Raw genomic sequence first — 72,089 nt, 5'->3', positions numbered from 1 at the left:
AACCAAGCAGAAGGGGGAGTTAGAAACTCAAATGTGTTATTACAAAAATCAAGAAGCATTTCCATAAAGATGGGATCTTTCCAAAGCAGTGTTGGAATATTATCAATGTCTGAAGATATATTATTTGAAAACAGTTTAACACAGTTTGAAAGTTCATCAATTGTAAAAGGAGAAGTTGATATGTCAAGCTAATCAAAAATTTGTTAACAAGTTAAAGGGAGCGCATTAGCATTTAAAATAGGTTGGTTTCCAAGTAAAGTTTTAAAGTGGTTGAGCCAGTTTTCTCTTCTTTTATCTGGTGAGCCACCTTTGAGCTGAATAGGCGGGTGGTCTTTTCGACCTGTTAGATCATTGATCGTTTTCCAAGCGGTCGAGTGCTGATGGCTAACATAAAGATTAGAAATGGAGTTTATCTTACCCTGAATAAACATTGATTCTGAGGTGAGGTAGACATCATCCAGAGCTTTTTGAGCACCAGGGAGGATTTTTGATGTTCTTCTTGTAGGGCGTCGTTGATGTTTTAGTTTGGCCTCTACAAGTGCTTTCCGTGCTTCAGAAACAAGGTTGCTTTCAAAGAAATATTTCTTTTTTTTTGACTTTGAATTTTTGATTTTGAATGTTTCTTTGAGAAGAGCAAGACTAGCTATTAGTTTTAATTAGATTTTGTAAACTTTTCTCAATGACTTCTCACAATTGTTTGCAACGCAGAGAAAAGCTTGCCTAGCGGTAACACAGCTTATAGTTGGGCAACACAGGTTTGTTGTTGACTTATCTTCTGTTTTCTTGTTCTGGCAAAGAATCAAACGTTGAATCTGTTGATTTTTGGAAAGCTGTTGTTAATTTACTTTCGAGTTTGAGAACGTCGTGGATTTTTGTAGACAACGCACTAATGACGTTAAGAGTTCCATTGGTAATGGAAGACAGGAGGTTACCTCTTGCCCATAGCGACAGTTTTATGTCACCAGTCTTATCCTGTAAAACTGCGTCAGTTATGGTTTTTCCGGATTTATTTTTGCGTTCTTCACCCAACCAAAATTGAAAACCTCTAATGTTAACAGCATCCTTTTCTTCCGTTATATCAGCTATGTTCATTATGTCCTTCGAAAGACATGTTTAATGACAAATTGGATAAACCAGTGACTATCAAATAGGTTAAACAAAACAAGGAATTCTTTTTCTTCAATGCAAAATTCGGTGCTACTCTCACGGATGAGAAATACAAGTTAGATTTCAATTCTTATTTATATAAACCTTGCTTCTGATGACAAAAGACTTTGCAGCTCAACAATGTTGGCTTCATTTGATGACTTGCCCCTATGGTTGTTAAATATGTTTTAAGTGAAATCACGTAACGATTGGTTGGTTGACATATAATACACGAATAGACACTCAAAAATAGAAAATTAGTAGTTATAGAGGGCAGGAGGTTTGTAAAATTTTAGTAGACAGAAAAAATGTGGTTCTGAAATGTTGTTCATTAATTTCATTAAAGAAACATTGGAAAGCATTTCTAAAAAAATCAAAATAATCTACAAACCATTTAAAGCATTTTACATGTGCTTCGTCAACTACGACTCCCTTTTATCTCCGAGGGAACAACATCGAATTCAGATAAAACTTATTACGAGTTATCATAGAATGAAACTACTATCTGACAGTTTACTTATCAGTACTTATGATTTACTCTTTGGTGCGTAATAAACAAATGACGGTTATTGAGGGCTATTTGCCAAAATGTTTAAAGAAACGAGGGGTTATTTATCCAAAGGTCCAATTAGGACCATGTGTTAATTTATTAGGCCCTTAAGAGTACCTCTTTGTTCACGAATCTAGACCAACAACCAGACTTATCTTATGTGAAATAAATCTAAATCTAAACAACATAAAGAAAGCAATACAGAGCTGTTGATAAAGGCCAAAACCTACCTTTCAAAAAGAAAAAGTTTAACAACAACTGAACCGAAAATCAGGCCATAGAAAAAATATCTACGACAAAATCATAGTAAAGATCGAAAATTTGAGCCCGCGAAAAATTTTGAGAAATACAATTTTTTCTCCAATTTTATCGAAAAATTTGAAAAATCCCTACGAAAATGAAGGAAATTTGTCCAAAAAAGGCAAAGCCGCGAAATGCAACTTTTCGGATATTTTTTTCGTCCGCGAAAATTAGTTCCAATAAGGCATATGATCAAATAGTGTTCTCTTCGCGTAAAGAGAGAGATCGAGAGGTTTGCTGTTAATATTTGTGAAAAATGAACATCCAAAGAACCATAAGAAGTAAGACATTAAAAGATGCTCTATCAAATTTTGTTATTACTCCTATTATCGAATACTGCGATATCATCTCTTTGTTTTGTGTTTGGGATGTCAATAAAGAGGACTTACCCGAGGCTGGTTTCAACATCATCAGAAAGAAAGAAGAAATCGAAGCCAAAATAAATGAATTCGAGGATATCGTGATGTATTTTAGTTGTCTTTGTGCAATGGAGTCTACCGTACTGAAAAAAGAGCTTATCAGGGAGGATCCAGAAAATAGTGGAGATGATTACAAAAACGAATGTTGGATTCCTGGTGAGTGTTTCTTTAACTATTTTTCAACAAGTATACTTATAATTGAGTTAGATATAAGATATCATATGTAAAACATTGATTTCTGAATTACACAATTTATTGTTTTTCATAGGAATTTCTTTATGTATTGGTGTTGTTTGTGCTCAAACCGAAGTTGAGAAGATTGAGCTCGCTTTGAAGAAAAAAATCATGAAGGCTGGACTAGACGTCACAACGTGCAAGCCTATCACTCCTAGAAGTAAGAATATGGATTTATTTTCTCGTTTCTCAGTAGTTTGAAATATTTTGCTTTCAATTAACAGATTGCAATTATTTTTTTAAAAGAAATTTCCTTTAACTTTTTTTTATAAGAACATTCAAAATATTTTTGAAGCCTTATTCAAATGTTCTTAACTTTTTGATTTTTGAGCCTAAGAATTTTCGTATTTTCACATTTCTTTGAGTATATTTACCAATTTTTCTAAACATTTGGTTTTTTTTTAGAGTCTACAAGGCTTTTAAAATGTTCTTTATTTGCTCTTATAAAAAACATTGAAATACTTCTATCAAAGTAGGGTTGTGAATAAATTCTCAAAAAATGTATTCAATTGAATTCTTACTCTACAGACAAAACCAGAAGTAACAAATATTACTCCACAGCGCTCTTTCAGACATTGAAAGATTACAACCGTAGAGAGATGATCGAGCAAGCATGCAAATTCTACAATCTAAAGCTCTCTGAGGCAACTATGAAGCGTCATAAGGTACGTAATTTCAAACTTATCATCACTCTAAAACAACATGGCTCTCCTTAATAAGAAATATTTATCTTAAAACCTTGATTGATTATGAATAAATCCTATAATTCTATATTTCACTGTGTTTTTGATTCCAAACAATTAAGTTTTCAAAGTTCAAGATTTTTATAATGTTTGTTTCATATTTTAGTCCTCTCTACCGGTGGACGTGAACGTTGTCGGAGAAGACAAAGTACCAGCATCCCTAACCATTCGGCCAACGATACCCTTAGACATGAAGATGAAGCTGTTAAAAGGAATGGACGACATCAAATTTACACGTCTTTCCATCACTATAGTTGGCGATTCTTCTGATAGAGGTATGTTTATTTTGAATTTAACATATATTTTAAACATATTCATTTATAACATATATATTTATAACATAATTTAAGAATAAAATGCTGAAAAATACTATTTTCAGGACCCTAGAATTAGATCATATTTAGTGCTAAATCTTTTCTTAATGTCCTAAAAACGTTCGATGGACTTCGAAACAACGTTATGTGTTACGTATAACTCAAAGCTTTTAATTACTAAATTTTAGCCGCTGTACCATCAAAACCTAAGCCACAGAACAAGATTTGTCAAGCCATTGCAGAAATCGATAGGCATATGAAGAAAAAGGGATACGCTATATGTGAAGGTATGGTTTACAAAAAGCCCAAGGAATTTAAGTTTACCTACGTGATGTGTACGAAAATCAAAAAGTATCTGATGAGATGAGTCTGAAAATTACAAAGATTGCCGAGCTGGTGACTCCACATATTGATAGAGTTACGGAATTGCTGTTTGATACAGATTGCGGACTGATAACACGGATGACACGACTGTTCAACGTGATTGAAGTTTTGCCACCTGGTACATGTTTTTTGATAACAGAAAAGCGTTTTGTAAAAATAAAGAGATTTGCACCAGATCACACACCGAGAACATTTATTCGATACGAGTATAAGGCTGACCGTTGCCCCTATCCAATTCAGTTTATCCAAGGTAACCTTTTTTTCAAGCTAGGTTCGACATGTTTTCTTTGCTAAAGCGATCTCAAGTGAAAATGTCTTTCAAAAGATAACATTTTTATTACATGAATTGAATGTCATTTTTCTAACCAAATCTCTTGACTTTTCAGGTATATTTAATAGTTTTCGCAAGCAGAAGACGAGAGTGCACTTTCTTCAAAAATTCTATCAATTGTTGTTACATAAGATCTTCCCTATCAAAGAACGAAAACTGTTGCTACACGGAAAATCAAATTCAGGAAAAACCACCTGGTTCTACACACTACAAGGTAAGAAACACCAAATCTCCCTTTTAATGCATGAACTAAAGATGTTTTCTCGAATGTCGTAAAATCATTTTTCACAATACGTGGTAGAATTTATTACATATGATGTACTCGTTACCTTCTAGGGCTGATTTCAACTGAACACATTGCAGGTGTCACGCAAGAAGGCCGATTCGCTGGCCACATGATAAAAGATTCAACAGAAGTAGTGTTCATGGATGAGTGGACATCCAACTCGCTAAGCTGTGAAGACGCCAAGAGAGTTTTACAAGGTATCAATCAAATTAATATATTTTTCGTTGACTATATTCATTTATTGAACTATTGACTTTTCATGGCAAAACGAGGGTGTTTATCAAGGTTTTGCTATCCGTTAACCTTGTATTATTTGTCAATTAAGGTGGACTTGTGATGCTATCACAGAAGCACAAGGATGCAAGAAAAGTGAAGTATAAGTCAGGCTTTTACATCACAACAAACAAGAGGCCAAAATTTGGTACGAATACGAACAACCCGAATTCCGATTCATCATTGTCATCATCCAGTTCTTCTTCTGAAGATGAAAACGATCACAACGTTAGACGCAACAAAGATCACGATGCAATGTATAATCGTCTCCGTTGTTTTAAAACAAAACCACTCCCAGTGAAGGATTACAGTGTTGCCAGTAAGTAAAATTTGACTCAAAAATATTTCTAATATGTTTGAATCGTTTTGAATTATGCAATCGGAACTTTTTGGTTTGTAATAGATTAGTTCTGAATATTGCACAGTTCGATAGGTCTAGTGCAACGGTGACTTCAGCTTTACATAATCGTTCGTTTAATTCTAAAATGCATTTTCCTTTATTTTTTCTAGCCTGGCTGAGAAATAACTGTATGGAAGTATTCCATTACTGTGGCGAAGTCCTGAAAGAAATGCCTCTTTTCGAACCGTGCACGAACGAAGAGCTATTTAGACTAAAGCGAGAGGAACTTCGCACAGGCACCGTCTTCAACGATTATGATGGTTTAGTCGATCAATTACTGGCAGATTCCGACTTCGAAAGTGAGAGTGCCGGCGAATCAACTTCATCAGAAACAACGTCTGAAGCTGAGTTGACCTTCACAGAACACGAGATTGATTTGTATTTCTTGGGAGCTGATGAAAACGACCCTCAGAGATGGGAAAAGAAACATCCACTTTTCACCACACATCCAGATCGCATTGATGAAGCACTATATCAACTTCAAAAGTTGCCTGAGGAGTGGAAAAAAATTCCAATAAATTGTCAAGATTTAACACGGTAAGATGGCTTCAATTAATCTCAGGATTTTTTTTCCACAATACAAAATCGAGTCACCGTGTTTGACAAAATTGCTAATTACATTTAATAGATAAAAACGGACAGCCCGTATTCCGGGATTCTGCTATGGCCCTGGTAAATACCTAGAAAATCAATAAACATTCTAAAAGACTTTACCCTTTTCACTTTTAGCTACAATATCAGAAAAGCCAACAATTGGGATGGAATCGACAGCTTTTACACTGAATGGCTCAGACGTCAGAGTGCCGAAGGGTCGTCAAAAACCACATCAACTGACAAACGTAATGATAAAGATTGCCCACTTAAGCGTCGTCTTCAAGAAAATGGAATACTAGACCAACACCGTTCTTTTGATAGCAGTGACCTCGAACAAGCACTCACGCAACCAAAGAAAAAGAGATTGAAAATCACCAACGCGATTCGAATCACCGATTCTGAGTGCGAAACACCAAACGCGAAATTTTTCGGTGCTAAAGTTAGCGTACCATATGAAGAGGCTCTGCTTATATCATCCTCTGACGAAGAAAATACTAATTGAAAAATTCAGTGTTCGCTTAATTCTGTTTTCCCTTTTCCCAACTGACTTTAACGATAGGCTTTGTCAATTTCTACAGTTGTTCCTCGTTGTTCCCCGTTATTACGTTATATCAATGATCTTTGCTCTAAAGCTAGGTCGAGAGTCTGGAGTCTGAACAGAATTCGCAATTATCTAAATTTTGATCAACAAAAGTTGATATTTAACGCTTACATCATTTAACTATGCACCAATAATTTGGATGTTTTGTAATAAAACTACATATGAAGAAATCACCAAAGTCCATAAACGGGCATTGAGAACATTACTTTGTGATTTCATAAATGACTATGAGGTTTTATTGCAAAACGCCAAATGTAAAACGGTTCATGAAATTCAGCTTTGCTTTCTACTTTGTGAGGTTTACAAATCCGAAAATAAATTAAATCCAAAGTTCATGCAACAAATCTATATAACGAAGGAAATAAAATTTAACTTCCGAAACAAAGTTTTGATGACAATACCTAAGGCTAAGTCTCAACGTTTTGGAACTCAATCCTTTTTATTCCGAGGAAGCCTGATCTGGAATCAAATCCCAGAAAAAATTAAGCTCAAACCATCAATCGATTCTTTCAAATCCTCGCTGAAAGAAATGAACCTTACAAATGTTTGTCTTTGTAAAATATGTATATAAAATTTTTTTTTATCTTATATATTCTTTATTATAGTATTGCGTATTCTCTACAGTTGGTATTAATTAGTATTTTATTATAACTATGTCAGACCAACATTAAATAAATCGGAAAATAAAAAAAAATAAAAAATTACCCGTTGTTACCCGTTATTACCCGTTGTTACCCGTTATTACCCGTTGTTACCCGTTATTACCAGTTGTTACCTGTTGTTACACTTTTTCTCGAACTAAGTCAAATAGGCCGAAAAAGTAACAACGAGTAACGAGAGGCACTTTCGCTTCTGGACTTTTTCGGTCAATTTGAATTAGTTCTACCTTAAGGGAAGAAATTTTCGCGAGAAGAAATTTTCGCGAAATTTAATTTCGCGAATCAGAGTTTCAAAATGGCAAATTTCGCGGAATTTAATTTCGCGAATGAGCCGATTTTAAAAGTTTCACGGAATTTAATTTCGCGATTGAGAAGAATTAATCAACTTAGATTAACTTTTAAGCATCACGGAGTTGTTTATATTTGTTTATATTTCATAAAAAATACACGTTATAATGCTTAAAAATCAATTGTGTCCATCTTTTTTTCTGTTGAAGATTTGCCGTCACTCGATAAAAGACACATCCCCTCTCGTGGATCCCTTTTCAAAGTTGCTCTTCTAAATTTTCTTTTCCGTTTGTCACCTCTATTTAATTTTTTACACAAAGTCGAGTTAGATTCACTGGACGACGTAGAACTGTATTCCATTTTTATTAAGTTTTCTTAAAAAAAAGTGCAGAAATGAATTTAACACAGCATTGATTCCTAATGTTTGAAAATTTAATAAGATTTTGACTTCAAAATATTTTTTACAATGTTTTACGTACTACAAAGAACGCTATTATACAATACAATATTGAAGCAACCATAAAAATTCATAAATTAAAACAAAAATTAAAAAATAATTCTTTTTTTGAGGAGTTTTTTAAAAGCAGCAGAATCAGTACGTACCCTCAACGAATCACAGGTTCTTGATTGGTGGAGATCAAAAGCCTTATCTCGAATAATGGCAGCCCAGTTCTTGTCACCATGCCTTTGATACCTTTTAAAAGCATATTATCTTCCATTGGCGAGAACTTAACTTTCTTGTTACCAGCCTCCTTCGAGGCGATCTCCCTTCTGACAGAGACACTATTGTTAATCTTTGTCTTGTCATACATGGGTCGTATTTGAGAGCGAACAGGTGTCGATGCGCTTTAACTGAGCTAATAATTTCCATTTGAACGTCAGTAGAATTATCAGGACTGGCGTTTGAATTACCAACTGAAGAACACATATTTTGTACACGCTGCATAATACTGTTTACCTCTCTACATTGGGCATCTAAGTTGTTGGATTCAAAGTTTTCTTCGTCCGTTTCAACAATGAAAGGGGTAGCACTACTATTAGTAGGGGAGGAAGATTTCGATATTGATGTTAAATCTCTAATTACCTCAGAAATTTACTCTTGATGATCTGTTCGTGCTGCTCCTAGCATTTTCTCCATGCACTTTTGTCCTTGTGTTGCCACTATTCTCGATTGCTTCTTTTTGTAGTCTACCTTCGCAACATCCGAACTGTGTTTTTGGTCTTCAGAAATGATTTCTTGTTCTGGTTTCGATAATCTATCTGCACTTGCAGTCTCAACGATCTGTCGATATCTAGTCGGATGAATGTACTTTCCTATAGCTTTATGTACAAGGAGAGTCATGGCAGTAGTTAAAGATTTGTATTGTGTCCTGTCGTAGATACTAGCAGATAATCACAAGTTGGACTCATTAGGGGTCGTACGAAGTCTATATACGTGTCGAGTACGGTGAATACGTCCTCGGTTAAGATGAGGGTGTCAAAAAGGTGTTTACCCGCAGTCTTGAATTCTCTTTGATCAACAAACCCGTCTGTTTTCTTGGCTTTTTCGATCATTTGCAAGGTTAAATACTGAAATGTCATAGGTCGGCTGCACTGCACTCTCAGGAACAAAAACGTAGTGATGAAACGAGTACAAAATGTCAAGTCCTGCTTGTTTGGTAGGGGCTCTTGGACTTTGCATTCATTGATGATATCTCTGTAGTGCATGATGTGACACGGGATTACTCTTTCCATTTCTTGAAGGCTCGCCCAACTATCTCGACCAATCAAATTTTCCAAATCAAAGTTTTTGGTGCTGTGAGTCGTTTTTTCTTTCTCAAGTTCTCTTTAGCTCTTCTTAAGTAGACTTCGGTGATTGTGAAACATCTCAATTTGTTATCATTGATCCCAAATGCTTTTCTATAATCCTTTAAATCAGAAATAGCTTTTACGTAGTTCAATGCTCCTGAAGAAGACATTTTCCATTCTTCTTCTAAAACGGTCAAAAACTTTAGTATTATAGTTGTCGAGCCTAAACAACAATCAACAAGTTCATAAGATAAAGGAGCTAGTGACTCGTTGTCAACAGTACTGTTAATCAAAAACTTCAAAGCGCGTTTAGCTACCTGATTCGCTTCTCTATCATTTTTACCTCCTCCACAAGTAGTGGCTAGCCATTTATAAAACGCATTTCCTATTCCTTCGTCAATTGAATAGTATGGCTTTGAACTGGTTGAAGCCTTTCTTTGGACAGCAGGCTGGTTTAGTTCAACTTCTTCCCTTTTCACCTCTGGTTGCTCGTCAAAATGATAGTACCAAGGATGTTTGTTGTCTATATGTTTTCGTAAACCTCTTTTACTTTCAAAGTCTGAATGTAGGCATAGCTTTGCTGGACAAGTGAATTTACCTTTTTCGTTTTCATCGAATGACAACTTTCTTTTCCCGTTAGCTGAACCATTGATCGAATGCCAGTCTACGAAGAGCACTCTTCTGCGAGCCATTCTCGCCCTTGATGAATAAGTTTAATAAGAGGACCTTTTTATATCATTTAGATTTTGCTTTGATTACTAAATGCAGGGGGTCATCTTTTATATTCGATCCAAATTATTTTGCAACCTTTAGAAAATTTTCTTTTTCATTGGCTCTTTCATTAACCGGGGGAAGTAAGCATTTTATCATTCTACCGCCTTTTTCTTCTCTAAGGAATTCAACATAATGTGAACCATAACCCTTTTTGTTATTAAACCTTGGAGTATTTACGAACAATAAAGGATTACTATGATTTAGACTGTTAGTGTCGAAAAGGACCTTTTAGTAAGAAAGAAAATGATTCCTTATAATAAAAACTTTTTGTTCCTACAAATACATTAAACTGTAGTAAAAAGAAACGATAAAACTGTTCTTTTGATAACAATTAAATTAGTATATGTAATCACATGATAACGAGTGCAATTCGAATATAATTGCACGAGTGATTTTTTTGTTATTAATTTTCCGAGTCCGAAAGGACGAAAGAAATTCGAAACAAAAAATTATTGAATCAAATTGGCCGAAACAGTTCAAGTTCAGAATCGAAAGTGCCTCTTGTTACCCGTTGTTACCCGTTATCACCTGTTGTTACACTTTTTAACGAAATAAGTCAAATAGGCCGAAAAAGTTTAAGTCCGAGCCGAGACTTTAGTGAAGTTTGAGAAATTTTGTAAAAATTTGTTCAGATTTTAGGAGCAGTAGAATGTCTTTTTTTACTTTAAACAGATAAAAATGACAACTTGAAAAATATTTCAGGCTGACACAATATGCTTATGTTATGCGTAGGAATTCTGCGAATCTGAGCCTTCAAGCAGCATTTTTTTACAGTCCTATCTACTAGACCGAGAAAATTTCCTTGGCTGCAACCAAAGTCGTGCAAATCATTTGACAAGATCGCCGTTTTAAAGATGTGATTTATATAGCAAATTTTCGTCCACTGGTGCATTGATTTAACTTTAAATCAGCTTTTTTCTGTATATGTACTTATAGCCATAAAACAGACAGAAGATTTAAAGTGAAGATTTTTAAAATACAATATAATTATTCCGTTTCTAACACGGCAGACAATGGGAAATGATTAATTCTCATTGGCTGCCGTGTTAGAAACGGTTCCTAATTTGCCTACAAATCAAGACGACAGTGGTATATCATAAAAGTCTATCACACTCTGTACCAATTAAAAAATCTTAATTCAAATTATATAGCTTTTTTGGTAAGGATTTTATATGCACTTTTTTTATTACTGCTTTAAATTTCTAAACATAGTTTTCCATTTCTGTCAACCCATCCATATAGAAATTTAAAATTTGTACATGAACAGATGATTTGTAAACTATTATAGAAATCAAAGTGTATAAATAAACTACCACAACTATTCTGATAAGTGACAATTGTGTATTCATTATTTTTTATAATATGAAAAATCTCTTTTACTCAAAAAGAAAAAAAAGCTGAATAAAATATGACACTTCTATGGTGGCCGATAGCTGCCACCATTTTTTTCTTAAAATGAATTCTAAAATGAAATTTTTCTGATATCAAATTAAATTTTTGACTAGTTTTTCTTTCATTTCACTAAAAAACTTAACCAAAATCAAATTAATTCGAAATGTGAAATAAAACGAATTAACTTTTAAAATGAAATCAATTTACTTTTGAAATGAAATCAACTGACTTTAAAAATGAAATCAATTTACTTTCAAAATGAAATCAACTTACTTTAAAAATGAAATCAACTTACTTTAAAAATGAAATCAATTTTACTTTTAAAATGAAATCGTTTTTCTGGCCATAGCTCTAAACCACATGAAAGGTACTTTCCCATGTGTACTGGAATTTCCCGTTTACGCGCGCAACTAATAAAAGAATAAATAACTGCTATAAAAGATTATTACTCTGGCGCAGCAATGGCTACGAATACGAACGATTGGTTTTATGACAATAAACTTGAAAGCGATCTTAACACATATGTTAATCAAAAGCTCAAAAGAACAGAAATTTTAGACTTTGTTAAAAGAGATTTTCCACAATATCCATGGAGCTTAAGAACTCTGGATCGACGGTTAAGGGCCTTTGGCATACGATATATTGACTCAGATGTTTCAATAGACGATGTTCGTGAAGTTGTTGGCTTGGAGCTTGCTGGCCCTGGAAGACAGTTAGGTTACAGAGCCATGCAGCTTAAAATTAGGCAAAACTATGATATGAAAGTATCTAGAGACCAGGTGCACGATGTAATGTACGAAGCCAATCCACAATTGTTGAGAGATAGACGTCCAGCATTCAAAAAGAAGAAAAAGAAAATCCCATTTGCAACGAAAGGCCCTAACTGGGTGCTATCAGTAGATGGTCATGATAAACTCATGGGTTATCAAAATTGGACTTTTCCTGTTGCCATTTACGGCTGTATTGACACAGCTAGCCGAAAAATACTATGGCTGAATGTATGGGTTACGAATTCTAAACCAGAGCTTATTGGCCGATGGTATCTAGATTACCTCTTCGAGTATCGAATTTTACCATGCTATCTACGAGCAGACAAAGGAACCGAGACAGGAACAATGGCAACAATTCATTCGTTCTTACGTGAAAAGCAAAATGACTTGGAAGAGCCAGGAGATTCGATAATATATGGTCCATCAACCAGCAATCAAGTAAGAATAGCCATGAGGCACATTTACGCGTTTTTTATAAGCATCGGGTAATTTTTCATTTTTTATAAGCATGATTATAGAAAGTCAAAAAAATGTTTCCTCCTTTAGATCGAAAGATGGTGGAGGGAACTCCATGAAAGATTGGAAAAATATTTCAAAGATGGTCTTGTATGGTTAAAGGAAGAAAATCATTACGATCCATCTAATTCTAAACACAGGTTATCTTGAATTTCTCAGTTTTAATTATTATTCTCAGTCTTATTATAAGGCGTTTCATTATATCTTATAACAAGAGGCCCAAGGGCATGAAGGCCCAGAGCTAAAAATAAAAGGTTATAACGATAACACATCATGATTGTTTCTAGCCTACCCAACAAAAGGAGCAAAAAAAAACATGACGAAACTCTGTTTTGTATTTTGTACTCTTCGTGCATAGAAACACACTTCTATTAGCCGAGGTAAAAATAAGAAAGTGAAAATAAAAGAAAGGCTTCGTGACTATATAAAACCTACTAAGAACTAAGTAAAAAATGAATAAAAACTACCTATATGTAAAAAATAAAAGCTTTAAAACCAGGGTAAATGAGTCTGCGGAAAAAATTATAAACTTAAACCTTAACATTTTAGAAACATTTTGGCTTTTATCATGATACCTCTAATACAAAATCAGTTGGATGAATTTAAAGACGTAATATGGAACCCACACCGTATACGATTTCAAAAAGACACTCTAATGGCAGATGGCATACCAAATCATATTTACGACTTTCCTGAAAACTATGACCTCGAAAGATGCGGTAAGTTTTGGGTAAAAAACACTCTGGGGAAGCAGGGGAAAGGGGGATGTTCAAAAGTGATACTCTTAGGCCCGCTAATAAGATCATAAACAAAAGATTTACAAAAAAATAAAGCAACAATGTTAAAATATTAGTTTAAAGCAAAGGAATCTGTATTTAAAAAAATCCTTAGGTTTCGACGTACAATTAGAAGACCTACAAGAGGCTGCAAGATTGTCTGGCGTTTTAGATGTACCAAACGATTTTCTTTCACAAAATTATCGGCGATTATGTGAAACAATATTAAGCGATCCTGAGAAAGTAACACCAGAAGATTTCGTTCAAAGTTATCTTAACCTGAGATATTCAATCAATTTCGAACAGATGGAGGACAACACTTATGATTCCAACAATGAATAGTGTGTGTATATATTAGACATAAATGTAAAATATTTTCAAAAACTACTGTAAATTTTAAATGTTTTTATTTTATATCTTGAAGTTCAATAAGTTTACAATATTTATTGCATTTGTGAGATGACAAAAAGTTCTTGATTGCTCCATCAGTTAGATTACCCATTGTGAACTTAAGAGCACCATCTGAAACTGCCGTATCAGAAGTAGCAATTTCTAGGTCATATAAAACATAGTCTGACCCCTGAATATAAAAAAGGATAAATTTTCCCTCTGATTTCTCATACGTGAAGTGCGCCAGACATTCGGCCTTTGCCACCAATGTTGGGTTTGATGATCGATGTTGTACAATGCCAGTATTGTTGATGTACTTTTTGAACTCGCCTTCTACAAATTCCTCAACCATTACAATTTCGTTGGTTCCTTCCACAACACCAAAAAACGCTTTGTTATATCGGAAGATCTCCCCAAATTCTTCACCAGGGCATTTTGCTTCAGCACGTCTTTGCATTTGCGATGCTAAGTTTTTAGCTAGCATGTGTACTTGAACAGCCTTAAGTGCAAGACTTTTCTCAGACTCTTTGTTTGTTAGAAGTTCATTTATGTCCTTCAATTGCCCAATGAACTCCTCCTTAAATTTCTTCACGACAAACTTTTTCTTTGTTTTGAAGCACGTTGCCTTGAAAACATTTCTAAAAGCTCCTTTGGCAAATGCAACATCTTCGATATCGAAAAGCCTTGTGGCGTCATACAACCATTTACTAATATCTACGTCGAATGAAGAAAGCTTAATTGACACCGGCTCCTTTACCTCGTACGACAATCCGGAACCAGCCTTCATCATTGCTGAGAGTGATATACTTTTGTAAACTTTGTTTCTGTGTTAAATAGAAATGTCTTTTGTAAACAATGTAGAGTATAATTTAGACCCTCAAAGTTTTTTTTCTTCAAAAAGCGTTTAATTATATCAAGGAATTGATTGTCTTTGTTAAAATATATACATCCTTTTCAATAAAATAAAAACTATGAAGATTGACCAAAAAGGATTCTCAAAATTCTCTACCTTACCCTTCATTTTGATAACTGTCTTGCTAAAAGATCTGATTAATTTAGAAAAAGTAAACCACCTGTTTAAAAATGTTAATTCCATACCTAAGTCAAAAGTAGCCAAACTACTATCCTTTTTCATACAATTAATATCATAAAAAATATTTTGATAGCTTAAAAACTAGCCTGGATATCCAAGCTCAAAATTTTAGAAAAAGTAAGTTTTACCTCAGCCACACAAAGTTCTAAAATTATAGAGCTTGGTTCACCTAGAAATCAGGTAAACCCCTGTTGACAGATTTTCCTGCATGAATCCCATGGCTGCAAATAAATATATGCACATAATATGCATAATTTCAAGATGGTACCCCAGCAGTGATAAATCAATTTAGAATGGCAGCCTTGACCATAAAATTTAGACAGTGTGGTGCAAAGTGAATTTTGGAGAAAAAAATTATTAAAACAAAACCCAACCCAGAACACCTCAACAAAATTGGCAAACAGAAAAAAAGAATTGAAGCAAAATAAAGATATACCTTTAGTTCTTTACACGATGCAACCAAGTCATTAAGAAGATTAAAACAAGAATATCAAGTATGAAAAGAAAACAACCAGAACATCTAAAAAGTCCCATTTTTTTATCTTCCCACTTCTTCCCTACCATTATTGTTATTTTTATTTGGATGCGTGGTCGAACACCCAAGGGAGATGATTAGGCATTCTATTGTTATTTGCTTCGAAGAAGAAAAATCAGGGACATTTGCAAAGCAGCATACACGCCTTAGGCGGACACTTCAAGTCGGCTTGAATAATTTCTTATACACGCTCCACTATCCAGATCTCTGATTCGCTTGGACCCAACCGATCAGAATATCCGCGTAATCATCCTCAGATCAGAATGCAGACGATCTAGGTAAACCAGACCGTAAACATATAAGAAATATCAAAATCAAAAAAAAGTTTACGGGCTGGATATCCAGGCTACTTAAAAACATGAAATAAATTTTCTTAAAAGAGGTGAATGGAAATTCTAGAAATTTTTCAGAAATCTCAAGATAGCAAAAAGCATTTTTCAAATTTTCACACAGCAATAGAAATTCACTTTAGATTGGCTTAACAGAATCAAAATTGCATCATGTACAACCGAGATCAACTAAAAACACTAAAAATATAAGTCAGAAATACACTATATTATACCAGAAAAGGAAACACTAGTTTTAGGGGGAGGTGTTAGAAACTAAAAATCGACCTATCTTTATGAAACCCTGGGAAAGGTTGCCGTTCTGGGTGTTATTAACAATGAAAATTTTTTTTTTTGCTGGGACCATTTTAAAGGCTTCCAAATTAGCCCTTTTTGACCCCGAAAGGCCCAAAACCGCCCTACAGGTAAAAATATTTTTCCCCTCAAAAAATGTAAGTGTGGATACTTGTTGGAATGAAAATTTGATGCTGATCACTTTTTTTATAACAAACATACCCTAAAAATAAACTGAGAAAGAGTTTTTCCATAAAAACGCTATTAACGACTTGTTAAAGCACGCAATTTTCTTTGTTTTTGTTTAAAATGAAGTTTTTTAACTGTTTACAGGAGCAATAATCCTAATTTCATTTGAAAATTCTTCAGCAAATGCTTTTTCAATAGAGCAACGAATTCTGACTGCTGATTGGGTGTATTTCACTTCAAACCCAGATGCCATTATTTGCTCAAAGGAAGTTTGTTGCACTTCAACCTCCTCTGGGAATACCCAATGAACACCAACTTTATCAGTTTGCTTTAAATATGATACGTGTGATTCCAAGCAAATAAAGAGGACTGTATTTTTCTATTAAATTTCACAAGATGTTTCTTATATAACTTCAAATTTCAACTAAATAAAAACGCTAACTTCACAACAAAAAACATGCTTTATATACTAATTGTCACGTGACTTCATCAATTATTCACACTCCCCCGGCCAGTGGTACGGCGTTTCGTAACCGTTTCTTTCTTGAAAGTTTCTACGGGATAAAGTTTATTTACGGGGCGAGTAATCAAAGTTCTAGTCTTTCCAACAAATATCTTAGCACCACGAGTACCAATCAGTTCTCTTACGCGACCGAGTCGCCATTTGTGCCGTGGTTGTTTGTCGTCGTAAATTAAAACTACGTCATTAACGCGAATTAACTGTCCTCTAGGTCGATTTTGTATGGTGTATTGACGTAAGGTGTTCAAATATTCCTTTCGCCAACGATTCCAGAAATGATCAATCACAGTTTGAAGATACTTGTGACGTTTCGACAGTTCAATTTCGTCATTTAAATTTACTACGTTTTCGTTTGTATTTCGTAGACTCAACTTTCGACCAAATAATAAATGATTAGGCGTCAATGGTTCCTCTAAATCATCATCGTCAAGTTCATTCAAAGGACGCGAATTTACACTGTTCAGTTTCTGCAAGGACAGTTTGAAATTCAGTAAAACTAAGGCAGGCGTTGCCAATAGTTTTCTTTAGACAACGTTTAACAGTTTGTACAAGTCTTTCAAACATTCCTCCATGCCACGGAGCCTCGGCAATGTTGAAACTCCAATCAATATTACGTGAAGTGGCGAAGGATTGCACTTCTTGAGCAATGAACATAGTCCCGTTATCACTCAAGACTTTCTGAGGGCATCCTCGTCTAGCAATAAAACGAATAAGGCTAGAAACGAATGCTGTAGCTGTTGCATCTTGGACAAGATCAAGCACCACACCTCTAGTAGTAGCGCAGCAAATTTTTTTTCCGTGAACGGACGGAAGTATCTTCGACGGTCAGAAGTACCGTAATTTCTCTAATTTAATACGACCAAAAAAATAATTATTTTGGAGGTGTCGCACTAATAATAGGAGGATATAAATTGCTCTGAATCTGGAATCTTTTTATCGTACTAATAATTAGAGGAAAAACTTTGTAAAGGCGCGCTAAATTGGAGGAAAAATAAAAAAGACAATTTTTTTTATTTTCTGTTTTTTGTTTTTTGTTTTTTGTTTCTTTCTTTTTTAAGCTTTTTTCTAACCCATATTTTCTTCTCTTTTCAAACTCTTCCAACTTTTCACGTGTCATCTGCCTCATTTGGGCGAAAAGATCAGCGTTCTCAGTCTTAAAAATAAAGCTTGCGGGAATTTCCATTCCTCCTTTAGGCAGGTCATCAGTTCGTACTATAATTAGAGGAAAATTTGAACTTTACCGTATTAAATTAGAGGAAAATCAAAAGTAGGTAAATGGGTGCTCGCACTAATAATTAGCGGATTTAAATTAGTTCAAAATGACGAAAATAATTTCCTCGCATTAATTAGAGGACGTATTAAATTAGAGAAATTACGGTATCATCTTTTGACGGTCGGAAGTATCATTTTTAAATTTTCCTATCCGTCATTCTGTGGTTCAGGGGGTATTGGGTCATTACCAATCAATTAGGTAGGGTCAGGGTTGCTAGTAACGGCTTGTCACTGTGCCGGGTGCATACTCGGCGCCTTGGGCCCCGCAGGGTTGCTAGTAACGGCTCGAATTTCAGTCAGTTTAAAAAAGGGGTACTTTTACCCATATTATAATAACATTACCCCCGTCTTTTGCCAGTTCGGTATAATATGTTATGAATTGCGTGAGTCGGCTGTGCGGCGATGGCTCAACGGATAGAGCGCTGGCTTCCGAATTTGAAGGTCTTTCTTTGGTGGTGGTTCGAATCCCACTCGGTGCCAAAATTAGACAGGTCGAAATTGATGGACAAATGATTGACAGGTATGAAAACTCAGTCAGAAATGAGAAACTAAGTCTCAGAAAGTAGAATAAATAGATAAGGTGAAAGATAGGAAAGGGAAAATGGGCCGTCAAAAGATGATACTTCTGACCGTCGAAGATACTTCTGACCGTCGAAGATACTTCCGTCCGTTCACGGAAAAAAAATTTGCAGTAGCGCAGGTGTATAGTGCAGTGTAAGATTTGTAGAGTTCATCTTCTAATTCGTCTTCAATGTAAACGTTCTTACAAAGGATAGGACCGAAATAATCAACACCAGTACCACTGAAGGGTACATCGTCTCTCAAACGAAGTTTTGGAAGGTCAGCTTCTTCTGGATAACGATAATGTCTAGGGATGAACTTTTTACAAGGGCACGGATATTTTGCGAGAACGCCTCTTACGAAGCTACGACCGCGCGTAATCCAAAAACGATTTCTAATTTCAGCAAGTGTTTGTCGAGCACCGAGGTGTTGTACTAGTCTATGACAATCAATTGTAATCAATTCAGCGAGTTTGTGTTCTCTGTTTATAACAATAGGAGATCTGGTTTCGTATGGAATATCTGCGTTTTTAATACGGTCATTTGTACGTAATAGACCTTTTGTATCGAGGGTAACGTTCAAGCATTTTTCTAACTGTTGTCGGTCTTCTTGATCAATTATTGTCTGGTTTTCTTTGATCCATCGAAACTCCACCTCTCGTATCTCGTCAACATTCAGTTTTGACGTCATAACTCTTTCTTCTTTAGGTACTCGAATATTTCTCAAAAATCTCAAAACATAAGCTGTTATTCTGTACAGCTTTTGTAAACACGAGAACTTCTCAATAACAATAACTTTTCCAATTGAATGGTGTACCTCATTAATATTAATGAGAACAGATTTCTTCTCCTCTCTCTCAAACTCAATCAGGGAATCCTCTCCCAGGGAAGGAAGATTCTTTTCGTGTAAAGTTTTCTCAATGTTCTCCAACAGGAAAGATGGCCCTTGCCACCACAAATCGTCGTGAACGGAATTCTCTTTGCGTGTCGTCAAATCAGCAGGATTGTCGTCCGTACTGCAGTAATTCCACAAAGATGGCGAAACAAATTTACGAATTTTGTTAACTCGATTTTCAACAAAAGTTTTAAACTCTTTGTGAATAGCTTTGATCCAAGTGTGATCATTGAATCACTCCAACAAAAATAGCCATCAATAAACATTTCTCTCGATAACGACGAATAAACATTTTGAATTAAAGTTGATAAAATAAAATTTCCAAGTAACTCTTTTCGTGGAATCGTAAACTCTTGCTTTTTCAATGGAACGACACGCGATTTCGACGTAACAAAATTAATAATAACATTCTCACATTTGGTAACTCCTTTAATATATACACAACAGCCATAAGCTAAATCAGCAGCATCGGAGAAACCGTGTAAATAAATTTTCTCAATCGGGTCATCAATCGAGCAACCAGTAAAATAATATCTATTCACAACAATAGCTGGAACATTCATAAAACTTTGAACAACTTTCAACCACTTTGTACAAATTTCGTTTGAGAGTGTTTCATCCCAGCCAACATTCAATAAACAAATTTCACGAAAAAGCAATTTTAAGCCAATAGTCAATGGTTGAACGAAACCAATTGGATCGTAGATTCCAGCAATAATTTTCAAAATTTCTCTCTTTGTTGGCATTTCTTCTTTGACGTTCTCGAATAGTCCTTTGACGGACAAAATCAATTTGTCGTCAAGCTCATTCCAGACAATACCAAGAACTTAACTATTTTGTAAATCTTCGTTTTTGTATTCTACTTTTTCTTTCTTATTTATTTCATTTTTCTTGTTTATTTCTTTTTCTTCTTTCTCATTTATTATTTCTCTTAGTTTTTGACTGTTCGTGCGCCACTTTCTCAGAGGAAAGCTCGCTTCCATAAATCTCAATTTGAATTTCTTGTACAAATCGAGACCATTTTCAACACTACTAGTTCCGGTGTTTAAATCATCAACGTAGAAATGATCACGGACCTTTCTACTGAACTCAGGATCAAGTTGCTCATATTTCTTGGCAACTTTTCTCACACACCCATTTAGCAAAAATTGCGAACTTGTAACACCCCAGATAATACGAGTAAAACGAAATGTTTGAATTTCTGGAAATTTAGCATAAGGATTTTTGTACCATAAAAATCTCATAAAATCACGATGTGCAGGATCAATTTCAATCTGGGTGTATGCTTTTTCAATATCAGCACACATAGCAATGGGATGTGAACGAAAATTTAATAACGAGTCAAATAACAAAGGGTTTAAGCACGGTCCCTTGTACAAAACATCATTAAGACTGACGCCGTCACGATACTTAGCACTTGCATCAAACACGACCCTGACTTTGGTTGTAATTTTGTCAGGTCTCACCACTTCTCGATGTGGTAGATACGTCACCATGCCGGGCTCGCCTGGGTCATCGTCAGGTACGGGCTCGATCACCCCTTTACTCAATTGATCATCAAAAACAGCACTATACTGTTCAAAAAGTTCTGGATTCTTTCCAATACGATTGTGTAACGAGTCTAAGCGTTTCTTGCTCAATGAATAATGGTCGGGTAGCGAAGATTGCGAATCTTTGAACGGAAGTTTTACGATAAACCTTCCTTCAGCAAAATCGATCTCGTCGTTAAACTTGTCATAAACGGAGCGTTCATTCTCCTTGATACCGATAGTTTCTAAGTCCCAAAAGTTTTTCACTTCCTCTGACAGGAGTTTATCCTCACGAGTTTCACAGACAATTTTCATAACGTGGGTTGACACAACATTGGTACTACTTTCTGGAAATTTCATTGGGCCACTCAAAACGTACCCAAATAACGATTTCAATAAAGTCAATCCACTTTTATCTTTCTTAACATCACCTGTCATAAGCTCCCAATAATAATCTCCTCCTATCAATACGTCAATAGATTTCTCCACAGTTTTGTCATTCTCAGCAAGGGTATATTGCTTCAAATGCGGAAATTTCTCTAAAACAGTTCCTATATCTTGTCCGCTGACGGGGGCACAGATTGTTGGTACAGCAAAAGCTTTGATTTTGACGGTGGAATCTCCTTTCAAACTCAATTCATACTCTTTCACGGAGGAAATTTTCTCTTTCGACGAACAAAAGTTTTTACACACATGTTTACTTTGCGAATGGGCGATAAATTCAAATCTTTAACAACTTTCTCAGTAATGTAGGTTTGCTGAGCACCGGAGTCAAACAGTACACGAACTCCACGAGCTTTATTATCACTTTCTGCAATTCCGATGGCGGTTTGCAATAAAACAGTTCCTGAATCATCAACTAAATTTTGACTTTTCTCAATAATAACAGCAGTTTGTAATTCTGTGAGGGAGAGTGTTTCATCATTTTTCTCCTCACTTTTCTCATCAGTTTTTTCTCCTTTTGTGTTTGTTTGTTGACATAAAGCGGTAGGGTGATTCCCCGAGGTCCCACATTTGTAGCATTTGATCGTAGTTTTACACTCCTTTTTCGAGTGTCCCGGTTTCAAACAATTAAAACAACAATGGTTTTTCTTCAAAATTTCTCTGCGAGCACTATTTGTCGTAACAATAGTACATTGATCACTGTAATGATCTGTGCTTTGGCAAAATCTGCAAAACTTTTTTCTTTGTTGTGCACCTCCAAAGTTCATTGAGGAGCGTTTTTTCGAATTCGAATTTTCTGCTTCGGGACCTTTCAAATAATCAAAGTTTTCTCTTGCTAGAATTTCCTCATTAATAGCTTTCAAGAATTCAGTTATGTCCCAAGTGTTACTTCCAAGAGTTCTACTGAGATGTAAACGAACGACATTTGGTAATTTCTCTAAAACAATAGGTATCAACATCGGACCCAAAGTTTCTTTCTCAATTCCGGTTGATTTCAAAGCACGGACGTTGCTTTCGACTGTGTCATACAATTTTCGAAGTTCTTTAGCTGAGCCGTTACTTGGCTTTTCTAATTTAATCAGTTTATTCATAAGACTCGAACGGATGAGTTGCGAATTTCCATAACGTTCAGTTAGGAGTTGCCAGGCTTTATCATAATTTTCTCCACTAAGTGGAAGTCCTTGAATTGCTTGCTGAGCTTCATCTCGAACGTAACTTTGCAAATACGTGAATTTTTCAATGTCAGACAGTTTCGAATTTTCGTGGATGGTCGCAGTAAACGTGTCTCTAAACGAATTCCATTCTAACAGGTCTCCTTTGAATTTCGGGATTTCGATTTTCGGCAAGCGGACACCGTCGTTCTTTCTTTCGATGATCGGTTGTTGTACTGTGGCAGCGATTGTACCCGTAGCGATCGGCGTGACGTTTACGTTAGCGTAAGGTGCTTCAAGTTTTCGTTCTAATCGTTTAAGTTTTGAAACGTACTTCTGTACTTTCAGTTCAAATTCAGTGTTGGCATTCAGTTCATCAGCCATTTCCTCGTCGTCAGTCAGGAGTTCCAAAATTTTCTCGTCAAGTTTTTTAATCGTGTCGTGCTTACTTTGTATCGTGATGATATTGCTATTCAGTTCATCCATTACATCGTATCGTTGTGTTTCGGTGAGCGTATCAAAATTCGGGTTGTCGAACTTGGCAAACAATTTACTAGCGTTCAGTCGGTAAGCGTTTCTGCTTTTCTTCAATTTGGCAAGGTCAGCCATATTTTCAAAATCAAATCAATAATCACGTGTAATCAAAATTAATCAAATCAAATCTCAAATATCTGCGATCGGTAACAAATCCAAAATCAAATCAAAATTTCAATTTTCGAACTGCGTATCAAAATCAAATCAATTCCAATATATCAAATCTCATAACAACAACAAATCAATTCCAATATCCGGGTCGGTCGGGACCATGTGATTCCAAGCAAATAAAGAGGACTGTATTTTTCTATTAAATTTCACAAGATGTTTCTTATATAACTTCAAATTTCAACTAAATAAAAACGCTAACTTCACAACAAAAAACATGCTTTATATACTAATTGTCACGTGACTTCATCAATTATTCACAATACGTTTGCGTGATCACCATAAATATTACAGACAACACCTATGATAATAATTAATATATATTAATAATGTATGCCTCGATAACATTTACTTTTTGAGAGACTGGTTTCCAGAGCACAAAAGTAACACTAAATTACCTAAATACCAAGAATAAGTGCCATCATCTTGTAGCCAAAATGCTGCAACATGTTCTCCATTTTTCAACATTTTTGAATCGTTTGAATTACCGTTGTTGTCTATTTCGTCTTCTTTTGGAACACCTGAATTGATATAAAATTTATAAAATTAGATAGATCTTGGTAAACATGAAATTGTTTTTCAGAAATTTAGCTGTTACATGGGTGGTAAGGTTGAGCACAATTTCGTTATTACCTTGTAGAGATCCCAATACATTGTTCAAGTCAGTTATGGTCAAGGATGTCATGTTCTTTGAGTCATCAAGGTACTCTTCAGTTTCAGGTTTCTTGCCTCCTCTTTTCAATCGAAAAACCTTTTCTGTTTCCTTGAGTGACAAACTTGTGCATCTTGCGTACCTGACCTCGTCATACAACCTTTCTTTGTTGGAGAAATTTGTGTTCTTCAAGTAATCTGCAACATCTTCTTTCTTAGTGAACGGTCCTCCCAAGGTCTTCCGAAAGTCTAAATCTTTGATCTTTGCTGAATCTTTCTTCGCATTTAGACTCCAACTTTTACTCTTTCCAGTATAATGTTCCTTGCATTTAAAGAAAACACTATTCCTCGGAGAAGATTTCTCTTTAGTAGAAGTTGGTGTTGAACAAGAGGGAGTATCTTCTAAGAGGCATTTTTTGAAATATCTGCCAGCTCTAGTCACTCAAATTTGCATTTCTTCATTGTCTAAATCCTGATCTCTTTCACAATCCATTTTAAAATATACTCATCAAAATTAAAAACAACATCAAAATGACCAATATTTTTCTCCACTACAACTTATAATCTAGTTTCTCCTTTACTTTTTAGCTTGCTTGTCTAAATGATAAAAAATTCTAGTGAAAACTGCCCTAACAGCTCACTTTATGCATTAAAACTTATCTTAAAATGCTATTCAGGGGCTGAAGGATATCAAGTCTCATTTATTTAGCTTCTTTCTTTATCACGTTAGAACTGGGATGAAAAAAGACAAAAAAAGTGAGTCATAAGGTGGGGGTTAGAGTTTTGATCATATCTTTTATACAGTTCATTTTTAGGATATGGTTGTGATAAAAAAAGTGATCAGCATTAAATTATCTTTCCAACAAGTACTCACACTTATATGTTTTGAAGAAATGAAAAAAAATTTTTGTCTTGCCTATAGGGTGGCCTTTCGGGGTCAAAAAAGGCTAATTTGGAAGCCTTTAAAATGTTTCCAACAAAAAAAGATTTTGTACATTGTTAATAACACCCAGAATGGCAACTTTTCCCAGGGCTTCATGAAAATCTGTGTCTAACTCCCCCCCCCCTACTAGTTTGTTTGAATAAAAATGAAAAAAAACAACTTTTTGGCAGGAATATCAAAATTCTTCATAACATTTTTCTCAATAGCAATCATGTGATCACTATCACAAATTAAACATTTTTCATCAACCAGTTCTAATGAACATGAGCATTTTTCTTATAAATTGTAGGTAAATATCTTCTTTTCTTTTACGGTATCTAATTTGATCGAATCCTCTTTCTCTAAGGTAAACAAGCTGAATAAACTCATGACGAAATATGTAAGGCCATCTATTTTGAACGGTTGAATTATGGGCATACTTTTTTATCTGCTGATGCTTTTGCTCTCTGCCTTCCATGGTAAACACTCCTAACCCAAGATTCAGTCGAGTTAAAGTTTCAGCAGAATGTTTAGGTGACACCACTGAAAAACACCACATACTCGGAGTTATGCTACTTTCATGTAAAGCGATGCTCAAAAATAATTTCCTCCTTACATTATGCATGTCATTTATGTAAATTTTGTGTCTTCGATACAGACGGAATATGAAACAATTTTGCGAAGTTGTATAGATTGATAAAGCACTTGAAATAAACGCTTAATAGTGGAATCGGTTTTTATCTTTTGACATAACATACTGGTCAATTGTGGAAACCCTTTCAAGTAGTTAAAACTTTCTTTCCCACGGAAACGGAAGCCAAACGGTCGCTCCTTTCTAGATTCCTTGTTGTCATTAAACCATGCGATGAGTTTTTTCACTAAGTAGTTACTGTTCATATCAGATTTGACAAACATGAGGAATTGATACAATAAATTGTCATTGAAACATTTTACACTTGTAGGTAATTTTGATTCAGCAATAACTATTTTGAATACCTTCATGAATAACTCCTTTTTGCAGTTATTTTTCAGATGTAACGGCTCACAACGAGCAAGATCAATATACTCCCCGGCTAGAGGGATTTCTTCTTGTCAACTCTTTAGCTGAGTAGAAATGTATGTTGTAATTAGACTGCGTTTAGTTGAATTTTGGACATTTTTCTTTTGAACTTCAGTCTTTTTTTTTGAAACAAGTTCTGCGTCACGTAATCTTTTAACATACGTAAAAGGTTTCCATTCTTTGTCACTGTTTAGTGAAAATTCTTTTTCAAATCACGAGCGTCACTATTGGCAACATTAGCAAAAGTTGTGAAATATCGTAGCTATTTGTTAACTCACCTGCAAGGAACGCTAACATTTTCATATCATTTGGCAGTGCCTGCAGTTTAAATTCAATTTTAATTATTTTATCAGCAAAATAGACAGAAAAAATATTATCTTCAAGGTATTTTATATCTTGAAATAGCATTTTTAAATACCTTCGAACCACTGTTTTCCTTTACATTTGCACCAAAGATTAAATAATAAAGATAAAGCTACTTGCAATACGTTTGCTCACATTCAAGAATGAAAAAAGAAAAGAAGTCCCGGCAGAGGGAGCCTCATCATAACTTTTTGAATTTAGACATGTAAAATAACGTACACAGGTAAAGATACTACTTTCTTAACTTGTTTTCTTTTGAAAAGAATTCGAATATCATTGATAAATACGATCGTTAAATACATTCGAAAACATTTCAAACAAAAGAAAAGAGAAAAACAGGATCAGGCAAAGCTGGGCAGAAATTAAAATTACTAAATGTAGATGGGCATTAAGTTTCAAAACAAAGGCTGAATAAAGTCGAAACCAGGCTCTATCTGATCTGTTAATCAAAACAAACTTATCGAGAACAAAACATTGCTTGCGAAATCTTTTTCAAATGGCGCGAATCCAAATTTGTGAAGCAAGAGACTAAAAGTCATAATTCTAAAACACAAACAAAGCGAAAACGAAAGTGGCGACACACAGACACACAAAGCTATTAATATATAGAAGTTAAAATTCTAAAGCAAAGAAACAATGTTACCGTATTGGTTTTTTCGTTCATATTTGCAGGAAAATGCGAGAATGTTCTTGTTACAGTTAAAGTATATAACAGCTGGATTTTCCTCGGTTGCGATGACTTTCAGCTGGCACTTATTTAATGTTCTCTGCAAGTACAGGGAAGCACAAAATGCGTCTGTTTTTAGGCCTTTGGATAAATGTTGTCGCAAAGCTGCAAATTTGTCGAATTTAATCTCTATCCAATTCAAACGTTTTGTTTTTCGATCCCGTTCAACAGTAATCTTCCTTCCAAATTCAGATCCGTGATCTCTAATCGCCTGCCAAAAGGGTATTAAAATGTAGTAATGGACTTGAATCGTTACTTTAATTCCCCAAGGGTTGGATAAAGATTGCTTTATTGCCAATCTATGTGAAATTTTTGTCAATAAATCCTTCAACATAAACTCTAGCAATGGTTTAACATCAATTTTTGATGACGAAAGGTGTTGATATCCATTGACAGCCATTTTTGAATTTACATAGGCGGTATGATAACATTTATCTTTCAATTTTTAAGCTTAAAAATAAAATGAAAAACAAATTAATGTTAAATAGGCTGCTTGAAATATATACGACAGTGAATTGTTCTAGCTCGTCAACTAACTTCCAATTTCAACCACCCGTTTTCTACAGAATAGAAGACCTTTTCTGCTTTGGTTGATATTTCCCTATGTCCCTCTTGATATTTTTGTTGTATTGTATTAAAGCAAGGCAACAAAGCAAGGAAATATCCCTTTAAAATTTAACATTTTTGTAAGAAATTGTACTTGGTAGTCGGCCAAAAGCATGACGGAAATGGACAATGATGACAAGATCAGAACAAATACTGTACCAAATGTTGTGGAAAATGTATCTGAAACCTTAAAAAATCTTAAACAAAGAACAAATAGTAAAGAGTTTCTATTATAAGTAGGAAAATGCATCTTATCCAGGCAAAATTAAAATTTTCAAAGTTTTTGGAAAGCGCCAAAGTGGGGGGGGGACTTGAGTTAAAATCACATGGTTTAATAGACTTAAATGAAAAATGTAAAACAACAGATTGATTCTAGAGGTGTTAAAGCACTCAGAACAACAAAAATCCAAGGCATTGTTCGTCTTAAACACTAATTCTATAAGCTCTGAACTTTCGTTAGCTACGCAAGATTCAAGTTTTTCCTTTCACCCATAAGAAAACAAAACATTATCAAATTCAAAGCAGGTAATCAAAAGTTTCCTTGATCCTTCAGCTTTCGAAAAGTCGCTAAAACATGAACATTGAAAGCGTGTATTTAACAGACCAGATAGTAAAAGACAATGATGTTTTAGCCAAATTTACAGACTGCTCACCAAGCTAAAGCAAATGACAAGAAAATCGGACGCGGGAATGGCCAATACGCGCGGCCAAAAATTCCCGCCGTGAAAGTGTAACAACAGGTATAACGAGTAACAATGGGTAACAAGAGGCACTTTCGGTTCTGGACTTAAACTTTTTCAGTCAGTTTGACTCAATTTGAGAAAAAGTGTAACAACAGGTAATAACGAGTAACAACTGGTAACAAGGAATAACAAGAGGCACTTTTGATTCTGGACTTAAACTTTTTCGGCCAATTTGAATCAATATGAGATAAAGTGTTAGATGATAGATAGATAGATATGTCCTCCGATGCATCGGCATGGGTCCTACTGTATGTGATTGTGCTTATAAACGCAATCAATACCGTATATAATTGGTCTTGAGATAATTGGTGTTAATTTAATTACTTTCACGCGTTACTTTTATGACGCAATTTTTTAGGCGTTTCAAATTTTGATTTTTTTAAAAAAGATTCATTCGTATGAGAGCTTTTGAAGACAAATGTTGTCTGAGATGGTGTGTTGACTTATTTTCAACACCTTATTAAACTTTTGAATTTTGAGTTTCTCATGGAATCAAGATTTATGAAATTTTTTACTTTGTGGCTTGGTTTGTTGACTAGCATTCACATTATTTTTACATTTATTGTGGATTCATGGAGCATTTACATTGCATTATAGTTTCGCATGCTGGTAAGATAGTATTTTTTTATCTTATTTCTGATATATATTTTTGGCACATTTTGCCCCAGACATTTTGTCATTCAATTTCTAAGGTTTTTCCTAGCAATTTTTCCTAGACATTTCTAGCCGTTTTGGACTTCTGACTTTCTAGCTTTTCTAGAAACCTTTTCCAGGCAGTTTGATTTATTTCTAGACTTTTCTTGAGATTTTCAAGCCTTCAGTTTTGTCATTTTTTCCTAATTTTTTCAAATTTTATAACTAAATTTTGCTTTCAATTTTTAGTTGAATGATTCCTTATCAACACGAAACTTTACCGGCTCCAATTTTAAGTCCCGCCACACCTACCCACGATGGAGTAGGAATCACAGCGCAAGCAGACATTGCAACCCTGCAGATGCGAGCTGCCGAGCCATGGTGTATACCATGACACTCGAACTACACGGGAGAACGGATGTTCCCGCAGGTGAAGAACCTCCTAAGTGTCTCAGCACACCACAATGTCTGGAATATCCACCCATACTCTTGTATCAGAGTTATGGTACCCAATTCCCCTCACATGGCATGGGTTGACCCGGATGAAGGAGCATTCACTTGCCAAGTGAACCGTAGTGCCATTGTGGGTATCGAACTCGAGCCTCCTGGACAGAAGTCAAGCACGATAAGCACTATACCACTACGCCTGTAAAGTGTAACAACAGGTAATAACGAGTAACAACGGGTAACAACGAGTAACAAGAGACACTTTCGGTTCTGGACTTTTTCGGCCTATTTGAATTATTTCGGTAAAAAGTGTAGCAACAGGTAACAAGAAAGACATTTCCAAGAATTAAATCAAAATTTTTCATTTTTACCATTCTGTTTTGAACCAAAATATTTGAAGTTTCAAGTAAATCTCATTAGAAACTATAACGACAAGTAATCATTAGAGGTTGACAATTATTTCATTGAATTATAGAAGCAGATAGTTAATAATGTAAAACAAAACAAAGAAATAAGAGAAATATATTTTTGATGTGTGCTACTAGAATTGCATTTAAATATCTAAATAAACAAATTACACTTTAAACTTTAGTTCATATTAATAAAAACTCTTTTTTGATTACAATTAAATTTCAATTTTTTATAAGCTTCTTAGATACTGCAGAATCTGCTCGTACTCTCAAAGAATCCTGAGTTCTCGATGGATGAAAGTCAACAGTTTCATCTTTTGCTGCCCAGTTCTTCTCACCATGCTTTTGTAATCCCTTTAAAAGTTCTTCATCTTTTTTTTGTGAAAATTTTACATTTCTGGAAGATCTTTTTGCTGTTTCCTTTATAGCAATCTCCTTTTTTACTTCAACACTTTGATTTATCTTTCGTGTATTGTAGGCTTTTTCTTTCCCAGATCTGATTGGTGTAGATGATTATGCCGAGCTGATGATTTCCATTTCTATTTCTACCGAATTGTTTAGATTTTGACTTGCAATAGCTTTGGATGAACACGTTTATTGAACGCGTTGCATAATGTTGTTTACTTCTGTGCATTGAGATTCGATGCAACTGGGCTCAAATGCCTCATCATCTGACTCAATTGGGATAGCCATCTTGTTGCTTGTTTTGTAACAAATGGACTTTTTGATAATGCAGCGAAATCTCTAAATACCCCTGAAATCGCCACTTGGTGATCCCTGCGAGCCGTGCTTAGCATTGTCTCCATGCATTTCATTCCTGTTTAGCGACTATTCTCGATTGTTTCTTTTTGTAGTGTACCTTTTCAACATCAGAGCTATGCTTTTGGTCTTCTGATATTATTTCCTGTTCTGAACGAGATAACCTATCAGCACTTGTTGTTTCGACTATTTGTCTGTATCTTGTTGGATGGATATACTTTCCTATGGCTTGATGAACAAGTATGGTCATTGCTGTTGTTAGAGATTGATACTGATTGCCTGTTGTTGATACTAATAAGTAATCACAAGTCGGTTTCATAAGTGGTCGAATAAAGTCTATGTATGTATCTAATATAGTAAATACTTCTTCAGTTAAAGTTAGTGTATCAAAGAGATATTTACCTGTCGTTTTGAATTCTCTTTGGTCAATAAAACCATCAGTCTGTTTAACTTTTTCGATCATTTGTAAAGTCAAGTATTGAAATGTCATTGATCTACTACATTTCACACGAAGAAATAAAAAGGTTATAATAAAACGAGTGTAGAATGTAAGTTCTATCTCGTTTGGTAGAGGTTTTTGTACTTTGCATTTGTTGACAATCTCTTTAAAACTGAAGATATGATAAGGTATTACTGCTTCCATTTCCTCTAAGCTGGCCCAGCTAACACGCCTGATAAGTGTCTCTAAGTGAAAGTTTCTTGCACCGTCAAGACGTTTCTTCTTTCTCATATTTTCCTTTGCTCTCCTCAAATAAACTTATGTTATTGTAAAACATCTCAATTTGTTATCATTGACTCCAAATGATTTTCTATAATCCATAAAATCTGAAATAGCTTTTACATAATTCAATGCTCTAAAACAGTTAAAAATTTCAGTATAATTGTTGTTGACCCTAAACAACAGTCAATCAATTTCATAAGATAAAGGTGTTTGGGATTCGTTATCCCCACTGCCATTCATCAAAAAATTAAAAGTACGTTTGGCCACTTGTTTGGCTTCTCTGTCATTTTTACCTCCTCCACGAGTAGTAGTTAGCCATTTATAAAATGATATACCGATCCCTTCATCGATTGAGTGGTACGGTTTAGAACTTGTAGAAGCTTTCTTTTGGATATTTGGCTGGTTCTATTTCTTCCCTTTTAACTATTGGCTGGTCATCAAAATAATAATACCAACGTACTTAAACACTGCCTCTAATAACTGAGACGATTCAATTTTTGTAAGCAGATCTTTCCCACCCCCCTTGTTTTAGGAAACACAATTAGAATGATATTCTGCAAAAATACCAAAAAAGATTCTGCCCCCATTGTCAATTTGTGTTGAATGTGAACTTTTTGGAAAAAAGAAATGCAAAAAATTGACTTTGAAAAAAAAATCATGTTGGAAAATTTTACAGTTTAGAAAGTATATCATGAGTGTTAGTTTAAAAATGATTTCATCCTCATCTTGCAAAAATGAATATTATATAAAAGTGGGCTGAATTATTTTTAATAAATCATTCTAAGAGTCACTTTTTTAAAGCAATAATTAAATAGATGCTTCAAACGTACTTGAACACTGCCTCCGATAAAAGAGACGATTCGATTTTTGTAAGCGCAACTTTTGAAAACACGTTTTTTAAAGAAAAATATATACTGCGAACGTACTTAAACACTGCCTCCAATAACTGAAACTATTTAATTTTTGTAAGCAGATCTTTCTCACCCCCCCCCCTTGTTTTAGGAGACACAATTAGAATGATATTCTGAAAAAATATCGAAAAAGATTCTGCCCCTATTGTCAATTAATTTGTGTTGAATGTAAACTTTTTGGAAAGAAGAAATGCAAAAAATTGACTTTCAAAAAAAATCATGTTGGAAAATTTTAGAGTTAAGGAAGTAAATCTTGAGAGTATGTTTGTTGTGGTCTGAGAGAAAATCCATGTTGACAGAGAAACAAGGGTTTTAAAAGAAATAATATGCACACAAATAAAATTTTAAAACAAGAAACTGCTTCAATAGTCGTTTGGCTGAAATTCAAAAATTGTCCTATTATTTTCCACTGTTCATCCAAATTCACCAAAAAAATACCCTAAAAAGTTTTTCAATACGAGAGGAACACCATCATTTTAACATCTGATTTCATTACAACAGGTTTAAGCCCATCAACCTCTCTCTCCGCCTCTACCTCCTTGACCATCATACAACGACGTAGAGTGTAAATAGAATGTATAGCTTATTTTGAACTACTTTTAGGCATAGGATTTTTACTTAGACCTCAGCTTAAATAAATAACAATTTGGCGACGTGGACTTTTTACATCGTTTCCACACAGGCAACTTCAGTATTTTTCCAACTAAATATGTAACTATAAGGCCTGATTGTAGATGCAAAAATAATAGCGTGATAGAACTTGCATGAAACCTAAAAAATCTTTGTTTTGGCGAAAACTTGTCCAGGTATATAGGTCCCAAAAGTCCAAATTTTTGAAAGTTAAAAAAAATCCCCAGATACAGAGTCTGCCAAATTTCAGCCAAATCAAACAATTTTTAAAGTCTCCAGACCAGGGCTACCCAAAGTTTTGGCTGGGTGGTGGGACATGCACCAGGACATCCTCAGATTCTAGCTAAAAAAAATAAAAAAACTATAGACACCCCTTTCTAAATATTCCAAAAAAGTATAGCTACCAGAGTTTGCCACATGACGTACCATATCAAACAAACTGTATACAACAAAATACTTTTTCAAAATAAATATTGAAGACTAAAGTATGAAGTGATATCATCGACCATCCTGTTTTCACTCCTCGTGGTTAAATGTGCGCTCAATTTTTTTTTCTTTGTCGAAAAAGCTATCGCAGTGAAATCAGGGGGTTCGAGATAAAATATAAGCGGTTGATATGGAAATTTATTATCTCTTAAACAACAAAAAGACATAAAACAGTTACAAAAAACTAATATTGCTATTATTATTAACCAAAAATAAGTGATCGAAGAACAAAATAATAATTATTTTCTACTAAAATCTTTCATGAAAGATTCAACTTTACCCCCCGAAAATATATTTTCATTGTGCGCGTGTTAAACGCGTATTAAACGCGTTTCAAATAGCTTAGTTGTATTCTTTCTATTCTTCTCGCTGGCTGAACGATGGGCGGAACAGATATGGATAAAAGTAGAAGGATATTGTAGAACAGCAGATGAGACGGGCGGGGATAAAAGTTAAAAGTGGAACAGCAGATGAGAAAAAATTTGAACAACAGATCCAAAAAACTAGGTCAACTATGGTCGAACAGCAGATATTCAAAAAAAGGTCGTCGCCGGATGCTTCTGCTCCACGACCACGTCCACGTCCACGTATGTATTGATGTTATGTTATGTATATGTTATGATCTTTTTTCCGGTCTACACTTTGTTGACCTGTAACCTGTGGTTTACACAAACCGTTCCTGGTCAGCCTTAAAAATAAGATATAAAGTTTTGAGAATTGTTTAACTATCAACATCAAGTATCAACAAATATCTGACAAAAGCAACCTGATATGCATGACTTATTTATACAATGAAAAAGACTATTTGGAGAAGATTAATTTATTTGTTTGTTATAGATACTTACATAAGGGATGGTAGCATCTGAATCTGCTGGCGAGGTAGGCGGCACCAGTCCAATCAGCTCATCTACGATGGTGTGCCCAGATGGTATAAGTTTATTGGATGCCATGATTAATTGTTTTATTATTGCTAGGAAAGTGGTGACAGAAGATAAAAAGAAATAAATGGTCAAGTTTCGTTGAAAGAATGTCTCAAATGTAAGCAGCTGGAAAAACTGGTGGCAAGGGTCGGGTGAGAGACCTTACAAAATACTATCAAAGATTTTATTTAATTTATTTAATTACGTTGTTCGCTTTTTCAAATCATGGCGAAATAATTCACATTATTTTAAAAAATGGGCATTATTTTCATGTTTTTGTCGTTTTTTGACGTTTTATCGAATAATTCGAAAACTAAGCGTTTAGAAAAAACAACGTGGCAACGTTTTTTTTCGTCTTTTTTTCTGGATCATGATCATATAAAAAGCTTTATTAAATTGCCAACGTAAGGGGACTTGTCACTCTCTGAAGATGGCATGGTCATTTTTCCTTTGTCACCTTTAATTTCTTTGTCAAATTGACAAAATTTGATGTTGTCAGTATCATTCGATAGAGAATTTAAAAAGCTTTCCAAAGATATATACTTTTACTATTGAAATATATCTGTATCGAAAGCTATTAATAAAAGAGTCCAGCTTTGTGTTAAACATTTTTAACGACGAATTAGGTGTCTTGATTGTGCTTCCTTCTAATCGTTTTAAGCTTATTGGGCTGACCTTCCAGCGTAGCTGGTTTATTTAACTTCTTTTGAGTTTAGGTTTTCTGTGAGAGATAGGTGTTTTAGTGTTTTTTTATAAACAAAAATATATTTTCATATGTTGTTAAAGAAGAGCGTCAGGGTTTTATTGTCAGGCGTAGGTGGTTGCCAGTTCGCTTTTCTGTATAGGGTTCTTTTCATGGGTTTCTTGTTCGAGAAGAAATATATAGTGTTCATTCTCCTTTCGAAATCAGAAATGGCATGATCTATATCATCAGTTATTTCTTTAAGGTTCGGAGTAGGAACAAATGTTAATCCTTTGTTAAGGAGTGACTTTTCTAGGTTTGCGAGTTTCAATTTTGAAAGGTTAGTGACAATGTCAGCCGGGTTTGTTTTCAGAGTGGTATTTGTGGTTGTATCCAATTTTTTGGTTGTATCCAATTTTTTTGAAGGTGATATTCTTATTTGTGTTAAAATTCACTATTTTTGTTAGAGGAGTTTAGTAGTCTGGTGGAGTGTAGATAGATTTTGTTTTTCTTATAAGAGCAATTTGATAGTTGATAAGAATTTTTAGTGTTATGTTTTTGTTTCATTTTCTTTTTTCTTATGTACATAAAAAACTAGTTTTTTGTCCTCTTGTAGGAGTGTGTGCTTTCACGCGCTGGTTCGATTGACTTCCGTTTTCTGTTCTGGAAAGACTGTGTCCTGTTGATTGCCGTAGTATTGTCGTATTGTTCTTTCACTTCCTTGTCAAGTTTTTCCAGCTCTTCTTTTGGGATAGACGTTTTTACCGCGTTTTGTTCCAGCTTATGTTGATTTATTTGTTCTTTATGGTGGTCTATTATGACGTTGCGGAGCTTCCTTCCAGCTTCCTCTAGGATCTGTGTCCATTTTTGGCGTTGGTTGTCTGATAAATGTAGGTTGCAGTTCACTTTTGGCACCAACCCATCCGGTGTAGTACGTTTGTTGACGTGGGTTTCCAAGCGTGATAATTGCCTATCATGCTGAATGATTTTTGTTGTATGAAATTTGTACTTCTTACCCTTGTTTGGATTGAAGCTTTGGTTGAACAAACTGGAATTGGAGGGGTTGTCTTTCAGCGGGGTTCGATTTCTTCTTGACAATTGGTCTACTATGTCGTCATTGTCGTTATTGTTGGTTTCTGATCGGTTATTAAGTTGTTGTTGTTGTTCTTGGTTGTTGAATATGATGTCGTTCTCTCCCCTTGACGCTAATACCTCGTTGGCTGTTAAGGTAAAAGTTTAGTATTCATTAGTCATGTCTTGTGGTGGTTGTTTAATCAGATAAAAAGGTGGATTTTCAGTTTATTCTCATACTAAAATTATTTTTTGATATGGAGTTTTCTTCGTTTTATTCTTATATAAAAATTGTATATTGTGGAACTGTCTTTTTTTCAAAGAGTTTCTATCGTATTATAAGTCGTTCACGTATTTTAGAAAATCTCTATTGGTTAATTTTGAAGGTTCATTTTTCTTGAATTTAATGGAAGAATTCCTTCAATAGTTATAGGTAAAAAAGAAAAAGGAGAGCACACTTATCGTGAACAGACTTTAATATTATTAGTAATGTTAATTAATATAATTAATACATTAATAATGTAAAAATAATATTTAAAGGTTTACTTTTTATGAGTGAAAAATTCGAGCTTTCCATTCTTGTGTCTTTTTCTGTAGCTTAATTTCAGGTGGCCCTAAGCCAGCACACACTTCATGTCAAAACAAAAAATTAGAATTTTAAAAATATTTGATTTTTCTTCTCTAGTAAACACAACAACACGGTGAAGCCAAAAACCATTGTTAGGTGAAATAAACGAATATGGCTGCTTTATTTTTATGAAAGCTATGGGTTTTTTTTTTCTTGAAAATTAACTTTTTTATCACTGTTTCTCAATTTTTCTGACAGTTTATAACATAAATCAATGCACATATGGGACCCTGAGCCTAAGGTTTTATTTTAGCAAGTTTAGTTTTGTTCATTTTCGTTCTCTATATGTATGTTGTTCGACACCAACTTGATAACACCAAATTTCAGCCTAAAATTTGCAAAATATGAATTTTTAGCCAAAAACACTTAGCAACTTCTAAGAACATTGCCAAAGTCTGCAGAATGCTTCTTCAAGTACGATATTCTTATAAAAAGTGTATTAGGATGTATATGGATTCAATATTAGAGTATTGTCAAATAATAGAGAGCCATTTAGTCAACAATTCATGTCGAACAAGTAGCACTTTCAAACTAGTGGGTATTTGATCATCTCATTTTTTTGACAGGTCATTTCTGCAACACTGGTTGATTTAACCTTTGGTGGGTTTACCTCACAAATGTTTGTAAAATCACAAAATGGTTGGGTGAAAAGTTGTTTCTATGAAATTACCTAATTTATGGTTTACACATAACTAGTGGTTCAAAGAAAAATAAAAATAAAATTGACATATTTAGTTTATATATGTTTATTTTTTTCTAATTTTATGCTTCAAAGGTTCTTTAAAAGATGGCTGAAGTAATTTTTCTCAGACAATTTCTTTTTGCCGTAAAGCATAAAGTTTAGATTATGAGGAATTTACGATGGACCTGAAGTGTCATGTTTTCAACTAAACATTAGTGTTCTCACCTAGAAAATAGCTAGGTGAAAACACTCTAATTCAAAAAAGTCAGGTGAAAACACTCAAAATATCAGGTGAAAACACTCAAAAAATCAGGTGAATACACTCCAAAAGTCAGGTGAAAACACTCAAAAAATCAGGTGAATACACTCAAAAATGACTCATAAATTAGTGGCGACGGCCAATATGGAACAAAGACCGACTCTAATTTTTCTGCTCTGTTTTCGTTATCCAATTTTTTTCCACCCAGGACATTTTAATTCCTCCCCCACTTATTAGGAATGGGATATTCGTTCCAATCTTCCTTTCAAGATACAAGCCACCAGCTAACTAAGGCTCACTATTTTTCAGTCATTCCATTTTTGAATTCCACCCTCTTAACCCTCTCAGGGAGGGGGGTACTAGGTTTGCGAGGTGACGGGTATGTCCGAGCCGAAAATCAAAATCGACCCTTCCTTTGAGAGACAATGATGATTTTGGGACCCTTTGAGAGACTTTTTCCTAAATTTTGGAAGATTTTTTCAAATTTTGGTTTGATTTTCACCAAATTTCGGTCAAAATTTCTGGAAATCGTGACCCTTTGAGAGAAAAATTTTTGATTTTCGTGATTTTTGGACCCTTTCAGAGACTAACTTATGAATTTGTACCCCTTTGAGAGACTTTTGAGGCACAAAAAAAGGTACCCTTATGGCTCGCACATACAATCAAGGTCATAATATTTGAGAAAAAAGGGAAATACACCGGGAAGTTTTTGAACCACAAGCGATTTGTAAGTGCTCTAAAGTAGGTTGGAAGGGTAGAGTTTTAACTCTGAGTTTTAACATGAGACTTAAGACCTTAGGATCTTAGCATTCAAAAGTTCACAAATAGTCCAATAAGGCTCAGAATATAGCCTGTAAGTCTGCCAACCCCTCCCGAATTGAAATATTCGATGAAATTAAAGAGATAGCCCAAAATCGACTTTCTCGCCGGAACTTTAAATCTTGAAAAACGTTAAAATAACCAAAATTATCAAAATATTATGACCTTGATTGTACCCGGCACCCATTTTTCCTAAGTACCCCCCACCCCCGGGGCTTCCCTTTTCTCCTTTTCTGTTCTTATATTTTCGTTGATCAAAGCGATAGACGACGATGCGACGACGACGATGGTCAACCGAAGTCGTTTCAGCGTACGTGACAGGGTTTAGTTCGTTTTGGATGTACTATTTAATCTCCTTGACCTGTCTTAGCTTTTAGGGGACAGGGGTGGGTGTGTGTTACCTCGCAATTCACGGAAACTGTCGCGGTTTTTCGGGAAAACCGCAAAAATTTTAACCGATAAACACAGTGATCTTTCACTGGAACTTTGCTAAAATCGGGATTATTTTGGCTAATATCTCTTGTATCTCCTTAAGTAGTGCTCATAAGGAGATGAAATTTGGTATATAAAGTCTCCTTATAACAATGTAAGAGTAGGAAATTTTTGCATATTTTGTTAATAAATTTGAAAAAATCCCAAAGAAAATGTAAGAAAATTGTCCAAAAGGGGCAAAATCACGAAAATCAATTCCCGCTAAATACGACTTTTTTTTTTCCGCTAAAATTAACATGGTACATCCTCAGTAGTGTCAATAAATGAAAATTCGCATTAGTCGAACGTGATACACAAAGAGACATTCTCAGATTCTAGCTCAACTGAAGTTGAGAAAAGTAACTGAACATCAATAGAGGGTGAGACCTTTTCAAATTTCCATTGAGACTTATTTTCGCGGATGACACCCAAATCCGCTAACTCCGCGAAAATTAATCCCATTAAACTAGCTTGAAATACACCTTAAAGATACTATTTTTTTCGCGCAAAGGCCTAAAAATGCGAGAAATTTAGTGCCTAAATTATGCGAAATGCAAAGGTGTGCGAAAATTAATACTGGATTTTTGAAGAACTCCTAAGATACATGAAATGAACCAACGTCATGAAAAACCGAGTGCGAAAGTGGTATTTTTTGGAAGATAAATAGCTTAGTTAAAAAGCACAATTTTGCAAATTCTGACTAAAATTGGCCTTGAATTTCAGTGTTGCAACCACCTTTGGTGAATTTGGACGGAAGGTCTAAAACTATACACCAATTTGACGAAAATTTCTTCTAAAATGCTTACTGTCAGGACGGAAATCCCGGTTAGAAATCTCAACTGGACGGATTTCCGTCTACAGACGGAAAAGTTGCAACACTGAAATTTGTAATTTCCATTATTACTATATCAACAGTCCAATGAATGAAAAGTCTTGTTTGATAAACAATAAAATCTTTCTTTTTTAGTCTTTTTACATTAAAAACGATAAAAAAACGATAAAAACCGTAACGTGATAAACGTCGAATCAAAAGAAATGTTAGGATTGATAAAATGTTTCCTACTGCTTCCAATAAAAACTTTATAAAAACATAAGGAAAACAAAAACGAGGGTCTAACGTATCACAGAGAGAGTTATCTCATGTCTTTCTAAACGATCAATTAATTGTATAAGAGCGCCATTCCGAAAAACACTAAAATGTGGCTAAAACATCAATTATTTTTTACTTTTTAGGGCATCAAGAAAACGATTATAGCTCAAGAGAACAAAGAGAATCAAAGCTAGAGCATAGGCGGTAAAAAACATCACAAAACGCGATAAAACATCTTCTGAACTAAAGAATAAATATGCTGTTTTTTTCGTCTTTCCTACCAAACAAAATACAAGTATAAATCTTTTTTAAAAAAACTATCATGCCCTGGTAAAATACCTATGTAAAATGATAAAAAACTGATGCAAAAATGCAAATTGTTTACTACAAGTCGTCTAAAATATATGCTCTAGTAAAATAAATATTAAATGCGATGAAAACTTTCAAACTGAAGAATAAATATATTAATTTTTTCTTTTTTTTACTTAAAATGCCTATAAAACTAAATATATATCTTTTAAAACTATTTAAACTGAGAAAAAAGAAGATTTATCCATGTTAATTTTTTGTATTTTGATTAAAATGCTTGTACAGTAACAAAATACAAATTGTTCAAAATATATGCTCAAAAGGTGAAAAGTAATGGAACGCCTGTTTCTAGTTTCAAATTGCAAAAAGAAAACAACTCTTATTTCTGCATTTTAAGCACTACAAATGCCTTGAAAATAAATCCAGTCAGAGTAAAACAAAGCGTAAAACAGTTAACGACAAAATAATAATAACAGTAAAGATAAACAAAAATAAACAAATATCAAATCTTGTTCAAGCATAGAGGTATAAAGAAAGACAGGAGATGAATTTGTCGGTAATTGGTCATTAAAGTCTTTTGATTTCTTTTATGTAATAAATCAAAAGAAATTCTAGGCTCGCCCGATGAAATACGACTTTTTAGTAGAACTCAAGTTTTCTCTGAACATTCTTACTATCAGCATTTAAGATTTCTAGCCTTCTAATATACGAGAATAAAATAAAATTTAGCTCCACGAAATAAGTTTGCGTTCAATTTTGTCATCCATTAAATTTTGTTTTGAAAAGATATTTTCTCCAGCCAGAAAATAAAAAGGTTTTTATAAGCACACACAATTTCAGACCCAATTTGTGGACAAAAAGTCGCTGGAGAATTTTGGAGGAAAGTATTAAGCAATAGAGTTCACCTTGAAGAAAATGTTGATCGAAAAATCTTGTCATTTGATGAAGGATTGCAAAGTTTACAGGCTTTTTTTAATCCAAATATTTTCTTACACCAATGTCAGAAACAATGGATCTCGTCTCATCTAATTTCTACAACTGAAATAAGCCAATAAGATTTCATCTATCAACAAAAGAGCTCATTAAAAATGCACGATATATGAGATTATGAGTATGCATACCTCGTAATTTTTTTAATCGTAGGGCGAGCATGGCTACAATAGCATACTTCTCCTCTTTCTTTATACCTTCATGGTTCAAGTCTATTCAGTAAAATTTAGTTTTCTAATGTTAAACATTAAGCCATATCCATCCCCCATTCTTTTTTCGAAAGTACCTTAAACTCATCTCTAAGGTCAGGGAACGATCTGTATGCGGATGCCATCTCCAACAAAGGTTGACAAGTATGCGCGATTGGTCTCCGCTGGTTTATTGTCTCAAAGACAATGAACATTATTTCAATCTTTTCAACCAAGATTATATCAGCTCCCGTGACAAAATGTAGAAAAGTTTTTAACAAAGTCGTTTCCAATCCCATTACATATTGCCTAAGGTAGGAAAGTACGTCCCGCTCAGCAATGTTCTTTGGATTTCCTTTTAAGTTTAACTACCTTCCTGTTGGTTGGTGAGATTTTTGAATAAAGATCTTGAATGGATTTCACCTCTGGAAAGCTTCTTTTGATAGTCACCAGCGCATTCCTCCATGTGACCACCATTAGATATGGTTTCTAGATCAATTCTTGTCTAGCAAGCTCGAGAACAACACCATAGACGTTCATACATGTAACCCGTGTTCTGCAATTGTATCGGTCAAGAAAACTTATAAAATCGTCATCTTCAAATACTTTTGATGATTGACCAGCAGTCAGAGCTGCATTTACAACAATTTCTTCTGGCTTTGTGAGGTATTTCAAAAAGGAATCCAAAAGCATTTTGTCGGTCAACCCTTCAGCATGGAACAAGCAATTTATGATGAAAGCTTTTGACAATAGCATGGGGAAGTAACCACATTGCTGGAAACCTTTCACTAAAATTAAACCAAGAATCGACCACTCCTGGACGTAGTAGTCGTGTACGACTAAAGGCACCCTCTCCCGATCACCAAGTAATCTCGTGTCGAGAATCTCCTTCCAAAATGATGTATAAACATCCCTTATGACCCCGATTCCTTCACCAACTTCTTGTTTTCCATGGTGATAGATAACAATGAAATTTATTTACATTTCGATACCATTAACTCTTGCAAAGCCTTTAATCAAATCTTCAGGAAGCATTGCCCTTCTTAGACGAATCGTAATTCTATAATTAAACATTTTTTTTGGGATTATCTAAAAGGCTTAAAGCAAATGGGGTCAAGAAGGTGTACAAGGATAGAACACTCTTTAAGAAGATAAAACAATAGCCTAAAAAACGTGAAATAAAATCATGCAGCCCAAGAAATTATTTTCAATTTCAATTTTTTGAAGTAATTTCATTTTTCAAAATGATCCACTCAAATCAAATATCCTTTCAGCACTCCTTTGTAATAAGTATAGGGGGGCATAATTGACCCTTTTTCTCGATTTTCTACCTGGACAAGTTGTTTTTGGACATTCCGAAAATCATACTCATTTTGGCTGAAAATCAATATTCAGCCTGCTACCCCTATGCACCAAGTTGGCCAGAATGCCCTAAAAGAAATGTTGTGTTTTTCTAAGGAGTTACATCGACAGTTACAGAAGGCCAAGAAGGGATCAACCGTATCTGCAAAGTTATGTCTAAATTGGTGCTCCCGAAGATTACTGAAACCAACCCTTAAACAGAAGCACCACACCATTGTTGTCAGCCCAATGCATGCTCTGTGTTGACTAACACTCACCTCACCCCCATGAAAAACTGCTATGTTCAACACTCTTCAAGCAACAACATATAAAAAGATTGCTCGCACTGCTCTCTACATAATGAAATAAAATAATAGAAAAGGTTTTGTGACACCTGTGAATTAATGGCATAATGAAATAAACTTGCTTGCTTACTTTACAGCTTTCTTTTATTTGAATCAGATACCTGGTCAGGTTCCAGTGAAGACCAATGTTCAACCCAATTCAGTGAAGCTATTACTTATTACTAAAGGTCAGATGTCCAGCCACCAAAGTATGCTTGCTTCCTGTCTGAAGTCCTGACCCGAAGCCAGTGCAATGTGTTTTGATTTGAATCATATGCACGTGTTAATTTGTTTTGAATTTTTCAACCTAATTTTTACAGGTGAAAACCTTTTCAGCAGTTGAATAGGCTATTCCCATCAAACGGGGTTTTCACCCGGGAATTTGAAAGTGTTTTAAAAGGTCAAAGGCCATAAAAAGTATTCACCTTTAAAATGTAAGAGTTTTCACCGCTCGTATCTGATTTATCATAAACAAAAAGGGTTTTCACCTCGATTTTTTTGCAAGAAGGGTGTTTTCACCTAACTTTTTTGAGGTGAAAACACTTGGCTATTAACACTGAAAACATTGACACCTCAGGTCCATCGTAGGAATTAACCTCAGAGAAAGCACAATAACAACAAAAACAATGTTTGCAAACTGTGCTTGTCTTGCTTGCAAAATCACTGAGACAGGTTTTAGAGATCCATAGATGTTTTTTTTTGGTGGGATGGATCCTCCAAGAAAAATGTTTGACTCTCCTCAAGAGTCTATTGTTCCTTTCCATTTGTTGGGTCATGGACCAGGTCTCAAAACCATATAAAAAATAGACTCTATGACAGTTTTAAAAACACTTAGATTTTTGGAAGACCAAATCTTGTCCAAGCTTGCGCCTTGCAAATCTTAAAATCTTTATCAAAAGATAAAATATATAATCTCAAATATTTTTGAAGAAGTAATGGGATTTAGTATCATATCACGACTATCATAGGTGAGGTGAAGAAAAATATATTTTTTTAAATTTCTATTTCAATAAAAAATCGTGTTACTGTATCAATTTTAAAGACAAAAGAAAACACTATGTATTTGCTTGTCACCTTTGTTTGAGGGTCTCTTACCTGACAGGCCACAATAATCAATTCTTACAATTATCTATATAGGACTGGTATACAATCAGGTCCAGCTGCAAAGGGACCTTAGTGTCAATGGGGTGTATGATGTTCCCTTGGAACTTTTCAAGGATCAGTTGAATGGTATTAATGAGCATCCAAAGTGAGTAAATTTGAAAACAGTAATGGATGCAAAATATGTAAAACATTTTCAGTTTTGATAAAAATGACACACTTCCTATTTACATTTAGATAAGTGAGGAGGCTTGATTATATAAACCCTTTTTTAAAGCATTTTGTTTATTGGGGTTGACTAGAGTTTAGTGACAATACAAGGCGATGATTTTGAAATTTTAACTTTTTAGATTATTTTTTTATTTTTGTTCTGACTAGGTCTATTCATCATGTTGATTGTTACATGTTCAGCCCATTCCTAAAAATGTTTTGAATTGAGAAATTACTTAAAAGTGTAAGATTAAACCTTGATCATACACGCTTTTTATAAGAAACTGGAGGCTGAAAAACGATCTAAAAATAAGGAAATATTAAGGAACTAACCAGACTGAAATAAGATTTCAAATCTATCAAGCTTTCACACAAGCTTGGAAAAAGCTAAAAAGATTTTGGAAGCTAATCAGTACCCACCATATTTTTACAACCAAATTATCATGAAAACAATCGACAAATTAATCAAGCCGGAACTGATTGTTGTTGACAACGAAAAAGAAGATAGAGAGCAAGTTAAGGAAAAACTTGTTTTCATCCAGTACAGAAGAACGGTTTCGGAAAAGTTTTCGGAGTCGTTGAAGCGAACTCAATCTTCCAGCAAAATTGTTTTCAAGCTCAGAAAATTAAAATCTGTTCTTTCTTCTCTAAAAGCTGAAGTTGAAAAGCCTCTAAAAAGTCGAGTGGTTTATCATATTATTTGTCCAAGCTGCGACGCTTGCTATGTCGGCCAGACCACTGGGCGAAATAAGAGATTTCCAATCCTGGAAATATCTTGAAAATATGGCATTTCTAGGTATTTCCAGTGATTAGAAATATGATATTTCCAATACATTTGTAAATATGGAAATATGACTTTTCTATATTTCCAAAGTTTTGGAAATATCATATTTCCAAATTTGGAAATTTTGGAAATATGGTATTTCCAAAACTTTGGAAATATAGAAAAGTCATATTTCCATATTTACAAATGTATTGGAAATATAGTATTTCCAAAACTTTGGAAATATGGAAAAATCATATTTCCAAAGCTTTGGAAATATAGAAAAGTCATATTTCCATATTTACAAATGTCGGTTTTCCCAATCCTCGAAATATCTTGAAAATATAGTATTTCTATGGGTTTCCAGTGATTAGAAATATTATATTCCCAGTAAATTTTAAATGTTAAGAAGATGTTTAAAATTTTTGCAAAAGTCTTGTTTGCTGATTGATATTTGAGAAGTTGCCTCCAAATCATAAAACATAATAAATAACAAGTTATCAAACAATAATGTTGAGGAGTTATTTTCGAATATTTTCCATAAAAAAAGTGAAATTTACAAGATATAGTTCAACTCATGTAATTCAAATGGTGAAGGGGTCATAATATTTGATCGTATTGTGTGAATTTTCAACTTCAGAGATACATAAACGATTTGCAAATTGTGTGAAATTTCGAATTAAAGGAGTTTGGATTACATAAATTAGACTGCTAATGAAATGTAAGAATATATATAAGTAACAATCTATACTGCATTTCTATCTACAAAATTTTAAACGTGTACTGTACAATAACTGCATTTATTTTGGCAGGTACTAAAATATCAAAATTTTACTCTTATCCTTCCCACATTTTTCAAATTCCCTAAATTTGAGAAATTTCACCACCACATGCTCGTCAAACCATTATTCAACAAGTGGCTAAAAAGCCTTTCCATATTGATTTTCTTACAAGCATGTCTACTGCCCAGGGGAAGAGGGGCTATTAATTAACTGAAATAAATAAAAATATCAAGCTAAAGAAAATCTCAAACAAAAGAAACATTAAAGCAAAATAGTAACATAACATAACAAAATGAATAGGTTAAAGGTTTATTTAGTTATTATTGTCCATGCATTTGATTCGTCGACCTCAGGTGCTGCCCTTCTACTGAAAGGCCCCATCTTGCGTATAACAGTTTGTCTTCGCGCTTTTGTCGATCGCTTTGTCATTGTCTTTTTATCCAACGCTTCAAAGTACTTATCACATTTTTGCGAACGCCATCTCAGTGGTTGAACCTCGAGTCCTCCTTTTCATCTTGGGATGACATGAAGTCCATCGTTAAAACCTTATCGATCACCATTTTATCGACGTCAGAGATAGTCGTCTTCGCTTTTAGCACCTTCTTCCGACTTCTAAGCTTCTGAAAAAAGGAAAAAGACAAAAATGATTGAAGTAATACTGTAAAAGCTGAAAAGTAATGCAGGTCGAAAAGATAAAGTACTATTGAACGAAATCAACGAAATCTGTGATTTAATGTTTTCCGAACTTCAAAGTGTTCAGCTACTATCATTGCAGGCAAAATTTTTGCGCACAACAACTTTCAAGTAAGATCCCCGGTAAATCTATAAAAAAGCCTTACATATATGTTTTTCAAATACGTGTTAACGGTTTCAATACAGAAAGCTTCAGCTATTGTGATATTATGCCCACAAAGATGGGTGGCCACGTCATTACATCAATCTATTGTTTATATGAAAATGAAAGAACACGGTATAGTTCATAGATTTTAAGCATAAGGCCTCTTACCGTTTTTTTACGTCCAATGTTTGGAACATTTGAAAGAAAGTTATCATTTCTTCTTGTGGTTTAGTACTTTGAAGAATTGAAATAAGTTGTCACTGATGCTGAGATTGAAAAAGAGGGAATAATATTCATTATGGTACTTTTTGAAGAGATAACTGAAGATGAGACAAAATTACTAACCTCTAATTAATTTCCTCTCACTAAATCAAAAAATTCCTTTTCTATTCAACCATTTGCATATTAATTCAAAGGCAGCAATATAAAAAAATGAAAATAAAAAAGAGATATCTCAACCATTTTCTGTTCATAATAAAAACAATAAATACAACAAATAAATCTCAATTACTCTTTTATGAAATGGAATTATAACTATTCTTCTAATATTTTAAAAATGACTTCATTTGTATTCACTTACATAAAACTGTGATCTTTCCTTTTTCCCATGGATGTTGAATCCAATAAAGATTGAAATGTTCCTATATATTAAAAAATATATATTCAGAAATATACACATCCAACAAATTTGTTACATCAATACGATCATTAAGAAATCTAAATTTTATGCGAGTTTAGGAAAATTCAATATCACAGGCACCTAAAATGCAAATGAAAGGCCAAAATAATTATTTACAGAAAGAATGCTGAGTTATCAATGATGAGTGAAGGAAAAATTGTTATTCCAAACATACCAGTTACAGGTGGATTAGAATCAGCAACACAATTTGGAGTCACGTTCAACTATCTTAAAAATAATTAAATTAAACTCATTAGAATCCTGCATCTTTAATTTTGAATACGTTGAGTGTAAGATAAGGAGAATTCTAGATCGAGGTGTAAACCACTGGAAAAAAATTCTAAAATCACAAAAACGTTAAAATTCGCAAAACATCACAGATAAATCACAAAAAAAAATAACACATCACATAAAATCAACAATATCTTGTACAAATTTTCCAGATGATCCACCCCTCGTTCTCGACTACCATAAACTTGATAAAGCAAACTTTTCTACTAGCTCAAGAGATCAGTTAAGTTTTTCATAATTTCAGAATTTAAAAGTACAAGAGGTTTTTATCTCAGATATTCTCGATCGATAAATGATTAAGAAAAAATAAATATAAATCAATAAACAATCGAACTATGTAATCAGGCTCGTGAAAAAATCTACTGATTATTATATATAATCCAAAGAGATTGGAAAATAAATCAATTGATATCTCCTCTTTTTTATTGATTTTAATTGGAACATTAGAAGTTGATTTAATAACAAAAAAAGTCAAGTTTAAGCAGGAAAAGAGTTCATGTTTTAACGCAGAGATTTTTTCAACTAACAGATTTAAGACAAGCACACACCATCAAATAATCAATTAAAACAACTTACTGTTGGTGATTAGTCTCATCCAGTAAGTTAATACCACTAACACTCGTATTATGATTTGTTGTTGTTTCACTGTCACGAGGATCTGCAACACTGCCAACACCAGTTACATCTACACTTTTATCCGACACTACATAAGAAATTTCATCAGCAAGTATTTCTTCTTCAGTCTCACTAGAGGAAGACACGGTCCGATCAAATCTTTGTAGAACATAGTTTGCAAATTGATGAGATTTCAATTCAAAACCAAGCTCTTTTTTCTTCTTATTCCAAGAAAACATTGTTCTTTTATTCAAATTTATTGTAGGCATTCTTTACTATCTCTAAAATTCAAAATTATACCAAGTGTATCAACTCTGTATGACATAATACAGGATAACCCTAATTTCAGTAAATTATGAATAAAGTATTATATCAAAGATATCTTAACATATCTTCAGCATCGCAAAAGTTTGAAGCTCCAAACTTTACACAAATGTAGTTGAGTTAGTGCAGTTACTGTTTACAGAAATATGAACACAATTTACGGATAAAAAAAGTGAGTAATCTGTGTTTGAAAAACTTGAAGCTGGATCAAATTGTCTTTCAATCGCCATTTTGCAAGTTTCCAGTTTCAAACGAGACTAGCAACCTGATCTCATTTTCTCCCAATACGCTTGCTGACGGGTAAATTTAAAAATTCTGTTTTTATGCGCGATATAATATGTCGAGTTCCTTTGCTATCTTGTGATAGGTCTTTTGTTCTAATAGTATGTAAGCTACTGAACTAGGGGGGGGGGGGGGCTTTTCCTGTACCACCCCTTAACTTTTGATGTAGTAGGTCTTTTTTGATGAAATTTGGCACACAAGATCCTTGTCACGTAAGGTAACATTTGAAAAAAAATTTTTTGATAACGTCACTCATCATGCCCAAAGTGAGCAAATACCGAAAATTTCCTTTGCTCTTATGAATAGCTATTGTATTCTAACAAAAGCTTTAGAAAAAAGTTGCCTGAGTTTAAAATATTTATGTTATCCTAAATATTCAATAAATTACGGTTTAAACGATATATTTGAAATTAAGATTAAAAATAAATTTGTATTGGAAAAGTGTCAATTTTCGTGACACCTTACTGTCAGAAATGTCATCATGCTCAAGGTGTAAAAATTTTTAGGTGTCAATTAAATTTTTTTATTTTGAAGCTAAATAAAAGTTAGGAATTTACAGAAAATTTCATGGCAAAAGCTCTATTATTTCAGGAGCTATTACCAATAGTTTGACTTCCAAACAGAAAGACCCCCCCCCTACGCCGAATAGGGTTATTAAACCTCGTTGCCTTTTCTTTGAAAATAAAAGCAAAATCAGAATGTTTATGATCAGTGCTTGATTTTGATGCGATTGTTTCGCTTTAGCCAAAACTCAAAGCCCATCAGCCCATCAGTATAGACTAAGAAATTTAGAAATAATTGCGAATGTAGTCTTTTGAGGGTATTCTTAGGATGCTCCTACAATTTGGCCAATTATTACCCTGATATTCTTATAGAACATATTCTTATTAAAAAAGGGGTATCTTAAAGATATTTATTTATATTATTTGGGAATTTCATATTATTTCCAAAAATTTGCAAATATTGCAAATACCGCCTTTCAAAATTTCTGAAATTCATTAAAACATCATATTTACAACATATTTCCAATTTTGGAAATTTCATATTTCAAAAAAATTGCAAATATTGCAAATACCGTCTTTCAATATTTCTGAAATTCATTGAAACATCATATTTACAACATATTTCCAATTTTGGAAATTTCATATTTCAAAAATTTGTGAATATCATATTTTCAAGATATTTCGAAATTGGAAATCTCTTATTTCGCCCAGTGGACTAGCCGTCATCTCGTCACTCGAATCAAGGAGCATTCAACATCACAACCCGTGGGATCTCACTTTGAAAGATGTGATTTGGAATTGTCAATGGAGAATGTATCAATTCTCTCGACAGCAAGAACAATAACGCAATTGTTGATTCGCGAAGCGTTAGCAATTAAATCGTTAAAGCCTCGACTTAATAGAAAGGACGAATTCCGTATACGCACGTTAACAATTAAACTATAATTATGACGTCACGTGAATTTGCATTATTGTAGCAATTAGATTTTCTTATCTATTTGCTAATTTTCATTTATCTGTTTGTAGTCTGATGTGAATAAAGTATTCTGAAGTGAACTTGTTGTAGATATTTTATCTCATTTTACTGGTTTTATATTTTAAGCTTTTAAACTTTAAGGCAAAATCAAGTTTTTCAAAATCAACCAAACAGTCTCTTTCTGTTCTTATAAATTAATAAATTGATGTTTTTTGCTTGTCTTTGATGGTACATCAAAGAAAAGCCGCTTTGAATAGATTTATAAAAAATTTCAACGACCATTTAGATCATTACCGAGACGTTTTCTCTCCAACTATATCTTTATTACCTTCATGATATTTTTAAGCACACGTGTCTCCTTCCATTTATAAGGGAAAAACTGCCATTTTACGCCGAAAAAATCTTTTTACCCACGATGATACTCTAGTCACATACCAAACATAAAAAACTAATGATAGAACCTCCATTAATTCCCAAAAAAACTCTTTTTCGGTCATTGTTGGTCGAAATCAGCCGAAAACATATTGTTCTCAAAAATTGGGTTCCATCATATTTTCCTCAAAAATCGGGCTCCGTCACATTTAGGGCATTGCGATTTTACATCATTGTGCAAAAAATCATAAAAACTAATGAGCCAATCTCGAGAAAAGCTAATAACGAACGAATGGACGAATGGACGAACATACAAGGGTTAATTTATAGGCCCTCCAGGTAGGTCCAAAAAAAGGATTACCTCTTGTTGTTGGCCCATCCTTGACCGGCAAACCTTGTTTATACAATACAATGAATTTGCCAGTATGGTTCAACATTTCTTCCATTTCAGTTGCAATGTGTTTAGTGCAAAAGTTGACGTTTTCTCCAGCTAACTTGGTTAGACTGACATTAATTGGTGTAATGTCATCCATCTTCAATCTTCTCAAAGTTATACTTTTGTACACATTTGTTTTCGTGTTAATAGAGTACATAAAAAATGTACTTTTTATTATTTTTTATTGCTTACTTTAATTAAAAGATAAACTTTTGCAAAACGTTAAATTTTTGGGAATTCACTATTCATGAATGGTCTATTTGACTACTTTTTGACAAAATATTCATTTGACTATTTTGTGTGAATTAACTGAGCAAATAAGTGTAATAAATGTTTTTCTACGACTCTAAAAAAATGCATTGCAAATTTGGCCCTAATTCGCTAAAAGAATTACTAAAATTGATAGTAAAGTGAACCATTAAAACACAAAAGGATCTAAAATAAGAAAATACCTTTTCTAGTCAAAAGAAACAAAAATATTTTTATAAAAAGCTTTTTGCGCACCACATAAAATCACACATTTTGTGACAAATAAGTTTCATGAATGCAAAGGTTAAGCATTTTTTGTGGTAGTTTTACTTTCGTTTTTACAAAGTATTTTCAGTGATAAATTTCTTCTTTTAAAGTAGTGTCGAAACCCAACTGTCGCAAACACTGAAATGGCTAAAGTAGGCTGAAAACAGAATTATTTCCAGCAAAATAAATAATTTTCATTTTAACTTTCTATAGCTAATTCATTCAGTTGACCAGCAGGCCTTATGTCAACGATAAACAAAAAAATAAATTTGTTTGTGTCTTTTTAAACCTCTAGTACGGAGTAGAAGATGGAAAAGACGATAGAAGAGCACGATTACCTCTTCCTTCCCATTTAGCATATGGAGATGGCGTGTATGTGCAGCTTGAAATTCCAGTTGACTCTGAAAGTGGTTTTACCATAATTAAAAGCGATAAAATTAAACATTTTTTTAAAAAGCAAAATAAAATTAATGATTGTGAAAAAAGGTATAAAAAAATGGTATCATCACAAGAAGTCAAAAATAACATCATGTGCAAATATGAGAAAAACAACTTACATGTACTAGATGGGCTTTCCTGTTGAGTAACGGCTTTAGGATCTAGGAATCAAAATGTGAAACATTTCATCTTTATATACATCAAATACAACATCCACTCTTTTGACGTATTTAGCCTTATCTGTAAGGGATTTCTTCAGTTGGTCACAATAGTCATTGAACGTCGCTGCACCTTGATTGTCAGTAATAATAAAAACATGTTAACACCTTATCGGTCCTTATTAAGTAACCTTCCTAAAATTTCATAAAGAGTAAGTGTAAAAGAGCCGATAAGGTATTTCGAAAATTTACATTTACATAACTTCACCTGAAAATAATGTTTAAGACGATGCCATGATTAGTATAAGTCTATTGAAAATGTTATCACATGACAAATATGTAATTGTGAAGGCTTTTTAATATAGCAATATTATGTTAAAGTCTATTCACGATAAGTGTGCACTCTTTTTTCTTTTACCTGTAACTTTTGAAGGAATTCTTCAATCTTTATAAATTTGGTATTATTGGAAAGATATTAGTGAGTGGAACAATTTGAAATAAAAAAATCTTTAAAAAAAATCTAAAAATGAAGAAAAAAATGAAGATCTTGTAGAAAAATGCTATAACTATCATTTTCACTTATACATTTAAGTATCATTTTTCTTCTTAATTTTCATCTTCATTTTTAGAATTTTTTTAAAGATTTTTTTATTTCAAATTGTTTCACTCACTAATATCTTTCCAATGATACCAAATTTATAAAGATTGAAGAATTCCTTCAAAAGTTATAGGTAAGAGAAAAAAGAGTGCACACTTATCGTGAATAGACTTTAGTAAAATAAGAAATAAAGTTATCTCATAGTATAGTAATAAATGGTACCGATAAACCAGAATTTGAGTAAAATCACCTTTAGGCTGATGCGAATTCACAAATGCTGCACCATCGATCACCTTCATATCAACTTTAGGCGCCACCACTGAATGCGTTCCGTAATCATCCAAGCACTTTGTTAGCAGATCCGACTTGTTATTGCATTTTCTGAGCTGACCATACTCTGAGATGGAAATCAGGTAACAATGATTTTCGTGTGCGAAGAAACTTTCCAAGTCACCTTTTCTCGATTGACATGCTATGAACAGGTTAGCGTACAACTTGCAATCTGAATTCAAGCTAGCGATTTTCTTCTGTGTACCAGACATTACCACTTTGTTTTTGTTCCGAAAAAGTGGGATCTTGTTCTTGGAGATGATGTTGTATATTGAAGATTGGCTGCCACATAATCGATCTTTGGTGAATTTTTGAATTGATCTTCTCCAGTCTTGTGTGCAGTGAAGATGGAATCTGATGACGGTTTGCCTAGCACAACTCTTGAAACAATCTGCACCAGCTGTTTTTCCCTTTCCTCAAATGGATTACCCAGCTCAACAAAGACATCATAAAAGGATTTCACATCTTTGCGAAAGTTTTCTTCAAAGGAGTGTCTTCGTGGTGAGTCATATCATCGTATTGCTCCTTTCCGCTTGCTTCTTCAACCATCTCGGAAATGATTGGTCCTGCCACAGCCCATCTTAGCAATGCATTCGGGTTGTCCAAAATTCCGATGGCTCCTCCTCCTATCTTGACGATTTTGTTGTTCTGCTCATGGGCCTGATCCACACCTATGTTCGAAAACTTTCTGTTGCTTTTCTTGACCGTAAATGACCTTTCTTAAACTCTTCAAACAGAGATGGATGCTTTGTAGGGAGTTGTTGAAGATCCTTGAGAAAGACTGACATCCATCTTGCATAATGTGTGTGGTCTAGCGCAAACATCCATGGCATGATTTGTTCGATAGATTTTACAAACAGGGCGAAATCGGCATCCCTGAGGCTTTTTTTGAACTTGAACAGTAGGGTTTCCAGTTCAATGGCTTGCATCCAAAAACAAAATCTTGCGTTATCTTTTGATCGTGCATCTTTCCATTCTTTGACAGTGGAAAATTCATCTTGATCTTCAAAAGCTTTATCGGTCAACTGGATAAGTGTTGCCAATGAGACTTGGTGCCTGTAGGACGACTTCTTCACCTTTGATCCTGTCAAGTAGTTTTTTTTTTTTTTATTGAAACAAAGACACGTGTACACTGCGAACATATATTACAAAACATTACTTAAACATAAAATATAGTCCCTCCCCCCGCTAGGAACTAACGTTATATCGCCAGAGGTACTAGACTATGTAAAAAATAAATAAATAAGTAAATAAAGAAAATAAAAAGAAAAAATCTTGGAGAAGGAAGCTACAGTTGTTAGGTAAAAGCCTAAAATAAAGCACCGCTAAACCTTCCAGTTTCGTTAAGAAATTCAACAACAGAACAAAGAATAGATTTATTTAGATTTGAAGTCAAACTTTCATCCCCATATAATAAAAGCCGACAGAAAAAAGGAGGGTTAAGTGGCGGATGAAAAATAATGCCTAGGGTCTGAAGTTTGTCGAACAAAGATTGTCTTGCATGGGAATATATAGAGCAGTGCAGAAGAAAGTGTTGAGTGTTTTCAACAGAGTTAGTTCGGCAACCACAGAAAGGGTCTAAAGTGTCGCGGAAGCCATGTCTAAATTTATGCTCGTTGAGATGGCTGAAACCGACCCGAAGTCGATTAAGAAAGATCACTCCTTGAATGTCAGGAACATCAAAAACATGGGATTGCTTGGGTCTCAATAATTCATAGATTGCTTTTTTGAAAGTTTTAATTGAAGGTAGATCTCGTATATTACCTCCCAGAACATTCCACTGAGATATGCAGTATGGAAAAAAAGTGTTACGGAAACGTTCAGTTCGTATATTAAGAGGATAAATAGGATTTCTTGTTCTAAGGCCATCTGGTGCTGTAAGTCTTACTGGCAGGTAGTTACGTAAATACGAAGGGGCTAAATTGTTAATAATTCCATAGAAGAATGTCATTCTTCTAGCAAAGCGCCTGTCAGCAAGACTTTCAAGACCAAGTTCTGAATATAGTTTTTCTTGAGACGTTCCACGAAAACAGCCTGTTATAGCAAGGCGGGCATTATATTGAATAGATTCAAGCTTCTGCACAAAGGTAGCATTTCCTGGGCGGTCATATACGATATCACCATAATCAAGATGAGGCCTAATGAAAGATTTATAAATGGTTAGTAGAGATCTCCTAGGCACATGCTTGCGAAGTCGGTTAATAAGACCAATTCCTTTATTGGCCTTTTGTATCTTCTCATCTAGATGGCGATCAAAAGAAAGTTTTGAATCTAAGATTAAACCAAGATGTTTCTGGTACTCACTGGTCGCGATATTAGAGTTATTGAAGGATATTACTGGAGCATTAGGAGGAGTGAGTCTACAGGTAAAATAGACTTCAACAGCTTGCTTAGATGGGTCAGGGTTAAAAGACATCTTCCATTGATGAGCCCAATCAGTTATCCTGGAGAGTTGATCAATCACAAGAGAGAATAAAGAGGTATCATCAGCAAAGATCTTGGGTTTTGACTCAAGGTTTTCTGGAAGATCATTAATATAAATTAAGAAGAACAATGGACCAAGAATCGAGCCTTGAGGTACCCCTGCATTGATTCGCTTCCACTCAGATGTTTTCCCATTCAACACAACTCTCTGATGCCTATCGTCAAGAAAGCTGTGAATTAAGGAAAGTAACGGTCCAGTCACCCCATAAGATTTGAGTTTAAAGAGTAAGCCATCGTGCCACACCCGATCGAATGCCTTTGAAATGTCTAAAAACACCCCCCTGGTATCTAGAGAAGGATCTTTGTCAAACCCTGTATAAATATCATGCGTTATGGATAACAACTGAGAAATGCAGGAATCCCCCTCCCGAAAACCAGACTGACAAGGAGAAAATAAGTTGTTATTTTCAAAATATCTGTAAAGTGTATCATAAATACACTTTTCATATATTTTTCCAAACACAGGAAGAAGAGACACTGGTCTGTAGTTTTTGGCTATACTCCTGTCTCCCTTTTTATAGACAGGAACCACGTTTCCTTTCTTCCATTGTGATGGGAAGATGCCAGAGTTGATAGAAAGATTGAATATACTAAGCAAAGGTTTTACTAGAGACTTACCACAGATTCTGACCATACGAGTAGAAATATTATCCCACCCATGGGCCTTGTTAACATTCAAAGAATTAATAATAGACTCGATTTTTTCTTCTTCAAATACAAGATTATCAAGTCTGGAGTTAGTAAGAAATTGTTCAGGTGGCAAAACACTGCCAGTATCGATAAGTGAGCATTGGTTTGAAAAAAAAGAGTTGAAAATATCGGCCTTCTCAGAAGCATCGCTTACAAGGACGTTTCTTTCATTTCGAATAGGTGGAATTTTCGGGGTTTTACGTACGTTCAGAAACTGCTTCAGAGTAGACCAGTATTTCTTACTTCCTATGTTTGGATCATTTAAAGAGTTGCCAAGACGAGAAAAATAGTTATCCTTGGCAGTCTTGATGGCCAATCTACACCTGTCAACCATGTCAACAAGTGCCTGACCATCTAAAGGATTTCCCCATTTTCTCCAACGACGATATATCTTAGCCTTATCCAAAAGCATCTGCTTTATCTCAGGAGTCATCCATAACGCATCTTTGTCTCTGATGGTGATAGTTTTATTTGGAACAAAATTAGAAAAAATATTAAGTATATATTCAGAGAGAAGAGAAACACGATCTTCTACGTTGAGTCCCAGAAAGGAGGTTTCCCAATCAATGGCATTCAGGGCAAGCACGATTCCCCTCTCATCAGCACGAGAAAAGTCCCAAATCTTGCGTTTATAGGCTGGAGGGAATGTAGTTTGAAATTTTAGTTTTACGAAGGGTATCTGGTGGTGGCAACGTGGATTAAGGGGGCTCCCCCAGGGGTTGGCGTGACGCGTGAATGACCCTTTTTTCTGTCGTGAATACGTGAATTGGACTTTTTCAACGCGTGAATACGTGAATTGAGATATCCGCGTGAACGTGAAAATAAGATTTTACCAGCGTAAATTCGTGAATCGAGATTTTGAGCGTGAACGTGAGAAGCAAATTATTGTCTAAAACCAAACTGAATAAACCATATAAACCTAAATATGTAAAATTTTCTTCCTCGCTTCGCTCGCATAATCCTTTTGATATCATATTGACCTATTGCCATTGTAAAGTTATTCAAAATAATCAAAAATTGAAACAGAAACAAATATTTTTTCCTTATTTTTCCTTATTTTGTGATGCAAATGTTGCATCCAGCGAAAGTGTTTTGAGCCAAAACAAAAAAGTCTAAATGAGAAAATTTTCTTCGTCGGCGCTAATGATGGTCGTCTTTCTGTAATCGCTTATATTGTTACTAAATGCAGTACACAAAATGATACCTCATGAACTTGAAGACAGTAGTGAAGGGTATTTGATTCTTCGATAATTTACAAAAGTAGGTAGATAGTTCTGAAAAATTTTATATGATTGCATCATTGAACATTCAGAAAAAAACTCTTGTGACGCCGCACCGTGTAAGGCAGGTACGTCACCCGCCGTACCAGATTTGTACCAGTAAATGGTCAGTGTTGAAAATAATCAAAGATTCTGAATGAATTGTTTGACCAAACAAGGCATATTAGGGTAACAATAGTGTGCTAAGGCCGTTTTCTCAGAAATGAAAGAGCGAAAGTTGTCAAAAAATTTTCGCGCTCGCTTCGCTCGCTTTTTCCTTTCCACAGCTTTTATTCAATGAGTCAAGGGGTCAAACTTTGGAATTTGCGTCCTCTGGTTGTACCACCTCTTTGAAGCTCGCGACTTTCCAGACCATGAATTTGGGCCAAACCTCGATTTAAATTTATTCTCAAAATAAAATATATCTAGGGCCTGCGACGAAGAAAATTCGGGGGGAAACCTTAAAGCTAAGGCTTAACTTTGCACTTACCTCCCTTAAAAAGCAAATTCAGGCAAAGTTTATACCACCGTACGCCAGAGAGGTAGTTTTCTGTAACTTTGGCGTGATAGACGTGATAGACAGACCTTAAACATTGCCCTATGAAAGCTCCAATAATTGTAAGAGGTCTTAAAAGGTCGACGCTGTCGAGAATAAGGTCAAAAAACTGCAGAAAACTTTATGTTGGCCATAAAAAGGTCAAATTTAGCCCAATAAGGTCACAATCGTTTAACAAAAGAATATTTAAAAGCAAAATCAGCGCGTGAGCGTGAAAATGGTTTTTTTCGCGCGTGAATACGTGAATTGGCAAAAAATTTTGCGTGAATACGTGAATTGAGGGTCGACTGGGGGGGCCTCATTAAGTGAAGGTAAAACCCCGGAGTCTAAAATAGGAGTCCGCGAAGATGAAAAACTAAGATCAATGCAAGAAGGAGAACACCCAGGACGAAGATGAGTCGGCTCATCAATCAGTTGATGTAACCCATATTGTGAAGCTAACTCGCTAATGTCCTCTCCTTGAGAATTTGTGATATCACCAGTCCACCAAACTGAGTTTCTTGCGTTAAAGTCACCGAGAAAAATCGCTAAAGTAGGAGAAACATTATAAATTTTTCTGATAGTTTCCTCCAATTTTTGTTTAAATGCAGAAAATTCTTCTGCATTTTGACTAGGAGTTCGGTAGAGAAGACAAAGAAGAAGTTTTTTCGAACCAGATTTAACTTCACAAACAAGGCACTCGTCAAGAGAAGACAACTCATGCCTTCTATCAACAGAAAGACCCTCTCTATAATAAAGACAAACACCACCTATTTTTGAGTTAGATGGGTGATCACATCTGAGCAACTCATAATTTTCTATCTTCAACCTCGAATCATCGCTCTCGATAGAAGAATCGAGAAACGACTCACCAACGCAGAAGATATCAAACTTGTGAGCACTCAGAAAGGCAGTAATTTGAGCAATCTTTGAAAATTTATTAACCCAAACGCTGTTTAGATTCCAATGAGAAATTGATAAGGTGTTATCTTTCTCTCTCGGCCCCGGGTTAGACTCAATATCTCCTGCCAAAAGGAGAAGGCTAAGCTGAAAAAGTGTATAAAAATATTGTAACCAGAAAAGATGGAAACGATAGGGGAGAAGATTTGGTAACTCCCAAGTCGTTGTCAAGTAGTTCTCAATTCTACCAGATTTATCAACTGACGTTTTCTTTAGAGCTGTTGTCCAACCACTGCCTTCGAGCCAATCACCGATCGCATCAAGCAGATCCATTTCAATATGAAGGGAGCCAAGCATCCAAAAAGTGTTAGCATATGTTTCAGTTTTTCCGTCCAACACTCAACTCCCTTTGCAGTTGCGAAGAAACTGTCTTGAGTAAATTCTTTCCGGTCAGATGGTTCGGGTTTGACTTCCTGCACTGGTTTGATGTTGGTGTACGATTTTGGCAGCTCTGGCTTGTCTTTACGTTTAGAAAAATTTTAATCTGGTTCAAATTTTGGCAACACTTCGTCTTTACTTGGATACTGGAAAGCAGAGATGCTGGTACCATGAGAACTTGATTTTGTTGTGGACGAGGATGGGTCGTGATCAATATTGTCGATTGCAGTGATAACAAATAAGCAAATTTTGAGTGTTGGAGGAGATACGATTCCCTCGATGTTGTATTTCTCGCAAAGTTGCTTCGTTATGTTATCTTCAATTTCAAGCACACGATAATATGAGATGCATAAGCCTTGTGATGCAAGGAAGTCTACGATACCTCTTTTTCTAGTTTTGGAATGAATCGATAGACCGAAAAGTAAAGGAAGTTGAGGCTCGTTTTCTTTTGAATGTCTCCTCTTTTTAGCTTTATTATCATTATATTTAGTTTCAACATCGTTAGATTTAGCTTCATTATCGTTAGTTTTAGCTTCATTGCTTTTATTATCCTTTCTTCTATTATCCTTTCTTCTGGGAAAATTAACTGCATTAAACTTGATGAGCTGAGCAAGCTTAACAACCATCTGATTAGTGCTGCTGGAGATGTTACTGTGATTTTTGCCACCTTCTATGATTAATCCAAGTAGATTTAGGAGGTGTATTGGCAATGAAGATTCATCTTTAGTTGAAAGATCGCCATTAAAGGTTGCGTTTTCGTTGAACATTTGATTTCTGATAATGCTAGCAGCTTTTATTATACGATTCCCTCGTCAATAGAAAACTTCCTTGATGCTTCAAACACAGCTCGTCCAGTAGATCCATCCAACGTGAGCATAATGCATCTTCCCTCTTTATCTTCACGCAAACCAGGAACTTCCTTCAATAAACGCTATTTCTAATGCGTCACTTTGGCTAGCTGAATATCCTTTTCTAAAGCTCCAAGCTCCCTCATTCTTTCCTGGTACATTAAACGTAGGTCCTATATCAAGAATACAGGGTTGGTTTGTGATGAAATGATTAGTTCTTGCATTGATTTAACAACTTGCGAAACTGCAATGCCTTAAAATAATTAGAAAATGAATAAAAAATCCTTGCAAAGTAAGGCCAAGTAGGCATTTTAAAGATTGTAAACCCTTTAATTTCAACATGAACTTTAAGATTTCAATAAGCCTTTGTAACACAGGAAACTTTGAAAACTATAAATTGCACTCATATCTTCTTCAACTACGTGTTATTTGTTTCAAAATTTCGAGACCCCACTTAACACTAATGGATACCTTCTATAAGACTATTTTCTTTCGTTGCTTTCCCGGATAATTTGAAACTAGGATACTTATTCTTGTAGTCGACCAAACACTTGCTATGATAGTAAGAATCATCTGTCACCATATCTCCTTCAATTGCCATCTTGCCTAACGCACTAGGATCCCTCATTTCTTTGGCCATAGCTTCTACCTTAGCATTTAGCTCAAGAGTCAGACATAAATGTAAATCTTTTTCCGAACCATCACAGAAGAAACATTTTTCGACACTATCTGGCTTTCCTTCACTCCGTCTTGACGTTTTAGGTTCTGGAACTTTATCTTCTTCAATATTTTCTCCTTCATTTCTATCCCCTTCGTCTTCATTGCTGCTCTCTTCGATAGATTCTAGAGATTTCCTTTGATTTAACTTCCTCTTCCTTTCAAGTCTTGGTTTTGAATAGAAAGTTACGCATGCCTTATGAAAAACTGCTTTCTTCTCAATGAAAACTTCACAAAGTTTTTCAAAAGTGTCATACTTTTTACAGCGTCCTAACAATAATTCTGAAAGCTCTCCGATATCTTGAAACCCTTTCAAATTGTTTGATATTGTGTGGTAAGCATTCGTCTCAGGATCGAAACCTAAAACAAGTAATAAAACTTTCCATTCAAAAACTTATGATCGGACCCAAACCTTTTATTCTTATCGTAATATTTGTTTGACTCAAAAAAATAATGTATACAGTAATAATACACATACAGGTCGTGTTCAGACCTAAAAGTTTAAGTTTAAGGCTTAAGTAGTACTAAGTTGATATGGGAATTAAGAAATACAACGACTTAGTTGCTATTTCATCTTTTAGATAGATTACATAAGAGAGGAAAAAGGAATCTCCTTCATTTTTGATACGGAGTATGGTTCCATCGATCCATGATATTCTCATTAAAAGCCCATTAACTGCCTAAATTGCTAGAGGCGTTCCGAGCGTCTCTAAGTCATAAATTTCAAGTTCTCCTTTCATAATTTACAAAAGGAGCATGCTTTTCACTTGCGAATTCTGATTTCGTCTATTCAGAGAACTGTCACGAAATCGTAAAAACTTTTTTTTTAAACCAGAGGGTGATTCGTTTTTAAACTTTGGTTTAACTAATGAGGAGCGTGCAGTTAAATACAGAAGGAATATAAAAGAGGCATGCGGACATAATTACTTTAAACCTAGGTCTGAACACGGCCAAAATGAACAATTCTTATCATATATTTACCTTTCCTTTCGGTTGGCTTAATGATTTTATCACCACCGGTGCTTTGACAATAAAAACATAACTGCCAGTTTATATCAACTGATTGCAACCTTGAAACCGAAATCACCTCGAATTCACTGCTTTCTGTCATTTTTCTACATAATCATTTTGTTTATTTACACTAAAAAGCAATACTCAAAAGCTTGTCTCAGGTGCCTCATTCATAAACGGGGGGTCATAATAAACTAAGAGAATAGAGAAATGTTCAAATAGCGTAAATTAGCTAAATTTCGGCAAAAGAAGTGATTTTTCATCGCAATTAAATGTATTTTTAAAAATCAATAACAAAGAGACGTCTGAAGGAACCTTGTATGAAATAAAAGATATACGTGGGGTGTTCTTTAGGCATCTGAGATCCGAATAATTACTACAATGGATTTTGGATGGATCATTTTCGAAACTTTTGTTTTGAAACACAATAAAAAAAGGATAAAATGGGCTATATGTATCGGACATTCTTGTCATATTTCATAGCTCGGTCGCGAGACCAAATTGCTGGCGAGGTAAAACCTCACGTACAAACTTGTATTTGTACTACCACTATGAGACAAAAATGTCAAGGGGCCCGTTATTGTGGCAGGGCCCCCCGCGATACATTCTAACTATGTTAGGATTCTCAACTTTGACTACCTTCAATACGGGAAATTTCTACTTGTGCTGAAAAGTTTTGATTAGCAAAAATGTAATGCAAAAATGAATGGTATTGACCGAATAAAAACGAAAGCAGCCACCGAGGGCAAAAGACGAAAAAGCTGTTCCGGAGACCCCCCTCAGCTTGAAATGGCCCATGTGTTCCGGGAAATTTTCAAAAAATTCTCAAAAATTAAAAAAGATTATCAAGTAAGTTGATATAGGCTGTGGCCAGTGGATTGTTAATGTTTCAAAAATAAAGAAAAAATTCAAAATGTCTTTTTGATATGTTTCTTACTCAATTTGAGGGTGCTGATTCGGAATTTGAATGTTACCAAGCTTGAAAACCCGCACTTTTTCCGTAATTTACGATTTTTTGCGATTTTAGGCAAAATTGTAAGCCCTGAAAATTCGTGATTTTTGGGGGGTCCTCAAAATCAAAAAAAGACCTATAGCTATGGATAAGAGTAGATATATTTTGATGAATGGAAAAGGGAAAAACAGGCCCCACCATGGTTGAGGCCGACTAGAAACTTTTTGAAAATCGACTGCTAAGATACCCTAAATAAACAAATTTGACACTTGCTAGAGTGAAAAGAAACTTAAAGAAACAATGTGTATTAATGGAGCGAAGCGATCGAAAAAAATTGATGTTTTATGATGTCAAATGCAAATTGGTCTTGGGGGCAGTTAGATTTTCATTTAGTAATGCTATATTGTAATTAACTAGATGAGTTTGAATCTCGGAGGAAAGCTTAAAGTCTCTTTTGGGAATTGGATAAGTGCTCTTTGATAAGGAACTGCAATAAAAATACTACGAAAAAAAATATAATGGTGGAAGGAGGGTGAACAATATGTCATTACTGTGGACAATGCTTGTACATGAGAAATTGGCAAAAATCAGCCAGTTGTTTTTCCACCGCCTATAATAATTCCTTGATATTATCAAGACGATAAAAATGTTTTATTATCGAGAGGCAAAATAATAACATCTACGTTATTCCCAAGAACAATAAAACAGGAAAATCTATTTTCTATGTTTGAAATGTTTTTTTTTTGTAAAAACATTTAGAAACGAGAAATTGTCGTATTGATTGAAAGGCAAAAAAACTCAAATCAGATGGGATGAGATGACGAGCCGCAAGTAGATTTGTTTGCGACCATGGGAAGTGAAAACCTTTTGAATGGAAGCTAGAAATCACGCCAGACATTCTGACTAGAAAAGCCTTAAACCCAACTTGTTGCTAATATTTTTGGCAATCCAAGCGGTCACAGTTTAAATTAGCCTGGATATCCAGACTGTAAACTATTTCACAGCCTAGTTTTTGATATTTTATGTTCTGGTTTACAGCCTGGTCTCCCTAGAGCGATTTGCATTCTCCACATGAGAATGCAGTCCGCTTGCTTGCGCTCACTTTGCTAAAGCCGTAAGGACCAATCTACACGGCGCGGAGCAATTCTAAAGCAAAAAATGGATAGTCCTCCGGTTGCTAGTGAAGATAGGACTTTCTGTTACATGAAAAACATGAAAAAGAAGAAAACAGAGGTAAGTTCTGTAGAATATATATAGTTTATCATAGGCCGTGAGGCCATCCTCTTTTAAGATACTCACTTATAGTAAGCAGTCACATTGTTAATCTCTTATTACTGATCGTCACTCGTTATACACTACGAGGCTTAGGAACTCTGTTACTCTACCTACTGAACCTTGAACTCTACATGGCGCTGCAAGTAGGATTTTGAGAAGCCTCACGTCGTATTCAGCTTGCACCATCAGGATCAAATCGTTCATCCAACACGAGATCTCGAACTTATACATCCGCCATCTTGGTTGTTTTCATTTCCGTGGTCACACGCACCAAAGAAATCCACTCGTACGGAACCGAACTCCCGCCCGCAAGCGCCCGTCCGCCTCACCTCTGAACCGCGCGTCCGCCCGCCTTCTACCGAACGCCCGCCAACCCGCCCTAATATCAACGACACCCGCTCATCGTATCGACGCTCACCGCCCGTACCAGATCACAGTATACTATGGCCTCCGAAGAGCAAATACAACGAATGCTCTTGCTCATGGAACAACAAATGACACAACTGACGAATCTCCACGCGGAAAACGCACAATTAAGAATCAACGTCGCCGCCGTCCCACCTCAACAACAACAACAGCATCTGCAGCCGAGGACGAAAACCAAATCCCCCGAGAGACCCATCATAAACGCCGACACTGATGAACAAGAATGGGAGCTTTTCAAGGACTCCTGGAATAGATACAAAACTATGACAGCCGTAACTGATGTCAACATGCTTCGACTAGAACTGAGAGCGGCTTGCTCGCAAGACGTCAACCGCCTTTTATTCGAATACGTCGGGGCGGAAGCCCTCAATACCGCCAACGAAAATGAGTTATTAAACTTTATTAAGAGTGTCGCCGTAAAAGGCACTCACAAAGAAGTCCACAGAATGAAATTTTTCAGACTCTGTCAGATGGACGGCGAAACAATCACACAATTCGTCGCCCGCCTTCGTTCAAATGCCATCCTATGCAAATTCAAGATAGCTTGTGAAAACCACGAAGAACCAAACCATGTCAGCTTCGCGGATGAAATGATCGCCCACCAGTTGGTGTTCGGGCTGAGAAACCAACAACACCAGTCTCGAATACTCTCAGAAACAGCAGCCCTGCCGACATTAGGAGACAAAATAGAACGTTTACAATGTCTCGAATCAACAGAACAATCAACCGACATCATGAGAGCCAACCCCCCGACGAGCAGCTCCACCAACGCATTCGCCAAATCGACCTACAGACGAGACCAATTCAGACGTCCACAACAACATGATAGCAAGACCAATCGCTCCCATGATAGCAAGACCAATCGCCCCTGCAGAGGCTGCGGACGCACTTCGCACGAAGGTAAAACCATGGCTCGCAAAGACTGTCCAGCATTCAATAAGAACTGTGGTAATTGCGGAATCAAGGGTCATTTCCGCGCCGTATGTATGAAAGGCACAGCGAGTCGTTCCCAAGCAAGCGCCGTCGGAGAAGCATCCCACCAACAACAGCAAGAAGAAAGCCAACTAGAGGACGTGCCATCCTTCGCATTCGCAACACCCGCTGAGGATTTTCGTCTTGCCCCGTCCTCGAACAACCGGCCCTAGCGAACGCCACCGTTCCTTCCCACATGGAATTGAGAGGCAACTCGTTCACACCAACTCGCCCCGAAAGCCCACCGAAAATTGACGTGTCCATCAAAATACTCAAACAGACTCACGGGCAGTTTGGTAAGAGGAACGGCCCCATTATAACGGACACACTCACCGAAGCTATAGCAGATAGCGGATGCCAAACATGCACTGCCGGACCCGAACTGTTAAATAAACTGAAATGCCCATACGCCTACCTCGTAAAAACCAAACATAAAATTGTAGGCATCACTCACACCCCTCTCGATATATTGGGCACGCTCTTCCTCCTCATCACTTACGGAGGGCGCTCATCGAGTCAAATGGTTTACATTTCGAGAAACTGTAAAGGTTTTTACCTATCTCAAACCGCCATGAAAGATTTGGGAATCGTCAACGAATCCTTCCCGAAAAGCATCTCCGCATCCACAGAGTCACAATCGGACGAATGCCACTGCCAAGAGAGAACGCCACCGCCGAATCGCCCAGAAGACATCCCCTTCGAGCCAACGCAAGAGAACATTCCAAAGCTTAAATCATGGATCCTGGACGCGTTCGGCTCTTCCGCCTTTAACCAATGCCCTCACCAGGAGCTACCAACAATGACAGGAGAACCCATCCGACTCCATCTTAAAGAAGACGCAGTCCCTTACGCAGCTCACACGCCTATCCCCGTCCCACACCACTGGAAGCAAAAAGTCAAAGAAGACATCGACCGCGACGTCCGTCTCAAGATCATCGAACAAATCCCCCAAGGAACCACAACCGAGTGGTGTGCGCGTATGATTGTCACCTCAAAGAAAAACGGGGACCCCCGCCGAACTGTCGATCTACAGAAACTTAACGACGCTACACTCCGAGAACCGCATCACACACCAAGCCCCTTCAACGTGGCATCTACTGTCCCCATAAAAACGTACAGAACGGTAATCGACGCGTGGAATGGATATCATAGCCTCCCACTTCACGAAACGACCAAGAACAGCATGACTTTCATTACCGAATGGGGTCGGTATCGGTACTGCCGCGCCCCAATGGGGTACCACGTCTCCGGGGATGCGTACACTCGGAGGTTTGATGACATCACCCAAGAGTTCCCGAGATCTGCTAGGATTGTCGACGACACACTACTCTGGGACCACAGCATCGAAGAATCCTTCTGGCACACGATAGACTATCTGATTCTCTGTGCTAAAAACGGCATTATTTTCAACAAGGACAAATTCCAATTCTGCCAACCTGTTGTCGAATTCGCCGGGTTCGAATTATTCGAAGACGGATATCGCCCGCTTAAGAAGATCTTATCTGCCATCAAAGACTTCCCGACCCCGAAATCCGTGACCGATGTGCGATCCTGGTTCGGACTTGTTAACCAACTCGCATACGCGTTCGCCCAAGCCCCGGTCATGGAACCGTTCCGCCAACTCCTATCGTCCAAGACATTTTTCTGGGATGAGACGCTCGATGAACTTTTCCAAGCGTCGAAAAACAAGATTATCGAACTTGTAAAGGACGGTGTCAAAACGTTCGAAACGGATCGCCCAACCTGTCTGACAACGGATTGGTCGAAAACAGGCATTGGGTTCGACCTCACACAGAAACACTGCAACTGTCCCGACCCAGGCAAACCAGATTGCGGAGAAGGTCATTGGAAATTGGTCTTTGCCGGCTCCCGCTTCACCACTGATTCTGAAAGCAGATATGCACCCATCGAAGGGGAAGCCCTGGCAGTTGTTCACGGACTGCAACGATGTCGAATGTTCGTGATGGGATCCCCAAACCTCATCGTAGCAGTCGATCACAAGCCCCTGATTCGGATATTGAACGATCGAGAACTTAGTTCGATATCTAACCCACGACTCCTGTGCTTCAAAGAAAAGACGTTGATGTATCGTTTCAAGATCGTGCACGTTCCCGGCAAATCAAAGAACATGAAAATCGCGGACACCACATCCCGTAACCCCGTCCCCGTCGAAGAGACCGACGAGCAGTCCATCGCCTGCGAAGCAGCAGCGCTGTCATTTGCGCACTCACAAGCCGACGGCGTCGCTTCTATTGATTGGGAGATCGTCCAACAACACGCAGTTCATGACCAAGAATGCATTTCCCTCGTTAATGTGATCGCCATCGGATTCCCATCAGCCAAATCAGACCTACCCGTCGAGCTACACCCATACTGGAACATGCGTGAAGAACTATATGCAGTCGATGGAGTGCCGTTCAAAAATCACAAGATGCTCATCCCTAAAGACCTTCGTCGTATCGTCCTCGAAGGCCTCCACGCAGCCCACCAAGGTGTTAGTAGCATGATGGCCAACGCCCGTGAAAGATTCTTTTGGCCGGGACTCGACGCAGCCGTTAAGCTATACCGCGCCCAGTGTCGTCAATGCAACGAACAAGCACCAACACAACACCCAGAATCCCCGATGGAACCCCAAGCACCGGAAACACCGTTCGAAACCGTCGCCACAGACCTATGCAAGCTCTCGGGATTCTCATACCTCATCTACGTGGACGCCTACTCGGGATGGGTCGAAGTGGCAAACCTGTTAACCACGAACTTCCGCTCAATCAAGAAGGTCCTACTTATGTACTTCGCCCTGTTCGGAGTTCCGGAAGAAATCGCAGCCGATGGAGGTCCGCCATTCGATTCACACGACTACAAAGCTTTCCTGAAACAGTGGAGAATCCGCCAGCGACTGTCGTCAGCCTACTACGCTCAAGTAACGGAAGAGCAGAAGCCGGTGTAAAGACAGCAAAACGCATCCTCCTCGGCAACATCGACCCAAGAACCGGAAAGCTAGACAACGAAAGCGCAGTCAAAGCCCTAATGACCCATCGTAACACCCCATGCCAACTCACTGCAATATCACCAGCAATTGCTCTGTTCGGACGACCCATTAGGGACCACCTACCAACATCAAACATGAAACTACGAACCGAATGGCAGGAAATCGCAAGCAAGAGGGAAGAAGCACTAGCGAAGCGTCACCTCGTCAAGCCACCACAAGAAACGACGAAAGAATTACCACCACTCAACATCGGAGACTCTGTACAGATCCAAAATCAAAACGGCAACCAGCCCACCAAATGGAACAGCACTGGATTCGTCGCCGAAACCCTCCCAAACCGCCAATATCGCGTCGTCGTCGATGGCAGCCGCCACACCACCCGGAGGAACAGACGGTTCCTCAAACAGATCTTTCCCGTGTGCCGTCCGAACACCGACTACCTGTCAAGTCTGCCTCCGGAAAAGCCACCCCCAAAAACGACCCCTCCACCCCAACAGCCGCAAGACGAACAAACCCCGAACACCCCTCAAGAACCCGACATCTGGAATGACCCAGCACCGCCAAGACGAGATGCCAGCCCAACAGCACACGATGTACAACCCCGACGTAGTACTCGACAACGAAGAGCACCACGCCCCCTCTCTCCAAAGATAACTGGTCAGTCTCACGATTGACGGAATGTATATAGTATTAAATGAACGTTACGCATAGCATTTAGCCTCCAAAAAGGGGGCATGTAGAATGTATATAGTTTATCATAGGCCGTGAGGCCATCCTCTTTTAAGATACTCACTTATAGTAAGCAGTCACATTGTTAATCTCTTATTACTGATCGTCACTCGTTATACACTACGAGGCTTAGGAACTCTGTTACTCTACCTACTGAACCTTGAACTCTACAAGTTCATTTTCCAAGAAAACATGGTTGGTCATCATGATAATGTATGCAAACTTTTTTATGGACTTTGGTGTAATCTTTGATGTTTTAAATAGTTTTAGATCTTTTAAGACTGCTTTTTATTAATTTCTGTTTTGCTGCCCTGGGTTGGCTAGGAAACATGGGTTTACTTACATGTCTCTAGGGAGACCAAGCTCTATAGTCTTAGAGCTTTGTATGTTGAGGCAGATTTAGTTTTTTCTAAAATTTTGAGCTTGGATATCCAGGCTAAGTTTAAATTTGTGCGACTGGGGTATTTACGGTGCCGTTAATGTTTAGAAAGGTACCTTAGTACACCACATTATGACCTCATAATTTCTTTGTTCTGTTCAAAAACCTCAAATCAATATGATTCTTTTTCGTAGAGAAAAATGCGTCAACATCAATCTCGTACCCAGAGCCACTTCCAAATCTTTTTTATTTTTTTTTTTATTTTTGATCTTTTTGATTCTTTCATTTTCTGGTTTGAGAAAATATCTTTTCAAAACAAAATTGAACGGATAACGAAATGGAACATAAACTTGTGTCGTGGACGAAGTTTTATTCAATTTTCGTATATTAAAAGGCTAGAATCTTCAATATTGATAATTAGAATAAAGAAGAAAACAAATTCCGAATAGGTGCATCTTCGAGAAACTCAAAATTTAAGTTATCAAAAAGAATAACACATGATGTAAAATATGGTCGATATTTCGATTCACTTGCTAAATCAGTAGTCATGATAAAATTTTGAGCTTGGATATCCAGGCTAAGTTTAAATTTGTGCGACTGGGGTATTTACGGTGCCGTTAATGTTTAGAAAGGTACCTTAGTACACCACATTATGACCTCATAATTTCTTTGTTCTGTTCAAAAACCTCAAATCAATATGATTCTTTTTCGTAGAGAAAAAGGTTGTACCGCATCTTACATCGGTTTGACCAAACGTACCCTCTCCCAGAGAACAAAGGAACATGCGACACGTGACGAATCATCAATCAAGTCGCACGTTGATAATTGCCTGGAATGTGAACACTTATTTGGTATCAATAACCTCCTTTTAAATGATGTCGACGGTGATGAATTCAAATTAAATTTAATCAGAGACAACACCAAAGTAATTGATACTGGTGATACATATACATTAGAATTTAGAGAAGCCTTTTGTATTAAACAAAAGAAGCCTACCTTGAATCATGGACTTAAGGCCTCCAAGGAGCTTCAATTATTTTAATTAATTATATTTATTACATTGACACATATCGCTTCTATTGCGTCTCTATTCCCCTTAGTCCTTCTTTCTTTTGTTTTAGCAATCGTTTTATTCCCTTGATGCATTTCATAATTTTTCTAACTTTTACTGAACTTGTACATAAAGTAATGCTTTTAGAATTTCATTTTACTCTGTCTTGATAATGATTTAGCAAGTGAATCGAAATATCGACCATATTTTACATCATGTGTTATTCTTTTTGATAACTTAAATTTTGAGTTTCTCGAAGATGCACCTATTCGGAATTTGTTTTCTTCTTTATTTAATCAATGTTTCGGCTGGAAAAGGATTCTGATAATTAGAATGTTCAGAGCAAACTTGAGTTCTACTAAAAAGTCTTATTTCATCGGGCGAGCTTAGAATTTCTTTTGATACATTTTATAAAAAAATCAAAAGATGTGAGTGAAGGTAGAGAGTCTTTCACCATATTTCCCTAACACCCTGCCTGGAAGAGCTTGGGATTCGAACACAGTCCATTGTGGTGAGCGTCTGTGATCGAAACCTTCACACTACCAATCGGCAGAATGTTAGTGAGATACAGTGATACCGTTATCCAGATGGTGAGTGAATGTATACCGAGTTTATCGTTCTACATCTGCAATTTATTAAGCTCATTTGACGTCAACCGATACTTCGATTATCAGCCGGATTGAGCCCGGATTGATTGAGCCGGATTGTTAGGGAAATACGGTGATAGACTCTCTACCTTCACTCACATGTCATTACCAAGTTTTTATATCGGAGGATATCGAAGGCGACGGTAAGTGAAATCGATACAAAACAAAGTCGATGTTGATGTACGGCTTTATAAGGCCTTTTCTCACCTAAACAGACGACGGTATCTTGGTGTTTTTACCGTCGTCGAGCAAAGTGGACGGTGATTTTGGAGAC

At 35.7% G+C, this 72,089-nt stretch overlaps 5 protein-coding genes across 6 annotated transcripts; 2 read left to right on the top strand and 3 right to left on the bottom strand.

Moving 5' to 3' along the window:
* Positions 1-3,582: 3,582 nt before the first annotated feature.
* Positions 3,583-6,480, top strand: LOC136820888 (uncharacterized). Its single transcript, XM_067077125.1, has 7 exons — positions 3,583-3,667; positions 3,895-3,993; positions 4,477-4,635; positions 4,758-4,904; positions 5,033-5,299; positions 5,491-5,917; positions 6,110-6,480. The coding sequence occupies exons 1-7, from the start codon at positions 3,583-3,585 to the stop codon at positions 6,474-6,476; spliced, it is 1,551 nt and encodes a 516-aa protein (XP_066933226.1). The 3' UTR covers positions 6,477-6,480.
* A 5,457-nt stretch (positions 6,481-11,937) lies between these two features.
* LOC136820942 (uncharacterized) lies at positions 11,938-14,051 on the top strand. The gene is made up of 4 exons (XM_067077176.1): positions 11,938-12,684; positions 12,793-12,902; positions 13,312-13,481; positions 13,654-14,051. Exons 1-4 carry the CDS (start codon positions 11,938-11,940, stop codon positions 13,878-13,880), a joined length of 1,254 nt encoding a protein of 417 aa, XP_066933277.1. The 3' UTR covers positions 13,881-14,051.
* Positions 13,945-14,715, bottom strand: LOC136820887 (myosin heavy chain kinase B-like). The gene has a single exon (XM_067077124.1). It carries the CDS (start codon positions 14,713-14,715, stop codon positions 13,945-13,947), a length of 771 nt encoding a protein of 256 aa, XP_066933225.1.
* Positions 14,716-16,495: 1,780 nt separating this feature from the next.
* On the bottom strand, positions 16,496-23,345 carry LOC136820885 (uncharacterized). The gene is made up of 7 exons (XM_067077123.1): positions 21,843-23,345; positions 20,621-21,660; positions 18,781-19,733; positions 17,956-18,097; positions 17,435-17,579; positions 17,014-17,352; positions 16,496-16,693 (listed from the first exon to the last, which is right to left on the bottom strand). The coding sequence occupies exons 1-7, from the start codon at positions 23,343-23,345 to the stop codon at positions 16,496-16,498; spliced, it is 4,320 nt and encodes a 1,439-aa protein (XP_066933224.1).
* Positions 23,346-47,178: 23,833 nt separating this feature from the next.
* LOC136820930 (uncharacterized) lies at positions 47,179-49,107 on the bottom strand. 2 transcript variants are annotated; one of them, XR_010848658.1, is made up of 4 exons: positions 48,542-49,107; positions 47,850-47,902; positions 47,576-47,636; positions 47,179-47,261 (listed from the first exon to the last, which is right to left on the bottom strand). XR_010848658.1 is itself a non-coding variant. In XM_067077166.1 (3 exons), exons 1-3 carry the CDS (start codon positions 48,847-48,849, stop codon positions 47,253-47,255), a joined length of 378 nt encoding a protein of 125 aa, XP_066933267.1. In that variant the 5' UTR covers positions 48,850-49,107; the 3' UTR covers positions 47,179-47,252. The 2 variants fall into 2 exon arrangements, 1 of the variants encoding a protein (XP_066933267.1); XM_067077166.1 differs by lacking the exon at positions 47,850-47,902.
* Positions 49,108-72,089: the final 22,982 nt, after the last annotated feature.

The sequence above is a fragment of the Clytia hemisphaerica genome, unplaced genomic scaffold (genome assembly GCF_902728285.1).
Source record: "Clytia hemisphaerica strain Z4C2 unplaced genomic scaffold, Clytia hemisphaerica genome assembly, whole genome shotgun sequence".
Lineage (NCBI taxonomy): Eukaryota > Metazoa > Cnidaria > Hydrozoa > Leptothecata > Clytiidae > Clytia > Clytia hemisphaerica.
This window is presented reverse-complemented; position numbering and strand designations above follow the sequence as displayed.

What these genes read in the sequence shown, in the direction of transcription:
- LOC136820930 (XM_067077166.1), bottom strand. Translation starts at nt 48,849, where the DNA reads ATGCCTACAATAAATTTGAATAAAAGAACAATGTTTTCTTGGAATAAG. An exon ending in GATGAGACTAATCACCAACA is followed by an intron (nt 47,637 to 48,541) that starts GTAAGTTGTTTT and finishes TTTAATATATAG; the next exon opens with GAACATTTCAATCTTTATTG.
- LOC136820888 (XM_067077125.1), top strand. Translation starts at nt 3,583, where the DNA reads ATGAAGATGAAGCTGTTAAAAGGAATGGACGACATCAAATTTACACGT. An exon ending in GGGATACGCTATATGTGAAG is followed by an intron (nt 3,994 to 4,476) that starts GTATGGTTTACA and finishes TTGACTTTTCAG; the next exon opens with GTATATTTAATAGTTTTCGC. An exon ending in GAAGGATTACAGTGTTGCCA is followed by an intron (nt 5,300 to 5,490) that starts GTAAGTAAAATT and finishes TATTTTTTCTAG; the next exon opens with CCTGGCTGAGAAATAACTGT.
- LOC136820885 (XM_067077123.1), bottom strand. Translation starts at nt 23,345, where the DNA reads ATGGCTGACCTTGCCAAATTGAAGAAAAGCAGAAACGCTTACCGACTG. An exon ending in GAAAAGAGAAGAAAATATGG is followed by an intron (nt 17,580 to 17,955) that starts GTTAGAAAAAAG and finishes TTTTATTGCTAG; the next exon opens with ACGAGGATGCCCTCAGAAAG. An exon ending in ACAAATGGCGACTCGGTCGC is followed by an intron (nt 16,694 to 17,013) that starts GTAAGAGAACTG and finishes TCATATTTAAAG; the next exon opens with CAAACTGATAAAGTTGGTGT.
- LOC136820887 (XM_067077124.1), bottom strand. Translation starts at nt 14,715, where the DNA reads ATGAAGGCTGGTTCCGGATTGTCGTACGAGGTAAAGGAGCCGGTGTCA.
- LOC136820942 (XM_067077176.1), top strand. Translation starts at nt 11,938, where the DNA reads ATGGCTACGAATACGAACGATTGGTTTTATGACAATAAACTTGAAAGC. An exon ending in GTCCATCAACCAGCAATCAA is followed by an intron (nt 12,685 to 12,792) that starts GTAAGAATAGCC and finishes TTCCTCCTTTAG; the next exon opens with ATCGAAAGATGGTGGAGGGA. An exon ending in CCATCTAATTCTAAACACAG is followed by an intron (nt 12,903 to 13,311) that starts GTTATCTTGAAT and finishes TTAACATTTTAG; the next exon opens with AAACATTTTGGCTTTTATCA.